General features: G+C 43.1%; 3 protein-coding genes and 1 pseudogene across 3 annotated transcripts; all 4 read right to left on the bottom strand.

Annotated features, from left to right (window-relative positions):
- Positions 1–28,925: 28,925 nt before the first annotated feature.
- Positions 28,926–32,629, bottom strand: LOC124648330. The gene is made up of 4 exons (XM_047188115.1): positions 31,259–32,629; positions 30,650–30,686; positions 30,036–30,085; positions 28,926–29,209 (listed from the first exon to the last, which is right to left on the bottom strand). Exon 1 carries the CDS (start codon positions 32,627–32,629, stop codon positions 31,274–31,276), a length of 1,356 nt encoding a protein of 451 aa, XP_047044071.1. The 3' UTR covers positions 28,926–29,209; positions 30,036–30,085; positions 30,650–30,686; positions 31,259–31,273.
- Positions 32,630–33,989: 1,360 nt separating this feature from the next.
- On the bottom strand, positions 33,990–45,638 carry LOC124648329 (annotated as a pseudogene).
- Positions 45,639–47,275: 1,637 nt separating this feature from the next.
- LOC124648328 (65-kDa microtubule-associated protein 3-like) lies at positions 47,276–55,319 on the bottom strand. Its single transcript, XM_047188113.1, has 13 exons — positions 54,881–55,319; positions 51,924–52,012; positions 51,621–51,830; positions 49,739–49,987; positions 49,434–49,643; positions 49,201–49,356; positions 48,938–49,097; positions 48,614–48,765; positions 48,439–48,526; positions 48,294–48,367; positions 48,127–48,201; positions 47,807–48,041; positions 47,276–47,715 (listed from the first exon to the last, which is right to left on the bottom strand). Exons 1-13 carry the CDS (start codon positions 55,317–55,319, stop codon positions 47,336–47,338), a joined length of 2,517 nt encoding a protein of 838 aa, XP_047044069.1. The 3' UTR covers positions 47,276–47,335.
- Positions 55,320–56,493: 1,174 nt separating this feature from the next.
- LOC124707163 (ATP synthase subunit beta, mitochondrial) lies at positions 56,494–59,961 on the bottom strand. Its single transcript, XM_047238825.1, has 9 exons — positions 59,434–59,961; positions 58,807–58,882; positions 58,625–58,713; positions 58,380–58,497; positions 58,188–58,291; positions 57,946–58,104; positions 57,550–57,774; positions 57,160–57,471; positions 56,494–56,749 (listed from the first exon to the last, which is right to left on the bottom strand). Exons 1-9 carry the CDS (start codon positions 59,905–59,907, stop codon positions 56,636–56,638), a joined length of 1,671 nt encoding a protein of 556 aa, XP_047094781.1. The 5' UTR covers positions 59,908–59,961; the 3' UTR covers positions 56,494–56,635.
- Between the last annotated feature and the right edge of the window lie 12,128 nt (positions 59,962–72,089).

Raw genomic sequence — 72,089 nt, 5'->3', positions numbered from 1 at the left:
TATTTTAAACTAAGTTTGTTGGATGCCCATTCTAACTAAGGTCTTCTAAGGTCAAACAATGGCTCTGATACCAACTTGTCAACACCCGGGTTTTTAAGTCCGGATGCCCTATCATATCATACATCGCAATCCCAGGAAGATTGTTTTTGCGAGATATAATAGTAAGTCGTTCGAGTCATCATTATTACAACACATAAGGTCTTACATAAAGGGATCACATGATCCAATATTACACAAATAGATTGTTCAACATCACACATAAGTAGCGGAAGCGTAGTAGTAGAAGTGGACTTATAACTCCACAGGCAACGCTTGACGTTAGAAGACGATCCTAGTTATCATAGACGTCCTGCTGTCCGTCATCCTGATACTGTTGCTCCTCTTCATAGTCTGGCATTTGAATAGCCAGGGCAAAGCCATGAGTACTTTTAAAGTACTCGCAAACTAATACTAGGGTAAAGCATAATATATTGTATTAAAGGGGTACTAAGCTCTAAGTTTATTTGCATAAAGCCAAGTTTTCTTTAAATAAACACTTAATAAAATCCTCATTATTTAATAGACTAACTCAAGTGGGAACATTAGTGTCATTCCCACCATTCATTTGGGATTCAAGACAATTCATCAATCACCATTATTATTTCAACATAAATCCTGATAATGGAAGTAGTATGGCCCTTCCAACCGTCCGTAACCGCGGACACGGCTATTCGAATAGGTTTTAACACTCTGCAGAGGTTGTACTCTTGTGCCACAACTATTGATTTCATCCGTCGAGAATAACCCCGAATCATCGTAACTCGATACGCGGATCATCAATCATAACCTTTCACTTATATGTCCTAGTATAGGCACCTCTCCCCATGAGCTTGGCCTCCCGGTGAGAACCAACCGTTAACCCGGGAACCGCACGAGGCTTGGGTCGTACATTCACCTCATATTCACATCATTTCTCACATACGGAGGCAGCCTCGGCGTAACCCCTATGATGCTTGTTTAGAGGGAACCCATACTAAAATACACAAGTTTCTAGTTAAGCCCTACCCATAATCAGGTATTGTGGGGGTACTTGTATAATTGGAAAGGTATCGCATTCAAACCCATCTCAGTTTTATATCAAAAATCACCATCTTCTCTTGGTCATATTCACCTTCAAAGTCATTCCTTGGAATGAACCATCATTCCCAAGGTTTCAATTTCATATCAACATCACTTGTTCCCATCTAGAGTAGTCAAATTTTAATTGATTAGCAATAGCCACTAAATGAGGGGTGCTAATCTAACTTTGATTTGTGTTCATCTAACCCAAGTATTGTTCTATTCTAGACCAAGTGAATCATAACTCAAAAGGTACTTTGTAGTAAATAAGCCAAAGTAAAATTAAGTAAAACATGGGATAGGTAATACATAAAAGTAAAGTGTGATGATGCCTTTGCTCTTGTAGAACTAAGCATTTGTATTTAGCAAGGGTTAGCTTGCCTTGAGCTGAGTAGTGATCAAAGTGCTCTTCCTCTTCTTGGGAGTAGGCCTCCTCCTCTTGGTAATCCTCGTTACTAGCGTCTATATACAAATACGAGGTATAAATACTAAACCAAACTCATATGCTAAACTAAGAACACTCAAAGAGTTCACACTCTAGTCCTATTATCAATCAAACATGGCATGGTGAGTTATTTGATGATTTCTTATTTATTAGAAAAATAATTTCCTCTCATTATTCCTATTTCTTAAATTTAGATAGGTAGATCCTTAAAGAAATTCATTTCTTCTCTTTACTTTGTACTAAGATTTAATCTCTCCATATAATAATCAGGTATGAAATATAGGTTGACCCAAGTCAACATTTCATATCTATTATATGTGAGTCTTAATTTAATTTAAGTGCTACCCTACACATGTTATCATATTATTATTTTAAATGCATTAAAATCTCTAAGTAATATTTATCAAGGGTTCTTTAGTCTAGGTCATTCCCCCTGGTTATATTACTTAGGATCAAGATTTAAATGAGAGAGTAGCTCTCATACTATTCATTAAATTTGAATTTCAAGTTAAATGGTACTAGAATTAACTACATAGCTATTTTATTTGATCTAGTCCATGATCATGCAAATAACCTGACTATATTATTGCATAATCAATTAGAGAACATCATTTGTGATTTATTAGAATTGGAATCAACTTAAAATCATTTATAGATTATTTTTAATAATTATTTGAAGTTAGAAAAGGCTCTGCCTTGTTATTTTTATCATTTAAAAATTAATACGAATTTGGACATGAGGCCAGTGGCATAAGTTAGATAATTTCATGAGCTTTCCAAAGATATAAAGTTTGCTAGATTTGGTTTGGCAGATTTCAAACTATTCAATTTTTACTAAACCATCTGCAGCACAAATCAAATTAAGTTTAAACATTTATTTGAATTCTGGGCCCGGGCGGGAAAGCTACTCGGGCCGAAACTAAAATTTAAACACTGCGCAGCCCAGCAAGCCGCGGGTGCGAGTGGGCTGCCTGACGAGGTGGGGGCCACCTGTCGGCGCCTCATAACACAGCGAAACGGTATGTTTAAACGTGGCCGTAGGATCTGGGGGTTGATCGACGGCTGGTGAGTGTCGTCGTCCCCGGCGGGATTCCGGCGAGCTCAGGGCGTCAGTAGGGGGTCGGAGGGCTTACCAGGCCGTTGCAGGTCTCTGGCAAGGTGCTCGGAGAAGTGGTGGTCGACGAGGAACAGCCTGGTGAAGTGGCGGCGCTCGGGGAGGCTCCAATCGACGCAGAGCTTCCGCGGGCTCCGGCGGACTCGAGCTCGCAATTCGAGCAGCTCCGACGAGCTCTAGTGAAATTGGCTGTGTAGAAGTGCTCAGTGAGGAGAGGGGAGGAGATTGTGTGCTGAAGGGAGGAGCCGATCGTCGGTATTTATAGAGGGAGGGAGGTGGCCGAGCGTGCTGCAAGGGCGCGGCCATGGCGCGGCTTCTCCGTCGATCGAAAGGGCAAGGTGAGTACAGCATCATGTAGGCGTCGTCCTGGCGATGCTCAACGGCTAGCCGGCGCAGTGGATAGGGCTACGGAGACGCTCGATTTCTTCCGAGTAATCATCGCGGTACCCGCGGTACGTCGACGACGAGGACGACGGCGACAAGGCTCGGACGGTGCTTGAGCGTGTCTAGGACGTAGAGTGAGTGGAGTGGCTAGACGACGCGGTGGTAGGGATGCGGGGCGAGGACGAGCGCGTTCGAGTGCACGGCGTCCCGGCGCGCTCCGGAGCGCGCTCACCGCGGCATGGGCATGGTATCGGCATGGTTTGGCCACGGCCGTTCCGGCCAATGCCAAGCCTTGGCTTTGCCCGTGCGTGTACCACTCGATTCCTTGAGTGCCAGAGATGCTCCAGGACAAGAAGAAAGTGTGAGAGGAGGGCTAGAGGTGGAGATGCCAAAGTGGCCGGCATGGTTTGGTGTTGCATAGTTTAGGGTTTTTCCATGGCTTTAATCGACCATGCAAGTACTGGGCTAGATGCAGGGGGTATAGAGCTAGCTAATGATCATATTGGCAAAGGGGTTTAGCCTCAAATCTGTTGGACAAAGGGGTGTTGCACATTACTGAATTTATGCCTGCCAAGTGTTCGACACAATGGCCGCATGAAGAAAATTTTCAAATTTTGGAAATCTTTTTGGTGAATCTCTTTTATATAATTATAGTGATGTATTGGTGGTGGTGGCACTCAATTTGGAAAAGAATTGCAAAGTTCCAAATTTGAGATGATCTTCTTTTTCTTCTCAGATCCTGTTTTGGCAATTAAATTCTGGTCAACCTAGTCAACTCTGGACATGGTGGTCAACATGAAAAGTGTTCACCTTGACATGGTCTTGGATGACATGGCTTTAGTTGACAAAGTTTAGTTCAGGTTTTAAGAAATACAGGGGTGCAAAGTGGTGAAGAAAATATTTTTCACTAAAGTGACCATTATCATATGTATGATGAGTTCTTGATTTCTCTTGCTTTGATTCATGATCCAATGATGCAATTGTGTTAGTTTATCCTATAGAAACATTTTAGAAGCAAGGAAGCAAGCAATTATGGCCTTGGTGGTGGTTTTGCATTTTTGCATATGGTGTATGTGAGTGATGAAGAGATTTTTTCTTATTTTCTTTATTTCTCCTCAAGCTAGGGTTTTGTGATCTTGATTAGGGTTCATATAGTAATTGATTTACATGCTAACACTCATCATGGCAATAGCACACAAGGAAATCACTTAGATGCACAACACTATATGTGGCACTACATGCATAGAAAAAGTTTTTGTTAGTTGTGAATTTTGAGTAAATGAAATCTCACTTGCTTTATTATTTGTTGAAAACTTGGGATGTTACAGAAAGATTAATAATTATAGATTTTATTCAATCATCTTCTTAAAACCTTAGGAATATTTTTCCACATGAAATCATGATCCAATCCATCCCTATTACCATCCACTTTAAACTTTAGCCATAATAAAAATTATATGAGAACAATCCAAATTGTTAAGCACACTAGTGAAACCTAATAATATTTTCACTATGCACATGTTCTAAGTTTCAAACCATTTAAATAGATCTGGTTCCTAAATTAAAAAGGGAATTGAAATAACTAACTAAACCATTTCTATTTTATTTAATTCTCACAAGATATCAATTAAATCCTAAACTAAATATTTGTTTGAACAACAAGATTATACAAGTGAGCATTGTATCAAGTTATATTAATATTCAAATGATTTAGAACCTGCAAGAACAAACAGAAATCAAATTTAAATCTAAACCAGAATAGAAAAACAGAAAAAGAAAACAGAAATTTTGAAAAAGAAAATGGAGGGAAACTTACCTGGCAGCCCAGCACCTCAGCAGCCCGAAGCCAACAACGCAGCCCATCAACTCGGCCAAGCCCACGAACAAACAGCCCACCTTACCGTTTCGGTAGGGAGAAGAAAAGGGGCTTCGTTCTCCTTCCCGGCGTCGACAGCTCGACGGAGGAGCCTCTGCCACCTCCTCGACAAGGATAAGGACGCCGCCGGATGCCACTCGCCACTCCAGAGCCGAGATGAACTTCATCTGCATCCGCTGCCAGTCAGAGCATCAAGATTCCCGCACAGAAACCCTAACAGAGAGCACCGCCGTATCTGGACCGCTCGTCGCCGACGCTCGTCGTCGTTTCCGACCACCTCCAACCCTATAAATACCACCAAGAGGATCGCCGTGCTCCTCTTGTTCACCTCACCACTCAAATCCCTCGCATTCGCTCTCTATCACCCGATCTCTTCCACAGCACATCGCCGGAGTTCATCACGTTGCCGTCGATGGAGGCCACCCCGGCGTCTATCTAGTGGATGAATAGAAGCGCACGAGTTCGATGATCATTCTGGTAGAAGGAATCGAGAAGGAGCTTCACCAATCGAGCTAATTTTGGAATTTCCTTCCACGGAAGTTCGTCGGAATCCGCGACGCCGTGCTCGTCTCCGACCATCTCAAGCTTCGCCGAGGGTCTCATCATCTTCCTGGTGAGCTTGCGCATCTTCCGAACCCATTAGTCCTCTCTAGCATCGCCTGTAGCTCCGTTTCAAGGTTTGGCCGGAGTGCGCCGCCACAAGCACATGGTTGCCGGCGATGCTCCGGCGAGTTTCTCGGTAAACCGCCACCACCAGATGGTTCCCCATCATCTCCTGGTCCGAATAGTACAAGCCGCGTGTCCGCGGAGGCCCTGTAGTGGCGGCGCCGTCCTCGCCTGGTCGCCGGCGTCGAGCCGACGGCGAGGGGAGCGTGTCCACTGCCTCGTCAGCGTTTGTTGACTGGTCTTTGCCCGCGTGGCAAATGACCCAGTCAACGACCCCACATGTCTGTCTCTGAGGGTAGAAACAAACCGGTACATTTAGTATTTTCCAGTATTTCAAATTCCAATAAATCACTGAAACTTTGCAAAATTATATAAAATCAATTTCAACTCAGAAAAATATAAATAATATATCAAAATGTTCAAAAAAATAAAATCTATTCAAATAAAATATAAAACAAAAATGTGTGTCAAAATAAAAATTCATTTATTTTTAACTTCTTTAATTATGCCATTTCATTTGTTTTAAATCCAATTTGAATTCCATAATTAGTAAAGTTTCAAAAATAAAATATTAGCTAATCAGTAAATACATAAAATGTTAAGATTTATTTTCTTTATCATATTCCCATCAATTAAAATATTAGTGGTAATTCATAAACCCTAATTTGCAAATTACCATTTACCATTTTCTTTAAATAATAATAAAGCAAGAAAATGCCAACAACTAATATTATTTTGGGTAATCCAAAACTTGTTTACCTAAACATATTTAGTTAACAAGTTAAGTATTTTAAAATGTAATAACAATTGTTAAGCCCTAGTTTTTAATTAAACCTAATTAGGAGTTACCCTAATTATTAATTCTTGTGTAAATTAATAAAATGTCCAACTATGATTATTTTGTTACAAAGTAATTAGTGACCACAACTATATTGCCAATTAACATTTTAGGAGTTGTATCACAATTTAGAAACCCTAGTTTTATTATAAATTAGAATCTGGATCCCATTATTTTATGTAATCATTCTAAATTGTTTTAACCCTAACAAAAACCCTAGTTGAATATCACATGTGATCATGTGAGATTTATTTTACGAGATAGAACCATGGAATTCAATCTCAACTATCATATCCTAGTAGAACCATAGTGATAAACCCTAATACCAATCTTGTGTAGTAATGCACATCACATGCTCCTATTCAACTAAACCCTACTTAAGGAATCTTAAGCCACCTAGCTTAGAAACCTTAGTGATTACTTAGTGAAACAAATAGGAAGCTATAGTAAACCCTAACTCATAGCATTACCTTGAATCATCCTTTGATATGATGCTTATGAGAAACCATAGTAATGAACCTGCCAATACTTGTTACATATAAACCCATTCTATTTAAGAACCAACGAGTACCTATTAGAAACTAAATGAATCCAATAGTAAACCCTAGAAGCCATAGCTTCTATTTATATTAGTTCTCATTCTTATTAACTCTGTTCTTCAAAAGTTATTCTTTTGAAGAACAAAGGTCAATCAAACCCTAGAAGCCCTAGTCTTAGTTGAAATACTTATTATTTCTTAATTAACATGTTCTTCAAAAGTTATTCTTTTGAAATATAATATACCTAATCATCAACCATGCACCATGGAACTTAAAATTGACAACTTGTTCTTTACATTTTATTCCACTATTATCCTTTGTATGTATGCTTGTTATGTTGCATCATATTACTTGTGTATGATCTTAATATCACCAACTTTAATAAGAACCTTGTTTGAGAACCATCCTAAAAGTGCAACACACCTTAAAGAAATCTTTACAACTCATACATTCTAAATCATTGAGGTTAGGTTACGCTCGGGACGATTGCATCTCATACTATGCATTATAGCATCTTTGCCAATTCTTTAAACATTGTCCTTACCGGACAATGATGGTATTTCAGAATTTGGAATTCTCACGTATCGAAGCTTTTGCCTGCATAATCTTGCGATCGGGAAAGGCAAGTTCATCGCTTGCTCATGTCATTTGATTATTTTTATCAAATTATATGCAAAGTACTATACTTATCACTCTTGCATTGAAAAGCAAATATTATTTTACAATTATGAATATGACTATGTGGTGGGCAATGGAACCATGGTATGTGTTGATTGGTGGAGGTTCCATTGCACGGGTACTATTCATCTAGGATTAAGTACCAATGCCGTCCAGTGATTCTAGCGCCGTACATATTGCGTTGACCATAAGATCGATAATGGCTCTGGGGAAGCCAGCTGTATCTTTTCCCTCTCGCATGCCAACGGATTGGTAATAAGGGTTGCCCGGATCAGTCTATCTTTGGTAAAGGTGGGGACATGTGGTCCTGCACAGTCTACCATTAGATACAGGAGAGGGTAGACTTATTATTGGTCTATGAAGGATTGTAAGGGTTGTCCGGATCAGTCTATCTATGGTGTATAGGACAGGGCACATAAGTTGTTCGGATCAGTCTACCTTAACGGTATAGGAGAGAACAAGTGCCCGTGTTAGTCTACCCATAGATATAGGAGAGGACAGACTTACAAAAGGGTGGGTCTGCGAGGTCGCGGAGAAGGCGGTGTGGGCTTGGATCTTACACCCGGCCTCACACCAAGGAAGTGTGGACGGGAAAGAATTCGCCTGGTTGGCAACAAGGATAAGGTCTCTTATGGGAAAAGTAACGCACCTCTGCAGAGGGTATTGAATTGTGGCTGTCACTCCCTGTTCCGGGAAGGGAACTGCGAACGCGGCAGGAAAGGAACTCCGTGAAGTTCTAGTCAACCTGTGAAGACTGACGGGCATAGTTTTCAGAATAAAATAAACCTTTTGAAGAAATGTTTATGAAAACTTGCATTCGCCTATGACTTTCTGGTATGTGGTTGTAGCTAGTGCATGATACACCTATTTCCCTAATATGAACTTGCTGAGTACGCTCGTACTCATCCCACTCTTAAATCCCCTGCTTAGCTATGGAGACACCAAAGGAGAATCTACCGTGGAACTCGAAGACAAAGGAGTCAACTGCAACAAGATGAAGAATCCAAGCAAATAAGTCAATGAAGTCAACTGCTGCAGCAACTAGAGTGGAAACTTAGACTAGTAATAGAAGGGAGCCTTTCCCTAATCCTAGCACCTAAGTAGCTAGATTTCTATAGCAAGCCAAGTAGCTCTTAAGATTTAGTTAGCAGTAAGTTAGACTACAAGTCGTTCTTCTGGAGTTTTATTTGAAGTTTTACCTCACTGTAAAGTAGGAGGCTGTGTTGATCTTCTGTAAACAGCTTGTGGAACCTTCTATAGACATACCTTGGACTCGCATATGTTTCTGTTGTACCACTCTGAGGGATGTAATATGAGTGGAACGGTGTTTCACTTGTGTTATGTCAACGACTTGGGTACTACACCATGCAGTGGTACGCTGGGTCACCACAGCTGGTATCAGAGCAAATGCTTTGACCCTAGGATTAAAACCCTTTAAAGGAGACCTATAGGTTTGGTAGTGTCTATAGGAAGAAGTCTTAGCTAAGCCAACTATGCTAAACCAATTATTCTTTTGACTTGAGATGGGTATTCACTTGAGAATAATCCTGACACACTTGAGTCAATTTTTCTTATCTATGTTTCTTAAGTAGAGTTAGTTAGTTATCATGCTTCATTAAGAATAGTTAGAACACCATTGGAGCTTAAGATAATGGGTGGTAGTAGACCACTGTTGGTATACAATACATGGTAGTCCAAAGAGAGGATACAACCATAAGGAAGATATCCTATTGGAAGAAGTATGCCAACGCAAGTTATGGTTAAGTAAGAGTCATTTAGAATGTCAAATGACTAATGTTAAGTAATGTAGATAAGTAATATGAGGTAGTATATGCCTATGATGAGTCAATCATAGGAGGTAAGGAAGAGTGATAGGAGTCATATAAGTATACTTTTCATGGTAGAGTTGGTAATCATATATGATTCACTTGAGAGTCATGATGTGATGCAGGAGAACATCATAAGTATGATAACAGAAGTATGATAAGGAGTAGGATTTAAGGAATAGTTCGAAAGCTTAGGCCTTAAAATCCTAATAACTGTGCCAAGTATGTTAGAACCGTAGTCCTTAGTTTAAAGAAGACTTATTTAGAGCATATCACATAGAGAAATTCGGGAGTTATAGGTGGTATATTCTAAACAATCATGTGTTTAGAGTAGACATGTTAGAACTAATTGTATTATAGGAAGTAGTCCTCAATAGCACATATATATGGTATACTATTTGGTTAGTACTTCCAAAGAAAACTAGGTTAACTTCAACTATCCCAGGCCATTTTGTTTCAAGTTTGTCTCATTGCAAACGTGCAATTAGGATAAATGTTGAGACAAATAGTAGAAATTCACGTATTTGTGCTAAGTATCACAACCAAAACCTATCTTATGTGGTGTTATATACTACACATCTGAGCCTGATGTTTAGGGATGTCTTACCCAACTATTATATTCGGGCATATAAGGATGTGTATTATAAGCACAAAGCTGGATTTTCTTGGATTTTATTGATTTTTATTGATTGACTAGATCCATACATGAAGTTTGACTTTGATATGCAAATGCATGTTGCAATATCAAGCTCTTACTTGATGTTATAGGTCTAGAGGGTAAAGGTATTCGTGTGAGGAAGTGACGAATTCTGAAGATTTTGAAGACAAGATGAAGGTTCACAAGAAGAAGGAAGTAAAGTTGTGAGAAGCCACTACAATAATATGAAGGAAGGACCAATCAAAACTCATTATTATCCTCAATTGAGATGTACTTCAACATGGAAGTACCATGAAAGTGAGAAAAATAGTGAATATGGAGCAGAAGAAGTGACACCATATTCATTATGGAAGAAGGGAATGCAAGTGAAGTCACTTAAGATACTATTTTTATAGTGTCAACAAGTGGTTATCTTGCAAAACAAACCTTAGAAGAAGGAAAATAGACAAGTGAAGTCGCAGCTGGTATCATCAGACCACAGCTGATATAGGATAATCATGAAAAGAAAGTATGTGAAGTGAGGTATATCTTAACTAAAACTATAAGAGTAGCCACAACTGGTAGGTAGATGTGGACTAGAACCATAACATAGCCACAGCTGGTATCAAATAAGTCACATCTGGTGCTAGTTAGTCTGCAGCTGGTACCAGATAGTCCGCAGCTTGAACATCCCTTTGTTCTAAAAGAAAGAGGGATTCCGCAAATGGGTATTCCGCAGCTGGTATTCCATAGCGGGTAACCATTTAGTCGGAGGATTCACAGCAGATACCCACAACTGTGTGGATACACCGCAAAGAATTCTTCGTGAGACTCTAGAAAAGTACAAACCTAAACCAGACTTAGACCAACTATCTAACCTTGGAGTTTAATGAATAGAAGAAAAGAAGTTTGAAGATCATTAGTAAACTCCAAGGGGGAGAGGAAGGCTGAAGGAGAAGTATTAAGTTATGGTTTGTAGTGTGATAGACGGAGAAAAAGGTATGAACTGAGAGGAAGTCCGATCTTATTTTCATAAGGTTGTTGGGAAGTACCCATACAAAAGTACTCTCTGGAGGTTGTCAGACCAGAAGCCGAGGTTCATATCTCGAGGAAGTAAGGGTTATACCTTAACTTGAGTGAGTAATTGATAATTACTCAGAAGTAGAAGAGCTCAAGTAAGTCTAAGCTAATGAAGTTGGATGAAGAAGATGTCGGAGGACAATCAAAGTCTAAGAAAACAAAAGACCGAAGGGTTTGACCAAACCAAAATTAATGTTTATTAGCAAGATTCCTTTCATGGAACCTAAAGAAACCAAAAGGAGGATAACTAGCATAAACTGGAAGCCATGATTGGATGGACTAAATGAGTCTAATCCATTCGTAGGACTAAACAACCAGGACCATGCCTATTATAAATACCTTACGAAGTACCATTACATTCGTTATGGTAGTAAGGGAAAAACAATACCTTACTTTAAACCAATCCTTTAGACTTAAGGTTTGGGCACCGCAGACTGGATTACCGCAGCTGGTAGAACCAAGCTTTGAGTACCCAAATAGGAAGATGTCACCACAACCATTAGTAAAGTCCATTAGCATAAGAAGATGTCCTAATCCAAGAATTTTTGGAGAGTAAGCCTATAAGCTTAGAGTGTTGGAAGAAACCATAGAATTGAAGAAAGTATCAGTGCCAGACATCAGAAGACTTCATGAAGGATCGAGACAAGGGATATATTCAATTATATCTAATGAGATCACTAGGGAGTTTGATAGGATTGTGATCTGTTCAAGTCCGTTCCACATTCCGAAACGTGAGAGCGTTCGAACTTTGGGACGAAGTTCAGTTTAAGGGGGAGAGGCTGTAATATCCCAGGTTTAGAGGCAATAAAATGAGAGAACACCAAAGTGTGCATTGCATTCATGCATAGAAAATCCGGGGAATTTTCGCGCTTCAAATTAAACTTACCACAGTAACTGAAGTTTCACTTGACTTGCTGGAATTGAAGTAGGTCATCAAGTCAAGCGTTATAAACTTCAATGTGATCTTTGCTAAAACCCTGTTTTGGGTAGATATGATTTGATCTATGGGCTGGATCAAATAGAAGTAGATTCACAATAAATAACACCCTAAGTAAGGATCAACTACAAGATCTTATAAAAGATCTCAACATGACATTCTTTACAACAACACATGAATAATTATTCAACCATAAATCAAAGGATTAAGAAACTGTTACTTACTTATCTTTTCCATGTCGTCTACTAAATAAATGTTCCTACCATGAGTCACATGGTATATCTTTTCAACTACAATACTTGAACCAAGTCAAGAACATTCATATTCATTCTTCATTAACCTTGACCATTCCAATCTTGTTTCCAAGCTCATTTACATTAAACCCTAGAGGAAGGAGAGAACTATTCTTATGCTTATATTATCCATTGGGTAGAACCTAGTTTAATATTCAACCTATTTATGTGAGGTAAACCATTAATACTAATCAATGCTATAAGGAGTACAAGTCAAGTACTAAACCCTACTTGACCTAGCTAATATTTGATAGTAAGTAAGAACCTCTTTTACTAGTGATCCAAGAGAGAGGCAAGTGTTGTGATCATTACAACTTGGTAATGATCATAAACCCTAGAGGAACCCTGCCTATTCAGGAGAGCTCAACCTAAAGAGGTATACTCAAGTATATGGACTTATACTTGATCTTGGAAAGAGAACCAAGATTCACTAATGAATTGTTATGAGGCCAATACTTTGATCATTACAAATTGGGTGATGATCATAAACCCTAAGAATCTAAGTGAGTGTGTTGAGAGAAGTATTAAAGAAGAGAGATGAGTGAGGAATAAGTGGATCAAGTTTAATACATGATCTTATCCTTATAAATTGAGATGATAAGTTAAACCTATACATGTGATCATAGATCTCATTCTTCTCATGAAATAATAAGTAAAACATTAGTAGTTAACCAAACCAATACTCATGCCTTGTGTAGTATTGATATGGTGTTTAATCCTTGTTTATCCAAACACTTGAGACAAACCTAGCATTACCTTGAGACAATAATTCTACTTAAGTGAGGAGGATAAACCTAGCCACTAAAACATGATCAAGCTTATGCTCATACCTAATCTTAGTGGTGTATCACATTGGTGATCACTACTAAAACCCTAAACCCAATTTGAGTTTCAATACAAGTATAAATTTAGATTACAAATAGAACCCTGCCATACCTCATGCCTATTTTATACTTTAGTTTATTGAAGCTTAGGCAAAACCCTAAACCTTTCACTAGATCCACTCCACATAACATTATGTCTTAACTTGTGTATCATGGATCACAAGTATAAACCAAGCCATATCTTATGGACTAAATGCCATTTGGTGAGAAGAGTAAAACCAATATCCAATTCTAGTTGGTATTCCAAGTACTTGTTTAGTTAACCAAATAGGAAAATGTACCATAGTTTGAACCATCACCTTAGCAAGTGAATTGACCAATGATAAGCTTGGGAATTATCCTAAGTAATCCAAGTTACAAGTTGCTAAGAAAGATTAATAATTATAGATTTTATTCAATCATCTTCTTAAAACCTTAGGAATATTTTTCCACATGAAATCATGATCCAATCCATCCCTATTACCATCCACTTTAAACTTTAGCCATAATAAAAATTATATGAGAACAATCCAAATTGTTAAGCACACTAGTGAAACCTAATAATATTTTCACTATGCACATGTTCTAAGTTTCAAACCATTTAAATAGATCTGGTTCCTAAATTAAAAAGGGAATTGAAATAACTAACTAAACCATTTCTATTTTATTTAATTCTCACAAGATATCAATTAAATCCTAAACTAAATATTTGTTTGAACAACAAGATTATACAGTGAGCATTGTATCAAGTTATATTAATATTCAAATGATTTAGAACCTGCAAGAACAAACAGAAATCAAATTTAAATCTAAACCAGAATAGAAAAACAGAAAAAGAAAACAGAAATTTTGAAAAAGAAAATGGAGGGAAACTTACCTGGCAGCCCAGCACCTCAGCAGCCCGAAGCCAACAACGCAGCCCATCAACTCGGCCAAGCCCACGAACAAACAGCCCACCTTACCGTTTCGGTAGGGAGAAGAAAAGGGGCTTCGTTCTCCTTCCCGGCGTCGACAGCTCGACGGAGGAGCCTCTGCCACCTCCTCGACAAGGATAAGGACGCCGCCGGACGCCACTCGCCACTCCAGAGCCGAGATGAACTTCATCTGCATCCGCTGCCGCCGAGCATCAAGATTCCCGCACGTAAACCCTAACGAGAGCACCGCCGTATCTGGACCGCTCGTCGCCGACGCTCGTCGTCGTTTCCGACCACCTCCAACCCTATAAATACCACCAAGAGGATCGCCGTGCTCCTCTTGTTCACCTCACCACTCAAATCCCTCGCATTCGCTCTCTATCACCCGATCTCTTCCACAGCACATCGCCGGAGTTCATCACGTTGCCGTCGATGGAGGCCACCCCGGCGTCTATCTAGTGGATGAATAGAAGCGCACGAGTTCGATGATCATTCTGGTAGAAGGAATCGAGAAGGAGCTTCACCAATCGAGCTAATTTTGGAATTTCCTTCCACGGAAGTTCGTCGGAATCCGCGACGCCGTGCTCGTCTCCGACCATCTCAAGCTTCACCGAGGGTCTCATCATCTTCCTGGTGAGCTTGCGCATCTTCCGAACCCATTAGTCCTCTCTAGCATCGCCTGTAGCTCCGTTTCAAGGTTTGGCCGGAGTGCGCCGCCACAGCACATGGTTGCCGGCGATGCTCCGGCGACTTTCTCGGTAAACCGCCACCACCAGATGGTTCCCCATCATCTCCTGGTCCGAATAGTACAAGCCGCGTGTCCGCGGAGGCCCTGTAGTGGCGGCGCCGTCCTCGCCTGGTCGCCGGCGTCGAGCCGACGGCGAGGGGAGCGTGTCCACTGCCTCGTCGGCGTTTGTTGACTGGTCTTTGCCCGCGTGGCAAATGACCCGATCAACGACCCCACATGTCTGTCTCCGAGGGTAGAAACAAACCGGTACATTTAGTATTTTCCAAGTATTTCAAATTCCAATAAATCACCGAAACTTTGCAAAATTATATAAAATCAATTTCAACTCAGAAAAATATAAATAATATATCAAAATGTTCAAAAAAATAAAATCTATTCAAATAAAATATAAAACAAAAATGTGTGTCAAAATAAAAATTCATTTATTTTTAACTTCTTTAATTATGCCATTTCATTTGTTTTAAATCCAATTTGAATTCCATAATTAGTAAAGTTTCAAAAATAAAATATTAGCTAATCAGTAAATACATAAAATGTTAAGATTTATTTTCTTTATCATATTCCCATCAATTAAAATATTAGTGGTAATTCATAAACCCTAATTTGCAAATTACCATTTACCATTTTCTTTAAATAATAATAAAGCAAGAAAATACCAACAACTAATATTATTTTGGGTAATCCAAAACTTGTTTACCTAAACATATTTAGTTAACAAGTTAAGTATTTTAAAATGTAATAACAATTGTTAAGCCCTAGTTTTTAATTAAACCTAATTAGGAGTTACCCTAATTATTAATTCTTGTGTAAATTAATAAAATGTCCAACTATGATTATTTTGTTACAAAGTAATTAGTGACCACAACTATATTGCCAATTAACATTTTAGGAGTTGTATCACAATTTAGAAACCCTAGTTTTATTATAAATTAGAATCTGGATCCCATTATTTTATGTAATCATTCTAAATTGTTTTAACCCTAACAAAAACCCTAGTTGAATATCACATGTGATCATGTGAGATTTATTTTACAGATAGAACCATGGAATTCAATCTCAACTATCATATCCTAGTAGAACCATAGTGATAAACCCTAATACCAATCTTGTGTAGTAATGCACATCACATGCTCCTATTCAACTAAACCCTACTTAAGGAATCTTAAGCCACCTAGCTTAGAAACCTTAGTGATTACTTAGTGAAACAAATAGGAAGCTATAGTAAACCCTAACTCATAGCATTACCTTGAATCATCCTTTGATATGATGCTTATGAGAAACCATAGTAATGAACCTGCCAATACTTGTTACATATAAACCCATTCTATTTAAGAACCAACGAGTACCTATTAGAAACTAAATGAATCCAATAGTAAACCCTAGAAGCCATAGCTTCTATTTATATTAGTTCTCATTCTTATTAACCTGTTCTTCAAAAGTTATTCTTTTGAAGAACAAAGGTCAATCAAACCCTAGAAGCCCTAGTCTTAGTTGAAATACTTATTATTTCTTAATTAACATGTTCTTCAAAAGTTATTCTTTTGAAATATAATATACCTAATCATCAACCATGCACCATGGAACTTAAAATTGACAACTGTTCTTTACATTTTATTCCACTATTATCCTTTGTATGTATGCTTGTTATGTTGCATCATATTACTTGTGTATGATCTTAATATCACCAACTTTAATAAGAACCTTGTTTGAGAACCATCCTAAAAGTGCAACACACCTTAAAGAAATCTTTACAACTCATACATTCTAAATCATTGAGGTTAGGTTACGCTCGGGACGATTGCATCTCATACTATGCATTATAGCATCTTTGCCAATTCTTTAAACATTGTCCTTACCGGACAATGATGGTATTTCAGAATTTGGAATTCTCACGTATCGAAGCTTTTGCCTGCATAATCTTGCAGTCAGGAAAGGCAAGTTCATCGCTTGCTCATGTCATTTGATTATTTTTATCAAATTATATGCAAAGTACTATACTTATCACTCTTGCATTGAAAAGCAAATATTATTTTACAATTATGAATATGACTATGTGGTGGGCAATGGAACCATGGTATGTGTTGATTGGTGGAGGTTCCATTGCACGGGTACTATTCATCTAGGATTAAGTACCAATGCCGTCCAGTGATTCTAGCGCCGTACATATCGCGTTGACCATAAGATCTATAATGGCTCTGGGGAAGCCAGCTGTATCTTTTCCCTCTCGCATGCCAACGGATTGGTAATGAGGGTTGCCCGGATCAGTCTATCTTTGGTAAAGGTGGGGACATGTGGTCCTGCACGGTCTACCATTAGATACAGGGAGAGGGTAGACTTATTATTGGTCTATGAAGGATTGTAAGGGTTGTCCGGATCGGTCTATCTATGGTGTATAGGACAGGGCACATAAGTTGTTCGGATCAGTCTACCTTAACGGTATAGGAGAGAACAAGTGCCCGTGTTAGTCTACCCATAGATATAGGAGAGGACAGACTTACAAAAGGGTGGGTCCGCGAGGTCGCGGAGAAGGCGGTGTGGGCTTGGATCTTACACCTGGCCTCACACCAAGGAAGTGTGGACGGGAAAGAATTCGCCTGGTTGGCAACAAGGATAAGGTCTCTTATGGGAAAAGTAACGCACCTCTGCAGAGGGTATTGAATTGTGGCTGTCACTCCCTGTTCCGGGAAGGGAACTGCGAACGCGGCAGAAAGGAACTCCGTGAAGTTCTAGTCAACCTGTGAAGACTGACGGGCATAGTTTTCAGAATAAAATAAACCTTTTGAAGAAATGTTTATGAAAACTTGCATTCGCCTATGACTTTCTGGTCTGTGGTTGTAGCTAGTGCATGATACACCTATTTCCCTAATATGAACTTGCTGAGTACGCTCGTACTCATCCCACTCTTAAATCCCCTGCTTAGCTATGGAGACACCAAAGGAGAATCTACCGTGGAACTCGAAGACAAAGGAGTCAACTGCAACAAGATGAAGAATCCAAGCAAATAAGTCAATGAAGTCAACTGCTGCAGCAACTAGAGTGGAAACTTAGACTAGTAATAGAAGGGAGCCTTTCCCTAATCCTAGCACCTAAGTAGCTAGATTTCTATAGCAAGCCAAGTAGCTCTTAAGATTTAGTTAGCAGTAAGTTAGACTACAAGTCGTTCTTCTGGAGTTTTATTTGAAGTTTTACCTCACTGTAAAGTAGGAGGCTGTGTTGATCTTCCGTAAACAGCTTGTGGAACCTTCTATAGACATACCTTGGACTCGCATATGTTTCTGTTGTACCACTCTGAGGGATGTAATATGAGTGGAACGGTGTTTCACTTGTGTTATGTCAACGACTTGGGTACTACACCATGCAGTGGTACGCTGGGTCACCACACCACCGGGGCGAAGTGCAAGGTTAATTGGGAAAAGGTGTGCCGCCCCAAGAGGCTGGGTGGGCTCGGGATACTTCATTTGGACAAGTTTGCGACGGCCCTACTGCTGCGTTGGCCATGGCTTGAGTGGAAGGACCCATCCAAGATTTGGGTTGGTTCCGGCAACCCGTGCTCGGACTATGACATGGATCTATTCTACTCCGCGACTACAATCAACCTTGGGAATGGTAAAAAGACGCCTTTTTGGCACGCACCGTGGCTCCGGGGGAGGAAGCCAATTGACATTGCACCTCTCATATTCGGCTTGTCCAAGAGAAAGAACTGGAAAGTCGCTCAAGCTCTTCACGATGATGCTTGGGTGAGCAAAATCGACTTGGAGGGAACCTTCACCATCGACCATATGGCGCAATTCATCGACCTTTGGACCCTCACCTCCACCATTCAACTTGATCAGGATGTTGATGACGACATTGTCTAGAGGCTTACGGCTAATGGCCATTATTCCGCCAAATCGGCCTATGAATTGCAATTCTTGGGCTCAATGCTATCTCCTATGAACAAGTTGATTTGGAAGGCTTGCCCCCCCCCCCCCCCCAAAGGTGAAGTTCTTTGCATGGCTTCTCTACATAAACAGGATTTGGACGGCCGATCGACTCGCCAAGCACGGATGGCCAAACTGCGATCTATGTCCCCTATGCAAACAATGCACGGAAACCCATGACCACCTCTTCGTTCATTGCCGTTACACCACCCGCCTTTGGGGCTTGGTCAAGGATTGGATGGGCATCAATGTGATCAACCCCTTACAATGGGCAAACCATGGCATCCACTCTTGGTGGGACTCCATGACAGGGGGGCATGTGCCCAACCGGAAGGCCATGGCCTCGGTGGCGCTTCTTGTGTCGTGGGAGCTGTGGAACGAGCGCAACGCTAGGGTCTTCAACGCGAAAAGTGCACCGCCACAAGTAGTCTTCGATAAGATTAGGAAAGAGGCACATCTTTGGGTGTTAGCGGGTGCCAAAAGGTTGGGCAACATGATGTCGCGAGAGTGATTGTTGTATCCCCCGGACCTTGTGTCCGCTTTCTTTTCCTTTTCGTGTGATCTATCATGTAAAACTCCTTCTTAATTAATAGATTGGGGCAAAGCTTTTGCCCCCGTTTAAAAAAAAAAATTGTTGGATCCCGCGTTTGGTTTACACAAATGGCGTTGGGCTGGACCAAGGTGATGCACAAATCTTTACATGACGGATCCCTCCAACAGGAATGTGATCCACATAATGGTGGAATTATTTCTACAAATCAACTACTAGAGGAAAAAACTCTATATCTATTCGAAATTAATGTTAGGATTTAATTAAATAGGATAATTAAGAGGATAATCCTCCCGTTGTTTCTCTATGGCGGTTTGCTATGCAAACAGTCGTGTCCTTTCTCTCACATCCCCTTGTACGGACGCGTCCCTATTCGTGTCCTTTCACCTTGTATAAATATGTTGATCATCAATGGAATAAGACACTAGTTGATTCATTGCCTCTCTCGCTCGATTCTCTCCCGATTACTTACAACACGTTATCAGCACATAGTCTCTGCCAAGAAGAGAAGGAGAAAGGGATCGAAGTCCCGCAGGCAAAAGGTGAGAAAGATACAATGCCTGGATTTCGGTCCTGGTTCCTCCGCCTGCTTCACGCGACGGCCGCCTGCTTCACGCGTCGCTCGCCGCCGTCACGGAGTAGGTGGCCTTCACCGCCACAATCGCCGTGCACCTCGCCGCTCCAATGGTCGCCGTTATGGGGAAGGCCGCTACATCGGTCGCCGCCACGGTGCCGGCGGCTACCGTGGTCGCCGCCACGGCCCAGGCGGTTTCCGCGGCCCTCGTTGCCACCAGCCGAACGGCGCCGGCCGCTCTGCCTTGCCGGTGCAGGCCGCTGCGCCGGCCGTGCAGACCATGGCCCCGCTGCAGCCGGCCGCGCCTGCGCAGATCCTGGCTCCCGTCGAGGCAGCAGAGCCTCCTGTGGTGGTCATCCTCATTGACGACGACGAGGCCGCACCCCTGCCGTCTCCGACCCCTGCTGTCGTCGAGGTCGCAGGCGACGCGCTCGCCTATGTCTCGGCGCCGGCTGGAGCCTCCATCTTCACCGCCGACTCCGTCGCGCCCCTGCGCCTCCCATCGCCGACGCCAACCGTCGAGGATGGCGCGCCGCGCGCCGGCGCTGCGGTCGTTGATGTTGATGCAGTCGCGCCGTCTCGGCCCTCGCCGACGCCCGCAACCCTGCCTCCTTCATCGCGCAGCGGCACTCGCCGTCGCCTCGTCGCCCTCCGGCTTCCGCTCCACAGCCCACCGTCGAGCAGCCACGGCCATCGCACCGGCGCATGGAGCCCGACCGCGCTTGAACTCGCGAACGGCGTCGCGCCTGGGAGCATCTTCCCCGGTGACTCCTCCTTCAAGGACGCCCGAGGCGGGAGCGGTTCTCGTCACCGATGAGTAATCGGCGCTGCATCGGGCACGGAGAGAGCTGCGTGGTGGTCGCCGCTGTTCTTGGGAGCCGGCTCCTCTAACTTCCCTCTTACAAAGTCAGGACCCTAACATAGGCCATATCCACCAGACAATGCTCATCCAACGTCTCTCATTTGCTTAGTAACTAGTTGCTGTTGCATGAACTTCTGTGGCTGCATCGTGAGTGATTTATCTGAACTCATCCGACAAGATCACAAAGAGCCTCCCGACTCACCGCCATGGCCAATTCTGTAGATTCGTTGTATTTTTTATTTTGCAAAAGCTATTTTAATTTTACAAACTTATTACGCTTGTAGCACCTGGAAATTTATTAGATCTAAATAGTCAATTAGTTGCAATGAAGAATTAGAGTCTGTACTGGCTCGACTGGACAATAAATCATTTAGAGCATCTCCATTCGGTCTTTCGACTTTGCCGGACTATGGGGATACTGGTGAATTTTTTGTATGTGATCTTTGTTTTTTGGCCGCCCCCTAAAATGTGATCAAATTCGATGTAATTAGAGCAAACAGACGAATTTAGGCGAAATTTGGTCAACTTAGGCAAATTTACATAGATATATAAAATAGAAACAAACATAAAAAAGGACGGCTCTAGCAGCCTAGGCGGCGATAGAAGACCATTGTCCTTGGGCGGGCCCTAGCCACTTCCTTGGCTAGGACGTTGGCTGCACCTCCTCCAGGTCATCTCCGGGCGATTGGGAAGCATACGCGGCCGCGGATGTTGATCCGCCACCATCAAACCGCTTGCTCGGCGTTTGCTCCTCCTTGATCTCCTCCTTTATGGCACAGGGACGCAGGCGGGAGAACGCCGCGGACTAAGCTGCCGGCACGGAGTAAGAAGGCCCTCTCGACGAGAACGGGGACGAGGAGCTCGACGCCATTCGTTGCGGCGCCCAACAGCGGTCCGAAGGCGACAAGTAATGTAGCCACAGGTGGTTACCCGCCTGGATGTGGTTGAGAACGGCAGCCAGGGTCCTCCCCGACACGCCCCACCAGATCATCTGAGCCGTCGCGTTCTTATTCTTCGGTGGCACTCCCTTCCCGTATGGGAGAGGTAGATCCGTGGTGGGGCAGCGAGTGGCCGCACAGCGGCGTGGCAATGGTGGTCGCTGGCAATCGGGAGGTTGTTTGTGAGATGATTTTTTTTTAGATGTGTGAGATGAGTTCGGATAAACGTTTAGAGTGCGGCCACACTTGTCTATATTTCACACTTGAGCAACAACAACTAGTACTCGGCAGATGATAGACGTTGGATGGGCATTGTGTGGTAGATATGGGCTATGTTAGGGTCCTGACTTTGTAAGAGCAAAGTTAGAGGAGCCGGCTCCCTGTTCTTGCGTGCTATTCTGGATTGGGGATTCTACCTTATCCTGACCACACCGCTCCTAGTGGTTATTTATTTTAGAGCGGTGGAGCAACTCATGACTCATGACGTCTGTACATGTACAGACTTTGCATTATTAGCAAATCTTCAGTACTAACAGTAGTTTAATTTTTCTTTTAGACTATACCTATTTTAGTACTGTATTTCTGTAGAGTACTTTGGATTCTACATGTGTGATGTAATATATTTCCATGTTTGCCACATGTTGAGATTAATTACGTCCGTAATTTGCAATTGAGATTTTAATTTCTTGCAAATAAAGCAATCAATTCATCTTAATTGAGCTACTTTTGGTTCAATACGAGCAAGAATTGATAGGCGAAATTCAAAGTGATTTCTTCAAATTGATGTTTTGGGATCACAAGGTGGTGTGTAGATCTACTGCATTGCAGATTATCTACCACTATTAATTAAGCCTACATTTTGTCTTGATTGACATTTTGATTGCCTAAAGTGCTCTTCCATACATTTTATTAAGTTATGACATAAGGTACTAGAAATATGAGTATCTACTGATTTTACCAGATTATACTCTATAGTACTGAGAGATGGACCCCGAAATTTCCTTTGGGGAGTATCTACAACATGTCATACTTAACAATTTGAAGTTCACACTAATGGTTTCAAACCCACTTCTTGAAATCATCATTAATTTTGCAACATTCATTACAACATAACCATGATGGTTTTTGGTTTACAAGTGTAAATTAAATTTTCTGGTTTACTATATAGATGAACGATGGCTCGAGAGTTTGATGCAATCGCTCTCAATGGCCACAACTATCCTATATGGGCCATGGACATCTAGATCGCTCGTGCGTCCCGTGGGTTAGTGCGTGCAATCCATGCTCCAGAAGTTCCACTCCGGTTGGAGTCACGCGGCTGACAGATGACCAAAAATATGTTGCTTTGTACATCATAAGGCACCATGTTCATCCAGATCTCAAATCTGAGTACTTGGAGGAAGAATCCCCTAGTACTTTGTTTCATGCCCTCAAAACGAGGTATGAACAGCAGAAGGCAGTTGTCCTGCCAGAAGCACTCCATGATTGGACTCACCTCCGTCTTCAGGACTTCAAGTCCATCGGAGAGTACAATCACGATGTTCATAAGATCAGTTCCAAACTGCGCTTTTGCGGGAAGGAACCTACTGATGCGGAGAAGATAGAGAAAACTTTATCTACTATGCTCCCATCTGACAGGATCCTCCCTCGCGACTACCAAGTCTATTTCGATCTTATTCATATTTTACTTCATGCTGAAAGCATGATGAGCTACTCGCTAAGAATGGCTCTCAGTGCCCGGTAGGTTCTCAACCTCTAACTGAAGTTCATATGAATGTCGCCGAAGGACGAAAGTTTGATGGTGGCTTCAAAGGCAAGCCCTCGAACTTCAACGGTAAGCGAAAGCGCAACCGGAACAGGAAGTCCAGAAACTCAAACCGTGGGAAAGGCACCGCAAAGCCAAGTTTGACAAAACTAAGCTTTGCGACAAGTATGGATGCTACACGCACCCCACTGACAAGTGCAAGCCCACAGCATCTTGCCATTATCTGCAGCAATCCCATGGCCGCAACGCACCTCGAGGGAAAAGGTTTGAAGCCAACCTCAACCTTCATCCATATGGCGCTAATGGAGCTGGTAGTTCGCGAGACGTTCCTTCTGGACCTCACACCACCGTAACTCTCCAGCCGTCAAAGGACCCTACAGAACGGAGGACATGATAGTTGAGTATGCCTCAACCTACATGTTTAGAGACTTCGTCTAGTCCCACTATCTCCTTGGTGGTCGCTTTATTAATGTCCATTTGTGTTGTTGTAGTAGAACATATATATTGTATCAAGCACTCTGATATAAATAAGATTGTATACATTCTATATATCTGATAAAGATTTCCATATTGGAAATTCTTCGATTCTATATATAGATTTCTACGAGTGCCAATCCGATGGATGTGGAACAAGTATATGAAAATGTACCCGCTCTATTGTCTGGATTGAACTGCACATACATCCAACTCGTAGCACATGTTGCATATAATGCAATTCCATCGGTCATGTGTTGCATGAGCTAAACTTTCCTAGTCATGAGATTTAGTTGCACTATTGTGCGAGTGGATCACTTCAGTCCCTTGAACACATTCAAGGTGATATTTGTGGTCCCAACCAACCATAGTTTGGACTAAAGATCGAATTAAAACAATTCGAATGGACAAATATTGTTGCAGAATTCTCTTCAAATGCCTCCACTATTTTGTGCATGGCTCCGAAGATCGAAGTTCAGCACAATGTCCTATGTGTTCATACACAATTATTTTTGGTTTCGTCTCTCGGTCAAAAGGATTTTCTCATTGCACGACCCATGTTAATGAATTGCAATTTACCAATTTTACATTGGAGTCATGCAGTTTTACACGCCGCTATCGACTAACCGTATATAGCAAGTACTTCCCCTCTGCAACTGATACGTGGAAATCCTCCGAGCATTTCCCATCTGCGTAAGTTCGGAAACGCTTCACGCGTACCGATCTCACCACCGCAGCGTACATCATGGGCCCACATATGCGGGATCTATGTGGGGTACAGATATCCGTCGATAACCCAGTACCTTGAACCCCACATAAGGGATGTATTCATAGCCCAGTACACTGATTGCTTATATTTAAGGAGGATTATTTCCAGGCATTAGGGGGAGATTTCAAGTACCACATCAAATGCCAGGAAATTAATTGGGACTTCACGTTCCTCCTCATAACCACGTACTCAAGAATTTGGACTCTACGTTCGGATTCACAAATTTGCAACACATGCAAATAACCTGCCAGATTCATTTACTGATCTCAAAGGTGTTACAAAACCTTTCAATCCGGTTAGAAATGCGCCCGAAAGAGTGGAGGTACCAATAAAAACCACTCAACTCCCTGTTTCATAAAAAGAGGGGGAGTAGTACGGCCTCTGACCAGGATCTAGCTTTTTGCAAAGCAACAAAGGAAATCGAGGAATCCTCTAAATCGGTAAATGCATATCAACCAAGCGTTGACTAACACCTTATGGGTAGTATACACCCAGTGGAAGGGAAACCTCCACAACCCAGCTTCAGCTTGCACACACTGGCTGGGACATCGGAACACTCTGACTCACGCGTATTGGGAAATCACGTAGAGTCATCATGGGTGCTTGAGATTTCCTCCAACTATGTCGATTCTGGAGAATCATATGATTAAAGCCTACAAATGTCGACAATATTTCTCTTGTATGATTGGAAACATCCTTTATAATGATTCAGATCCAAAGACCATGGCCATGGCAGAGTGTAAACCACTTGCTTGGACTGAAACAATCGAAGGATGCAATCCAAGCAGAATTAGCCTCGCTCCTCCAAATGAATTCCTTATGCGGTTCAGTACATTCTCTTCCAGCAACGGAATGAGATAACAAGGTGGTGAGAAAGCAAGGCTTGTAGCACAAGGTCGGATTTACGCAGAGATCCGAGACCTAATCTCCAGAAGCGGGTGAAATCCTATTTCCGATACATTATATCATTGGCAGTACAAAATCATCTATCTATGCAGTTGATAGATGTAGTGACTACATATCCATGTGGATCACTAGATTTGGACATGTATGGTTCCCAATGGAATCACAATCCGAATCGAAATGAAATGCAACATGTATTGTGTAAACTTAATAAGTCACAACATGACTTATTGTTGTCGGTATATTTTGGTACAACCGATGTAGTAAGTTCCTTATACACAAGGATTACTCCTACAATGATGATTACCCATTTGTGTTTGTCATACACAAGGATTACTCTTGAAATGACGAAGCGTGTGATCATCTAAAAGACGGAATTTGAGATGAAGGATTTGGTGAAACCCAAACAGTGCTTTACATTACAAGTCGAGCTACTTCACTCAAGTATTATGGTACACCAAGTTGCCTATATTATAAATATTGGAGAAACTTAAAAATGGACAAGTCATATCCATCTCCCATGCCGGTTGTTCGATCTCTAGACGTAGAGAAAGATTCACTCAAACCACGGGATGATATAGAACGGATGTTGGGACTTGAAGTTCCATAACTCAGTGCCATTGGACCCACCAACACAATTGGTTGGGAATCAAGAATATCTTTCAATATCTCCAAGGCACCACACATTACTTGACATATTCTTGTAATTTCAGAGCAATCTGAACTCCAATATCATCAGGATCACTGATGTTGGCTACTTGAATGATCCCACAATGTGTATCAACATGGTAGAATTGTCACTCCGTAGATGTCTTCGGACTCTTGTGACAACACCTACCAACATTCTGAAATACAAAGCCGCGTCAACACGTGTAGCTTTACGGAATGATAAACCACATACATAAGTCATGTGGTATTGATTCTCTTGAATCATCAACCATTATCTACACAGATAATGTCGCTTGTGTTGCATGGATGCAAACGTGATAGATCAAGAGCAATATCATAAAGCATATTGCCCCTAAATATTTTATCTCCATGAACTCCGGAAGAGTTGGGGAATAAATATCTTGCAAGTCAAATAATGTGATAATCTCGTTGGTTTGTTCACGAAGTCTCTACCAACTTCAGTATTCCATAAGTATTTTATGGAATTGGTATGTGACGGCTTCCAAATTTGCAAGAATCAGGGGGAGTATCTTCCTGAATCAATCATGTTTAAAACATCATATTACACTCTTTTTCCCTTTATGAGTTTACTATACAGGTTCTCATCAAGGTTTTTAATGAGGTAATATCAACACAAGATGATATGTCATATTTTCCGTTTTCCCCACCGGGGTTTTTAGGAAAGTATATACGACATATATTGTTCTCTAAACTCTATGGGTTTTTCACCTTTTACAAGGTTTTTCTCATATTGAGTTAACAAAGAGATGATACCAATTATATGCTGTGTTATTTTCTCCTTATTTTCCCACTGGGTTTTTGAAGGAGTTTTAACAGCATATCCAAGCAATATATGTTGCACCATTTTCTCCTTATTTTTCCCACTGGTTTTTTAAGGAGTTTTAGCAACATATCATACACACTACTCTCCTCATATTTTTCCCACAGGGTTTTTAGAGGAGATGATTCCAAAGATGATTCTAGAAATGACCAAGCATGAAGACAAGGAAGGATTAGGGGGAGTGTTAGGATTTAATTAAATAGGATAATTAAGAGGATAATCCTCCCGTTGTTTCTCTATGGCAGTTTGCTATGCAAACAGTCGTGTCCTTTCTCTCACATCCCCTTGTACGGACGCGTCCCTATTCGTGTCCTTTCACCTTGTATAAATATGTTGATCATCAATGGAATAAGACACTAGTTGATTCATTGCCTCTCTCGCTCGATTCTCTCCCGATTACTTACAACAATTAACACCATAATAAAAAAAAGGTCAACTGCTTCTAACGCCAATGGCAAAATACTTTGAAAATACAAAAAGAAAGCAAAAATGCCAATTTTGCTTATAAAAAAGCAAAAGTGACTTGATTTGCCAGTTCCACGTCCCACCACACACCAGTCATTCGGTCAATCAGACCATACACCTTCTCCAACAATTGCTGGACATGGGAAGAAGATTCTGATTTCCTGACTGTTGCCAACTCTTCCATATATAATACCATCGTTTGGCACACGTACATCAGCAACTTCAAGATATACAAAAACCATGCAAATAACTAGATCGCAAAGATGTAAATCTATCTATTATATTATTAAAACAACAAACAATGAATGGCTTAGATTAATCAACGATTGTGCAATAGAAACGAACGCCTCAGATTAAAAATATATACGCCTCAGGTTAGCGATGGAAATACTTACGAGCATAGAGCAACGTTTAGAAGAACAAGGACTCTTATTTCTTTGTCCACAAGAAGTCCGCCGTTCAGATTGAGAATTGATTGTGCCGTGTGTAATGGAAACTCTACATTTATCTCAGCAACTCCTATTTATTTGCCCAGGTAAGGCACGATACCGTTCGGCTCTGCCGGATAAACAACCCATGTGTGAAGTCTGCGGGCTGTGCATGGCGGCGGAACGCGTATATCGACTAGCAGACCAGCAGGACGCCGCTTCCTGCATTTGCCGCTGGTGCCGCTGAAGATCGTGCATTGACACGCCGCTTGCAGCCAGAGTTAAAGTGGGCATAGATGAACACGTCTTAATCAGAACAATTTAAACGGAAGAGATTCATGCGTATAAGAAGTCAGCCCATCTGATGCGAGAAGTAACAGTGTTCGTCCACAACGTCGACCAATAAATCAATGCGCACCGGTCATGCAGGTCACAAAGGAGTTATGTCTGTTATGTCTGTGTGGCATGGTCTTCCTCCGGACTTGATCCGTGAGACTCTTTGTAACGACTTTTTGATTATGGATCAATAAATAGTACGTGTTGATTTCAAAAAAAAAAAGGAGTTTAACACAAAAAAAAAGGGTATCGTGTTGGTCTATAGATATGAAATATTTGCTTTATCGATCGTGATTGCTTGATGGTTTATGACCACAGGCACGGAAAAACCTAATGCTGAAAAGATACATGACCAGCCCTGCCTCCGAGTGCAGTTCCATAGCTGCAATCCCACTACCGATCACATTACCACCCCAAGATGAACTAAGAAGTATGTAATTGCTATGGACACCAACAGCAAATATTCAATTTTTAATACACTTGTGAACTATGAGATATGTTTGAGCTTTAGCATATATTAAATTAACAAGTCGCACATAAAGTCACAAAATCTAAAGCTACGAGCAGACATAATATGCATCCAGATTGTTATCACAACTTTTACTCGACCAAGTCATAGTATGGCCCAAAGGAGTACATCTCAAACGTTTTGCAAGCAAACGAACTAAAGTAGCAACAATTGAACAACAGTAGCAGAGGAATCTCTTGATAAGATCTCGAGTCTCAGTCGTAGCCTTGACCCGATTAGCAATGACAGCATCTTATCTCGAAGTGCCCACCTGAAACACGCATAAAGATCAAATACAATACATTGGAACTCCCATCACAGGCCAGGCAAGTTCAAAACTACAAGTTTGAGATAGGAATCACAGCATACGGTGCTTGCAGCTATAATCGGTCCAGAATATTTAAGGCATCTACATGTAAAACTTGATGAATAGTTATTCCTCGATTAGTTGATTAGAAGTGATTTTATAATCCTGGTGACAAGGAAGACCCATTATATACAGGAGAACATTTCAACAGGACACTAACTTATCGTGCCTTTAGGATTCATCAATGGAAAATTGGATGTAACGTTGTATAGAAACTAACTAGTCAACAATAACCAAGCTGAGTTTTACTATTATAGTATTATTACTATTGTCTAAACAAGAATGATCCCAGGTTTGAAATACATGTTATTGAATTAGTCTACACTACCAGAATTCGCTCAAATCATGTTGCATCAGATCATCAGATGGTAATCACTTTCATGTAGAAAGATAGTCTACTTATACACAGAAAATACGCTCCGCAAGTTAACTGAGTTGTCACAGTTTAGTTTCATGGAATTACTTAGGTTCCAGGGAATACACTCAGGCTAACCAAGTAATACACACTCGGACATTAGAACTACCATTGATCCATCCAAGCAGCAGCAGACTAGAAAAAAGGGGTACTAAAGCTAAACTAAAAGCAGCCATCCATCCATTGGAGACACTAGCAAGGAGCTCAAAATATACTATTCCCTGTTCCCAACATGTTCTCTGTTCCCATAATTGAGGAAACAAGTACAAGGAATAAAAAGTAAACTGTTTAATTTAGACAAGTAGATAAACATACCGAATACTGGTGTTTTTACATGATCCCCAGACTTGCAGAATAGAAAAAACCTGAAACAAGAGAGAAATGTTCAGTGTAACACTTGCAGAATAGCGAAACCTGAATGTTATAGCTGCGTACACAAAAGGAAAACAGAATGTACATGAGTACTGAAACTATAATTATTCAGGTTTAAGTAGGTGTATTTGACAACAAATTTGCAAACAGGATAGTATTGTCTCCTATTTTCGGGATATATCTTCATGCTAAATAAAAGAACACAATGATGAATGTACAGAAATTGTGTTCTCAGCTGCACTATCTGGCATCAGTGAACCAGCAGCAAGTGATGATGAAACTACCAATGCAGTGGAGTAGTATCCTAGTACAGTTTTCTATAAACGAATATAGACTAGTACAATTTCCAGTTAGCAGTAGCATAAACTGGAAGTTTTTCATCGACCGGCTACCAAGAAGGCATCAACAAATTCTACTTGTTTTGGGTTAGTATCACAAAGTAACTGCAGATATAGTTTGATCATTCTGCTGAATCATGAAGTGCAAACAAGAATCATGAAGTGCAAACAAAATTCAATTTTTGCAGTGAGAAAACAGGAAACAGGAGAAGTGCATACTTCATAGCAGATAGGAGGACTTGCAGAATAGCAAAACCTGAAACAAGAGAGAAATGTTCAGTGTAACACTTGCAGAATAGCGAAACCTGAATGCTATAGCTGCGTACACAAAAGGAAAACAGAATGTAAATGAGTACTGAAACTATAATTATTCAGGTTTAAGTAGGTGTATTTGACAACAAATTTGCAAACAGGATAGTATTGTCTCCTATTTTCGGGATATATCTTCATGCTAAAAAAAGAACACAATGATGAATGTACAGAAATTGTGTTCTCAGCTGCACTATCTGGCATCAGTGAACCAGCAGCAAGTGTTGATGAGACTACCAATGCAGTGGAGTAGTATCCTAGTACAGTTTTCTATAAACGAATAGTAGACTAGTACAATTTCCAGTTAGCAGTAGCATAAACTGGAAGTTTTTCATCGACCGGCTACCAAGAAGGCATCAACAAATTCTACTTGTTTTGGGTTAGTATCACAAAGTAACTGCAGATATAGTTTGATCATTCTGCTGAATCATGAAGTGCAAACAAGAATCATGAAGTGCAAACAAAATTTCAATTTTTGCAGTGAGAAAACAGGAAACAGGAGAAGTGCATACTTCATACCAGATAGGAGGACCTTCAGGCCCCTCTAAAGAAGACTTCTCCTGTTCGCGCAAAGTCCAGTGCTGTCCAAAGCTTGCACAGTTTAGTATGTATATTATGGTCATCATCGGGTAACCTCGAATCCCGCCAAACCTCAATCACCATTTCCACGAACTGACCAACATCTTCACACACAACTGATCCAGGACCATCGAACATGATCTGGTTGATGTCTAAGGCCTGCTGCTTCATCTCATTGAATAATTCAGGTTTAAGAACTTCGCCAAGTGGGGCAACGACATCCATGTTGCGGAGACGGTAGATAGTTGATCTGAATGCAACAAGGCTATCATCAAGCTGTTTAGCAGTGGTGAGGGCGCCGAGGCCCTGCACCGTCCAGCCCATCTGCTCTATTCCTTCATAAACCCTGTCAAACATGGCAGTAGCAGCTGACAACACATTTAGCCCCTGAATCTGAACATGCACTTGACGGACAGCGACCGGAAGCCCGGCATTTGCGTTGTGGGGTGCAGAGATGGCAGAAACTTCATTCAGGTCACGAAGGGATCTGACATTTAATTGTCCAGAATATAGTTGGTGGTTCAGATAAATAGCCCTGTTGAGGCGGTTACTGACTCGGTGCTGACGCATGTTGATGAAATCCACAACATCATTGCCCCTGGTAGGGATCCTGGCCAGCAATCTGCGAATGAATGAAGAGACTCTACGTGCTATCCCCCTCAACTCTGGATCGCCCAATGATAAGGCATGTCTGAGCTCTTCTTGGGTTGGCTTCCAGAACACCTGAAGTCGGTCAACAAGCTTGCGAACACGGTCAATCCGACGCACGACAGCATGGTTTGTGTCCTGTAGGCTGACCAAGGCCTGCTGCATCTGACCAAGGTAGAAATCTTCATAGGAGGTCAACCAGCGCTGAGACTTTGCCTTGGCCACTGCGCCGTTTAGCAGGTCGTTGATCTCTCTTTCGTTGGCGTCGAGCCGGCCCATGGCATTGATCCCCGACCGCGATGCCAGGTAAATTCCATACGGGCCAGCCATTTGAGAACAATGACTCTGTACTTTACCGCTGACATCTTCCAGATGCGTGGACGCAGCTTCCATCCTCAGTATGGCCCGAGCTAGCCTGCCCAGCCTACGCTCCATCTTGATCAGAAGGTCGACCAGGGAAGAGGCCATCCTCACCTGGCTGAGGTTCAGCGTACGCCAGTCATGCTCAGCCTGGTGGAGCTCGAGGCGCTCCAGCGCGGCGGGAGCTTCGCGCAGGCTGTGGAGCCCGACCAGCACCACATCGGGCCCGGGCAGCACATCGATCTGCTGCTCCACGGCGAGGGCGTCGATCTCCGGGAGCGAGGCAAGCTCGTGGAGCTCCATGGGGGCGGTGGGGGAGGGTTGGGGAGCGGCGAGGCTGGCGACGGCGGCGGCGGGGTCAGGTGGGGGTAGGTGGGGCGCGGTTCGTGCTGGGCGACGGCGACGGCGGCGGCGGGGTCAGGTGGGGGTAGATGGGGCGCGGTTCGTGCTGGGAAGCATGGGGGCAAGTTGGGGAGCGGCGAGGCTGGCGGCGGCGGCGGCGGGGTCAGGTGGGGGTAGGTGGGGTGCGGTTCGTGCGGGGAAGCATCTGAATTGGGCGGCGGCGGCGGCGGCGGCGAGGTCTCGGGGTGTTGAGGAGAGATAGGAGGAGGAGGGTCAGAGACGTAGGGGGCGGGGGTGTAGGTGCAAAAGAGCCAGGGGCACTGTTTTAGGGTTTGTGAGCTGGGGCTCGGTGGGCCTTGCTGGGCCAGCTTCTGCTGGTTTCGGCTGGGCTGCTCTCTCTCTTTGCTTAATTTATCCAAAAAAGAAAAAAGAATTTTAGTATGTTTATTTTTAGAACAGAAGGGATCAGAGAGAGGGGTGTTTGCCTCACCCGTTCATTCAGGACAACAGACTAAATAGAACGATACCATCTACGAAATCCCAAAGAGTAGTACAAATATCCACATAAAAGAGTGACCAATTCGAGTTGGTGTGATATATGGGGCAAATTTATAGAGATTGCTACACTGAATTGCACATGTTTGTTGCATCGGGCATGTTTTTTACTTGATCTTTTGGATGTCGTACTTGTCATTTAGCTTCATGAAAAAACTATCTACTACCGTCATGCACTTCCTGAACCTTGGTACATTTGATCATGCTTTTTGAAACCATTTGAAAAATTACGAATGAAGTTTACACATGTAGGTGGCTTGGAGCAGAAAGGCATGACCAATGATTGATAAAATACATTAGTGCGCAGGATAGGTCAACATTTCAGTGCATACTGGCTTCTGCCTGCAGCTGGCACTCAAGCAACATGTTGCCTGTTTATCTTTTGGCTTAAGAATTAATGTTGCTAGCAATAATATGTCTAATTTCACAAGTCTCTGTCACCTGCAAAGCAGTTATATCGTTTAGCTTGAACTTCAGGAAATAAGCTCGAACGCATTTCCAGCATCTTGCTAGACATCTATACAACAAGGCAGCAATGTAATCTCTTTACCATCAAACTATCGGAAGTACTAACATGTGGCTGTAATTCCAATCAAAAAATGTGAGCTCCATTGGCTTAGTCAATAGACATCCTGCTAGTTCTCATACATCCAGCTACCTAAACAATGCCTTTTCCCTGGCATTCCATCTCGCAAGAGACACATCCTGCTAGTTCTCATACATTCAGCTACCTACACAATGACTTTTCCCTGGCATTCCATTACAGTCAAGCGGATTGTGCGGTGAGATATGTGAGACGCCTCTCTTCAAACGAATACTCGATGCCCTCAGGCAGAGCCAGCTCCGGCTTTTCATAGGCAAGGTAAGCAGGAGTAGCTCTTGTGGCTGTCAGAACAGGCATCATGTCCATTTGCATAGGAGCACTCACTGTGATCGGTGTCTTCGGAGCTGGTGCTGAGTATGTCTTGGGGGTCCGGTTTTCGTCTACAGTGCCACTGGAGATAGACCGCACGGGCGTCGATGGGATGCTATTTCCGAGTGCGATCTGTGCGAAGGGTTTGCGAGGAGTTTCAGTCTCACCAGGAGTACTTGCTTTGAAAGTTAACTTCTTGACGGGAAGACTGGGAGCGCCTAAACCTCTACTACCTGAAAGTGTATTTTTGTATCATCAAAGACAGCCTGTTCGTTGAAAATTAGAGTTCTGAGCTATAGGTAAGTGAAACTTGCCAGGGGACAGAGTGCTAGTATATTCAGTCTTCTTTGCTGCACGGGCAGATTTTGAGTGAGGTGTCCATGATTTTGGAGGTTGGGCTGGAGCTCCGCCGAGAGACACCCTCCGGTTTGCACCACCCGCGTGGAGTTTCCGGTTACCTTCTTCGCGCTGTGAGGCTTTGAAGGGCTGGGCTTTGATCCATATAGTGTCTCCTGCTCAGCTTTGAACTGATCCTGAAGCTTCTTCTGGTCCTGCAATTACTTGCACATCAGATATTATCGACAGATGAAGATAGATGCGAAATGGAACAGTGCAAAAACTTCAAGAAAAGTATGAATACCCTTTGCCTCTTCTTTTCCTGCTCCTTCTCTTCGCGGACTACCATATATTCTTCAACCATCGACAACAGTCGAACCTGAAAAGGTTGAACCTGAAAAGGTTGCATGACACGAACCTTTGATAATATAGAATCAAATATTGTGTTGATTCACAAGTACTTATAACAGGAGAGCAGTTTTTTCAGAGCACGTGCGCAGTGCGCACCTCATGCACAATACAGAAAATTTGGGAAGAGGAGAGTGTCTTTTTCTGAGAGGATTTTGTTTTTTTCTGGAAGAGATTACTCAAAGTTTTGGACTATGTGCATGTAGGGGAGATAGTGCCAAATAAGAAAAATCAAACATCTAGATTTGGAAGAAAATGAATGGTGAGGATAGCCATGCGCGCTGCGCTGCACCATTGAAGATTTCCCTTATAACAGATACAAATGCTGAGGCATACACCATCGTAAATGAACTCAGTGCCCCTTTCTTTCTCCCAAACTGTGATTTCATTTGTTAGAGTGTCCACAATTCCTGTTTCGTACAGCAAATCAGCAGCAGCAATTAAAACTATCAAGCAAAAAAGAGTTGTAACAGACTAACAGTGTTTCACCTGGTATCTTGTTAACAAGAACACGGGCCTTTTCAGCTCTCTTAAGCATAATATGTGCACCCCTCCCAGCATTATATCGGTTATTATCCTAACACAACACGAAGATAGAGCAATTACAAGCAGTAGCTATAGAAACAGTCATATAACCTTGATCAAGTCATCAAACAGAACCGTACTTTTCTGTAATCCTCTAGCCAAGCTTCCTTCTCACATGCATTTAGCCACCTTTCAACTCGCTCAAGAATATCCTTCCTGCTAAAAGCTTCTTCTTTAACCGTTGCGACATACGCTTCAATTTGTTCTAGCAACAGTGAGGGGTCAATAGCACCTGTAATGAAACAAAAAAAAACAATTACTTTCGATATTACAACATTTGACTGAATAAACAATATCAAAAGACACATCTATTTCTACCTGAATGCTGCAGCAAAGAAAATTACAGGAAAAAGATCATTATTACACCCGCACCAAAACATAAAAGAAAGCTAAAAAGGTACCTGCTTCAATGGCCTCAATGCTGAACTGAGTAGCATAATGTTCCTCTCCAACTAAATGTGCCTGTCAGCGAAGCTCTTCTAGTTCAGTTTGCTTCTTGAGAACTAATTCCTTCATTTTGCTTGCTTTTAGCTGTTCGAGCCTCAGCAACTCAGCTTCCGTCCAGCAGCCGCACTCCAACGAGACGATGAGCGGAGATGGTGGCCAGGGTGGTTTCAACCCTGGGAGGGGCGCTTTCAACCAGGGTCGCGGTGGCTTCCAGTCTCATGGGGTTTTTGCCGCCGGTCGTGTTGGCAATGCACGCGGGCGCATGGGGCAAGGAGGCGGCCGAGGAGGGCAAGGCTTCAACGGGGGCCGTGGTTACCAAGGTACTGGACATACTGGCTTTGGTCGTAATTTTGTTCAAGGGGATCAAGTGGGACAGCCGGAGGCGGGAATTTTTCAAGTTCTAGAGATGAGAATTGGGGGGGGGGGCAGAGGAATTACAACAACATTTTTTAAAGTAATAATAGAGCAGGCTATGGGAATAACCAGCAGCGATGGGCTAGTCAGAATAATGTCGGAAGGGGAGGAGCTTTTCAGCCACGGTTCCGAGGTAATAGTGATGGAGCAGCGGCTAGGGGTCCGATTGATGCGGATTTGCTTCATCAAACAGTTCAGGCCGTAGTGGCAGCGGTGACGGCGGTACAGAAGGCACCTGAGGTGAGTAATACACCAGGACCTAATGGGGTAGCTGGTTTATTAGGTCCGAATATGGCAGTTGTGAATCCTAATGCGGCCTTGCAACAAAGCAACAAGGTTGTGGAGCCTCAGGTGGTTCAAGGAAATGCAAGAGAAAATGAAGGATCAGGACCCGCAAAGAAAAAGAAGGAGGACAAGCAGGCTTGTTTCCGTTGCAAAAAACCTGGTCATTTATTGATGATTGCACTACACCATATTGTGACATATGTGAGTCTATTCATGATATATCCTCAGCATGCCATCTTTTACAAGCTCCAAAACCTACTGCCATTCTTCATGGATATGCCAATGAGGCCCTTATGTTCTTTGAGATACCATGTGGAGCTTTCAAAGCCAAGGTGGAGAACCCTAAGCTTGCCAAAGTGTCTGTGGAGGGAGAGGTAATGACTATACCTGAGATTATTGAGCATATGAAGAGGATTGTGCCCTATGAGAAATTTCACTGGGAAGTTTATCATTACAAGGATAATATATACAGAGTTAAGCTACCAAGCAAACAAGAAGTGCAGAGGCTCAAGAATTTTGGCTCTTATGTATGCCCACAAAAGGACACTGTTTTGTTCTTTGATTTCTGGTCTTCAGTGGAGGAGCCATTATATATGTTGCCAGAGGTGTGGGTTCATGTTGATGGGGTACCATCTGACGTGAGAGCTGACTATTTGTCCCTGTGGGGGATTGGTTCTCTTTTTGGAAAAACATTGGATGTAGACATGCCTTTTACTCGTAAGAATAAGTTGCTTAGGATCAAGATTGGGTGTTTGGACCGTAATGTTATTCCTGGGGACAGTGATGTTTTTATTAGGAGGGGATTTTACAAGCTTCGTTTTGAGGTGGAGGCAGGACAGGTATATGACTGAGGCACATAATGACAAGGATGGGGGAGGTGATCCAAACAATGGTTTGGGGAATGGTGATGGCCACAATGATATGGAGATGGATGCTAAAGGTGCGGAGGATGAGGCAAATGCAAATAACAATGGTCAAGATGGGAATGGTGCCAAAAATGGGGTAGAGGGGATGCAAGAGCAATGTGAACAAGTGGAGGAAATTAATATTGGGAATTTGAAGGTGCCATAATCTCCATTAGGTAATGCTTCTTTTGATTCAAATTTGGCACAAAAAAATAATGTTTATATGCCTATATTGCATGCTCAAAAGCTGTCACTAAACGACGAAAACTGTGCTGATTTCTATGCAGATTTCGCGTCAGGCGGATCCGCCTCGGGATTGCCAAGGGGCAGGACGCCAGCGGCCTTGGATGCTGAGCTGTCAGCTGACGGCAGTCACCTGCAGAGCGACCACAGCACCGGAGCTGCTGCCGACAGCGTCGGACAGCAGCGTGGAGCGGTGCCAGCCACTGCCATGCCGCTGGCTGTCCAGGCGCTGCAGTGTGCTGCAGCCATGACCGTGGCGAGGCCTCTGCTGGCCAATGACGAGCAGGGAACCGAGCGGGTGCTGCAGATCGTTGCTGGCAGCTGCGTGGCGGAGCCTCTACTGGCCAATGAGACGAAGCGGGTCGGCCATGCAGGGGACCGGCGGGGCAGAGGCGCTGCAGCCAAGGTGGGATCGGATGCGGTCGCACACCAAGGTGCCAGGCAGCTGTTTTCGCATGTTTTGACGCAGAAGATCCAAGCAACTGCAGACTTCGATTCATTGGGAAACTGATGAGCCAATGATGAGGCCAGCGGTGAATGATCTGGGCAGATCATCTGTGCATGGCAATGGTATGGGCAATGGCGTGTTTTCTCATAGTCCGAATTTTAATGATATATGTTTGTCAACTAATTTTTTGCACCCTGATTATCATGGATGTCATGTTGCTAATGCAGCTGGTTCTTTGGAACCCGTAGTCAAACAAATGGAACATGTTATGGGAAGCTCTTTGGTTCAAAAGAAAGGGGAGATACCTACAGTTGATTTTCAGGGAACAATGAGGGATGCCTCATCTATGAATACTGCTGGTAGGTCTCTTATCCCTTCCGAGAATTCATCTAATAATGATATACACACTACATCTATATCTTTAGTTGACAATGATTCTGTATCTCACTGTCCTTCTATAGAGGAGGTAATCGCATTTGGAGGAATTCCGAAGCCCACTATTGGTGTGAGGTCAAGTACCCGGTTGGGTGGCCAGCCTAATGCAGACATGCCTCAGATGGAAAAAGCGATGAAGAAGACGCAGTTGCGTGATGAGTCATTCTCTTCAGGTCAGTTCACTATTCCCATGCACTCTATTATTAATATTCCAGATTCTGAGATAGTTAAGAGAGCGGATCGCTTAGGTATATCCTTAGGTAATTCAGCTGGTGAGATAGGTAAATCTGTTAAAGGGCTTAAAATGGTGGAAGAGGAACTTATTTTAACAATTTTGGAAAAAAAGGAATGAAATGGAGAATATGGAGGAAGGTCTGGAGACTCTTGTATTGTCAAAAGTATCCACCCTCTGTGAGGATTTGATTGATGATGATGATATCCCTCTGGATTTGGATGATCACCTGGATCATCTTAAACCAGTGGTGAAGGTTTAAAAAAATTAGACAAAGGAAAGTTTATGATACTAGCAATATCCGTAAGAGTACTAGGAAAAGAATTAAAAAACAATTTTCATAATGCAGAATCTAAAAGGTATTAATTGGAATCCAGGAGGTTTTGGCGATACTGCGAAGCATTTGTTTGTCAAAGAGACGATTCGGGAACATAAATTAGATTTCATAACTTTGTTGTAAACTGGGAGATCTAATTTCTCGATTCCTTTTTTGAACCAATTAGCGGCAGGATATAATTTCTCTTGGTTTTGCTTACCACCACATGGTCGCTCAGGAGGTATTCTAGTGGGAATAAACTCCGATACGCTACAAGTGTTAAAAGTAAGTACGGGAGATTTTTGTATTAAGCTTCATATCAAATGTAAGAGAGATGGATTTGAATAGATTCTGGTGCCGGTCTATGGGGCTGCCCAATATGAGCAAAAGCGGAATTTTTGGCTGAATTAGTGAGAACTTGTGAATCTGAATCACTACATATGTTGGTAGGTGGTGATTTCAATATTATTCGTAAAAGGGAGGAGAAAAATAATGATAATTTCAAAGCGCGTTGGCCTTTTGTTTTTAATGCAATTATTGAGCACCTGAACTTGCGTGAAATTGCTCTCACTGGGAGACAATTTACATGGGCAAGTAGGAGAAATGAACCTACATATGAAAAGCTAGATAGAGTTCTAGCATCAATCTCGTGGGAACAAAAATTTCCTTCGGTGATTGTTAGAGCTTTAACTAGAGCTGAATCTGATCATACTCCAATACTAATTGATTCAGGAGTGAAAGCACACCTGGGTAATCAAGCAAAATTCTCTTTTGAGCTAAATCGGTTGCGTCAAGAGGTTTTTTTGACATGGTACTAAAGGAGTGGAACTCAGTTATAGGTGGAGCTAGTCCGATGGAGGTTTGGTTGAATAAGCTAAGACATATAAGAAGATTTCTGAAGGGATGGGGGAAAAATCAGAGTGGAAAGTACAAGAAAGAGAAAGAGAGATTATTGAACATTATTGATCATCTGGATTTGAAAGCGGAAACAAACATTTTGAATACAAATGAAATGGAAGAATTAAAAAAGTCAAATGATAGTCTGAATAAACTAAGAAGAGAAGAGGAGTCAAAATGGGCTCAGAGAGCGAAGGTCAAACATATTCAGGAAGGGGGTAATAATACGAGATACTTTCACTTGATAGCAAATGGTAAACACCAAAAGAAGAAAATCTTCCAACTTGAACAGCAAGAGGGGACTATTGTTGGGGAAGATAATTTAAAGGTATATATTACTGAATTCTATAAGAAGTTATTTGGAGCACCGGCACCAACAAATATTTCTTTAGTTGAGGGCGAGATTAATGATATCACGCAAATTTCATCTATTGAAAATGAGATCTTGACGGGCCCTTTTACTGAAGAGGAGGTTCTTCAACCTATCTCACAAATGGAGCTGAATAAAGCTCCTGGGCTGGATGGCTTTCCAGCTGAATTCTATCAAAAAAATTGGGAAGTAATAAAAGGTGACCTGATGGCTCTGTTTGCACAATTTACTAATGGGGACTTGCCCCTTTTATAAATTGAATTTCGGAGTTATCACACTATTACCCAAAAAAGAGGATGCGGTTCAGATTCAACAATATAGACCTATTTGTTTACTTAATGTCTGTTTTAAGATATTCATTAAAGTTGGTACTAATCGCATATCTGGGATTGCCCCGAGAGTTATAAAGCCAACTCAATCAGCATTCATGCCAGGTAGAAATATTTTGGAAGGGGTAGTCTTACTTCATGAAATGATTCATGAGCTACATAATAAGAAGATGGACGGAGTGTTATTTAAGATTGATTTTAGAAATCATACGATAAGGTGAAATGGCCTTTTTTACATCAAACATTAAGAATGAAAGGTTTTGCTCCATAATGGGGTAGATTAGTGCAACAATTTGTGCAAGGAGGTAGTGTTGGGGTGAAGGTAAATGATGACATTGGTCATTATTTCCAAACAAAAAAAGGTCTAAGGCAAGGGGGACCCTCTGTCTCCAATGCTTTTTAATATTGTAGTGGATATGCTTGCCATCTTAATTGAACGAGCCAAAGAAGATGGTCAAGTCGGAGGATTAATTCCTCATTTAGTTGAGGGAGGTCTCTCTATACTACAATATGTCGATGATACTATCCTCTTTTTGGAACATGACCTCAACAAAGCTGTCAACATGAAACTAATCTTGTGTCTTTTTGAAGAACTATCGGGACTCAAGATTAATTTTCATAAAAGTGAGATTTTTTATTTTGGAAAGGCAAAAGAGGAGGAAGACCAGTACAAGCAGATCTTTGGATGTGATGCTGGACAACTTCCTTTTAGATACTTAGGTATTCTAATCCATTACAAAAAAAACTCAGGAATGCAGATTGGTATCCGGTAGAAACACGGTTTGAGAGTAATTAGGATGCTGGAAAGGGAAGTTACTATCCTATGGTGATAGGTTAGTGCTTATTAACTCAGTATTAACTAGCTTACTGATGTTTATGTTGTCTTTCCTGCAAATACCTGTTGGGGTAAGAAAACGTTTGGACTTCTATAGATCTAGATTCTTTTGGCAGTCCGACAAAAACAAAACAAAATACCGGCTGACAAAATGGAACATTGTTTGTCGACCGAAGGATCAAGGGGGCTTAGGTATTGAAGTTCTTGAAATCAAAAAACCGTTGTTTATTGAGTAAATGGCTTTTTAAACTTCTTAATGAGGATGGGGTGTGGCAAGAGTTGCTACATAACAAATACCTAAGACAAAAGACATTATCGGAGGTTCAAGCAAAACCGACTAACTCTCCATTCTGGAAAGGTCTAATGGAGGTCAAACAGGAGTTCTTTTCTAGGGGTTTTTTCAAAGTGGGTAATGGATTGCAGACCCGCTTCTGGGAAGATACCTGGTTAGGCAAGACTTCATTGGCTCAACAGTATTCGTCGCTATATAATATAGTCCATCATAAGAAGGTCAGAGTTGCACAGGTGTTAGGCCAGTCACCGCTGAATATTACATTTAGAAGAGTGTTAAATGGTAATAAATGGACTCTATGGTTACAATTATGCCGGAAACTAATGGTCGTGCATTTGAATGAAGAGGAAGATCGTTTTATCTGGGAATTAACACCAAATGGTTTGTTTATAGTGAATTTGATGTATGAAGAACTTATGTGTGACCATACCCCCTTTCTGAGAAAATATCTATGGAAGGTTAAAATTCCGCTAAAAATTAAGATTTTTATGTGGTTCTTGAGTAATAAGGTGTTGCTAACTAAGGACAACCTAGCTAAACGTTATTGGAATGGGTGTACAAAATGTGTTTTCTGTGGGGAACAGGAGACCATCCAACACCTTTTTATTGAATGCCCTTTAGCTAAACTCTTATGGCGTACAGTTAATTTTACCTATGATCTTCCACCTCCCACCTATATTACCAATATGTTTGGTAATTGGTTAAATGGAGTAGATAGACAATCTAAAGCGTATATCCGGATTAAGGTTTCTGCTTTATGTTGGTCTATTTGGAGGAGCATGAATGATATATTTTTTTACTAAAAACCCTCTTTTCATTTCTTGCAGGTTATCCATATGGTTTCGCATTGGGTCCAACTTTGGGCCCTGCTTTCTCCGGAGGGACAGCGGGATGCCATGGTTTCTGGATGCACACGTCTCCTGATGGTCGCTCAGGATATCTTGTGCCAGGCTGGTTGACGACATACTAGAAGGCTATGTTGTATGTTACTCTTTCGATGGTTGATTCTTGTATCAATCCTTGATGATGCGTGAGTTGTAAACAATGCTACTTTGAATTTCTAATAAAAGGTTGTGTGCATCATCATGATGCAGAAGCCGGGGAATACCCCCATCTTGAAAAAAAAGCTTCCACCTGCATCAAAGCATATCATCTCCTATAACTTCACTATCTCAATAAGGAATAGGAAACAAAGTATTAGCTCAGGAAGTCAATGGAAAGGGTGTTGGCCTTTGTTATTACAGATTCTGAAGCAGCAATATTGCATGTTACATTCTGGAACACCTGCTGCTCTTCTATCGGTGTATCCATAAGGTTCCATAGTTCTAGGCTTCTAGCATTGTAGATGAAAGATCTTGAAGCTGCCAGAGTTAACAGAGTTAATGCCTGAAATGATTCATACTACCACGGTACGAGTAAATAGTACTTGTCGGTAACGAGGTTGAACTAGGTATGGAGATACCAATGATCGAACCTCGGACAAGTAAAGTATCGCGTGACAAAAGGAATCGGTATCGTATGTTAATGGTTCAATCGATCACTAAGTTATCACTGAATGTGTGGGAGCCATTATGGATCTCCAGGTCCCGCTAGTGGTTATTGGTCGGAGAGGAGTCTCGATCATGTCCGCATAGTTCACGAACCGTAGGGTGACGCGCTTAAGGTTCGATGTTGTATAGTAGCTTCGGAATATGAGATGGAGACCGAATGTTGTTCGGAGTCTCAGATGGGATCCAGAACAACACGAGGAGGTCTGGAATTGTCCGGAGAATAAGATTCATATAAGGGAAGTTGATTTCTAGGTTTCGGAAAAGTTCGGGATTTTTTCCGGTGGAAGACCGAAAAGGTTCTAGAAGGTTCCGGGGGGTCCACCAAGGGGCCCACGACCCTAGGAGGGCCAACATGGGCCGAGGGGGTGCAGCCTAGCCCTAATGGGCCAGGGGCACATGCCCCTCAAGGCCCAAGTCGGCCAGCCCACTAGGGTTCCCCAAAACCCTAGGGAGGATCAACTTGGGGGGAGGAAAACTCCTCCACCCCCTTTGGCCGCCGGCCCTAGATGGGTTTGGGGCGTTGCGGGGCCACCCAAACCGACCTCCCCCCCCCTATATAAAGAGGAGAGGGGGCAGGGGGACACCACCTTGAAACCCTAACCCTGGCCGCCCCTCTCTCCTCCACCACGACTCTGTACCGGCTTGGCGAAGCCCTGCAGTTTTTCTCCTCCACCACCACCACCACGTTGTCGTGCTGCTGGGATTCTGAGGGGATCTACCACACCTCCGCTGCCCGCTGGAACGGGGAGAGGAAGGACTTCATAGACACCGTACGTGCGACCGATTATGGAAGTGCTGCCGGATTGCAGCACCGGGACGATCGACTACATCAACAACGAGATCTGATCTCGTAAGGCTTTGGATCTTCAAGGGTTAGTCTCTCATATCTCTCGTTCCCTCGATCTTCATAGATTAGATCTTGCCTTCTCCTAGATTGGATCTTGGATTTTTTTCTTATTCGCGGTAGAAAATTTTTGTTTTCCTTGCAACGAACCCATAAGGTTTCCCAACCGCTTCCACAACATCTGCGCTCAGCAAGATTGTCTGGCACCATCATCGGAGCACCATCAAGATTTTTTGACGCCATTGTCGGGGATCTAATCAAGACACTCCATCAAGCCCCGTCACACGCCAGCAGTGTGATTCTAACTAAAGATAACCTTGCCAAACACAACTGGCATGGTTGTACGAAATGTGTTTTCTGTCATGAACAAGAGACACTAAAACACCTTTTCTTCAGTTGTCGAGTTGCTATGGCTATGTAGAAATGACAAGGTTTCTAATGACAAAAAAGATTCTCTTTTGCATGTTGTTTACGAGCTACGGCTTTGCTCCGTTCATGGTCGCCACTCCAACATTTGGAGGATCGCGATCTCTTTACGTAGGTGTCTACACGATTGGAGAACACGGCGAAGAAGTTTATTTTCCAACATTGGTTGTTGCATAATAGGCGTATTGAGGGCAATGAAACTTAGCTAGGATCGTCTCCTGTTTTTTCTCTATTTCATCTAGGAGTACTTTTTTGAACATGTTTGATACTTGATTGATACTTAGACGGTTGTGTGCGTCTTAGTTATAGAGAGGTTGCGTGTAATATTTAAAACTTTTTAAGTAATAAAGCACCTTTTATCGGAAAAATTGAGGACCGATCTGAAGACTAAATACATCATCGCATCAGTCCAATTATCAAAATTTTGGTGCGACCTCTCCTCACAAGTGCCCACAGATATTTGTTCAGAGCGCAATAAATTCAAAAAAGAAAGAGAAAAGACAGATTTGCACCGCCCGTATGAAGACTCCCACATCAAACTTTATATACGGGAGGCCTTGCACCCGCTAAGGAACACGCTGGCTGTCCTGCAAGTGTGCCATAGTTCGAAGTCTCGCTCGAAGCTCAGATCCAAGTGGACTTGAGGGAACTTGTCCGCGGAGAGGACCCCGATGGCTATCTGTTCACCGTAGCTAAGTTTGGCATACAGTGTCCTCTTGCCGACTTCGCTTTGCCCCTCCGATTCCACAAGAACAGCCTATCGAACAAGCGCATGAACTCATCAATCAATGACTGCAAATTAAGAAAGTAAAGCGTAGCAGGCATAGTATGCAAACCTGGGTGATATGCAAATAAAAGTAGTCTCCAGGTTCACACTTGACCGTCTGTCCAGGCTTGACTTCCATGCCTGCACGACATATATAGATCTGTCAGATAAAACCGATTTCCACTTCCCCGATTGCTCTACGGTATGATAGTTTTTCGTTTCATGACATGAAGCGATTGAGATCATGGAGGTGCTACGTACCCCAGAACAATTTCATTATGATCGGGCGGCGGCGAGTAGAACGCTTCCGGGGAGACTTGGCGACGACGGTATGGTATGGTCGGTTTCCTTTGGTTCTGGCCTTCCGGTCGGTGGTCTGGCTTCAGTTTTAAGATGGAGGCCGGGAGATGTGGCCGTGGCCGTGGCCGTGTTGGGTGATCACCGTGCAGGCCTACAGGGGCTTGGGTAGACTCCTACTAGTATTAGGTCCCGGTTCCGATCCCAAGACAACAACTTGCCTACTGTGTATTTGTGTACTTCTGTTACAAAGTTCATTTCTATTCCGACTCGGTGTACTTTGACTTGTGCTGCATAATCCATGGTCACATCACATACAAAAAGACGCATCACGCTACGCGCACCATTGGACGAGATAGGGCGGGAATGACTTCATCAGGATGTAGCGATCATCTACTGAAAAACAACATGAAGGGTTTGATTGGTTGCTGCTAGCAGCGTTTTCTTGCACTTGGGGAGATTTTCTCCCTAGAGCCATGTTCAACTGAGCCAAGTCTAAAACCATGTTGTGCATACTGATTGGTTGCTAATTAACAATTCATTTTTCGGCTCCAAGGGAGAAACAAAATGTTCGTGTTTGATTGGCAACAAAGATGAATTTTGGTGTCGCGCACGACGTTCGGTTGCGTGCACGCAAAGATGCTTTCTCGCCTCTAATCGGCATTACTAACCTAAGCAAAGTACTCAATGGTTGGCTGAGTCTAACGGTACCTGTGTTGCCGCTAGGGTGTCAAGGTGGGATCCCGGTGGGATGTCATTTTGTACTATGTAGTTTAAATTTTAATGTTAAAATTTATACTAAAAAATTCAAGTTATACTACAAGTGGGACAAAAGTGGGATCCCACTTGACACCCTTAGTTGCCGCGCATATGATCGCGTCGTTGATGCTCCACGATTGTGACTGGCGGCACCGCCGGCACCAGCTCAGCCGTGTCTAAGCACCTCACTGATTGCTGAATTGTCATTGAGCTGCAGCGATTAGGCTAGCGAGCCTCCGACAGCAACAAACAGCAGCACCCTGGCCTCATCTACTTCAATGGCGCCGCGGCATAGAAGGAATCACCAATTATGTTTACTCCCGTGGACAAGGATGAGCGGGAAGCAGAGGAAACAGAGGCTGACTGGAGTGCGAATATTCCGCAACTAGTTGCGGGCAAAGTTGAAGTGCATAACAATCATCGATCCATTGCCCCCAAGGCGCAGTAGAACAAGTGAAAACGCTGATACAATAATGTGTCTAATTTCACAAGTTTGTGTCACATGCACAGCAGTTATATGGTTTATCTTGAAATCTTCAGGAAATATGCTTGTACGCATTTTCAGCATCTTGCCAGACATCTACACAAGAAGGCAGCAATGTACTCTTTACCATCAAACTACTAGAAGCATAACATGTGGCTGTAATTCAATCAAAAAAATGTGAGCTACATTGGTTTAGTCAAGCGTCTCTCGCAAGTCGCAAGAGACACCCTGCTAGTTCTCAGTTCTCATACATTCAGCTACCTACACAATGGCTTTTCCCTGGCATCCCATGACAGTCAGGCGGCTTGTGCGGCAAGATAGGAGAGACGCCTCTCTTCGAACGAGTACTCGATGCTCTCAGGCAGAGTCAGCTCCGGCTTTTCATAGGCAAGGTAAGCAGGAGTAGCTCTTGTGGCGGTCAGAACAGGCATCATGTCCATTTGCATAGGAGCACTCACTGTGATCAATGTCTTCGGAGCTGGTGCTGAGTATGTCTTGGGGGTCCGGTTTTCGTCTACAGTGCCACTGGAGATAGACCGCACGGGCGTTGATGGGATGCTATTTCCGAGTGCGATCTGTGTGAAGGGTTTGCGAGGAGATTCAGTCTCACCAGGAGTACTTGTTTTGAAAGATAACTTCTTGACGGGAAGACTGGGAGTGCCTAAACCTCTACCACCTGAAAGTGTATATTTGTTTCATCAGAGACAGCCTGTTCGTTGAAAATTAGAGTTGAACAATTGTATCAGCTATAGTTAAGTGAGACTTGCCAGGGGACTGAGTGCTAGTATCTTCCGTCTTCTTGGCTGCACGGACAGATTTTGAGCGAGGTGTCACTGATTTTGGAGGTTGAGCTGCAGCTCCGCCGAGAGACACCCTCCGGTTTGCACCACCCGTGGAGTTTCCGGTTACCTTCTTCGCGCTGTGAGGCTTTGAAGGGCTGGGCTTTGATCCATAGAGTGTCTCCTGCTCAGCTTTGAACTGATCCTGAAGCTTCTTCTGGTCCTGCAATTACTTATCAGATATTATATGCAGATGAAGATAGATGCACAATAGAAAAGTGCAAAAACGTTGAGAAAAATATGAATACCCTTTGTCTCTTTTTTTCCTGCTCCTTCTCTTCGCGGACTACCATATATTCTTCAACCATCGACAAAAGTCGAACCTGAAAAGGTTGCATGGTAAGAACCTTTGATAATATAGAATCAAATATTGTGTTGACTCACAAGTATAAAAGATGCAATTGCGGAGACATACACCATCGTAAATGAACTCAGTGCCCCTTTCTTTCTCCCAAGCTGTGATTTTATTTGTTAGAGCATCCACAATTCCTGTTTCGTACAGCAAATCAGCAGCAGCAATTAAAACTAGCAAGCGGAAAAGAACTGTAACGGTGTTTCACCTGGTATCTTGTTAACCAGAACACGTGCCTTTTCAGCTCTCTTAAGCATAATATGTGCACCCCTCCCAGCATTATACCGGTTATCATCCTAACACGACATGAAGATAGGGCAATTAGCACAGTTGCTACAGAAACTGTCACATAACCTCAATCAAGTCATCAAACAGAACCATACTTTGCTATAATCCTCTAGCCAAGCTTCCTCCTCACATGCATTTAGCCACCTTTCAACTCGCTCAAGAATATCCTTCCTGCTAAAAGCTCCTTCTTTAACTGTTGCAACATACGCCTCGATTTGTTCTAGCAACAGTGAGGGGTCAATAGCACCTGCAATGAAAGAAAGAAAAACAATTACTTTGGATATTGCAACATTTGACTGCATAAACAATATCAACAAACACATCAGTTTCTACCTGAATGCTGCAGAAAAGAAAATTACAGGAAAATGATCATTACTACACCCAACGCACCAGAACATACAAGAAAGCTAAAAAGGTACCTGCTTCAATGGCCTCAATGCTGAACTGAGTAGCATAATGTTCCTCTCCAGCTAAATGTGCCTGTCGGCGAAGCTCTTCTAGTTCAGTTTGCTTCTTGAGAACTAATTCCTTCATTTTGCTTGCTTTCAGCTGTTCGAGCCTCAACACCTCAGCTTGCACCTGCATCAAAGCATATCATCCCCTATAATTTTACTATCTCGGTAGAGAATAGGAAGAAAAAATGTAATCTAAACCAAGTTATGTAAACAACCCACTGACTCACATAGCTCAGGAAGTCAATGGAAAGGGTGTTGGCCTCTGTTATTTCAGATTCTGAAGCAGCAATATTGCATGTTACATTCTGGAACACCTGCTGCTCTTCTATCGGTGTATCCATAAGGTTCCATAGTTCTAGCATTGTAGATGAAAGATCTTGAAGCTGCCAGAGCTAACAGAGTTAATGCCTGAAATGAGTCATATAATGGAATTTCTAGTTTTGAGCTGTAAGATGCAAACCTTCTGCATCCTTTCGATTTTTATTTCGTGTAGTCTCTGTATTGCCAGTGCCAGCCTCTCAATTGTGGTGTTGCTTATGTTCCTTGGTACTTCATCTTCATCCAGACTGGGGTGTACATCAGACACTGTTTGCTTGAAGTCAATACCAAGTACTTTACATAGGGAATGTAAAGTATTCAGGCAACCCATTACTTGTTTTAGCCGTTCATTCTGCGAAATATTCAAAAAAAAAGTAGAATCAACAAATGTGGAAAACTGAAAAGGTATTCAGTGAGGAACGAAGGGCAAAAAGCATGAACATAGACCTTCTCCTTTTCTAGGGACTGCAGCTCCATTCTTAACTCTTCTAGCTTTCTGCAGGATAGATCAGATTGATCCACAGGTACTTTAAAAGGGACAAAATCTGCAGGCCTTATCTCCGATGATATCCTTTTAATCTTCTCTACAGCATCAAGAATCTGGTTCCATCTTTCGACCTTTCTCTTCCTCATCTCTTCCAAATATGGGACGATTGCACTCAGTTCCTCACGTAGGCCACATGCTTTCTTGTTCGACTGAAGAAATATATAATGGAAAATACGCGTTATTTGGTGTAGTGCCCATGTGAAGCTTCAAGCCTTCAAAATTAGCTATATTAACCATGCGTGCAGAGTGAACAAGTTACGTCATTATTCTCAAGCTGCAGTTTACAATTAAATTGGTACCAGCCTACCATTCTGAACCCATCAAAACTTACTTACAACTGTCTATGGAAGGATTCATATTTCAATATCCTGGCCTTCTGATTAGACGAATGAAATCAATGAAGTAACGAAAACAAATGGCCACTAGTGTATCTAGCCATCACAGATATATTCAGTATAGCTAATGTACCATAGGTTGAGGAACTAAATGCTAGCGTCGCATTGTTCAAGGTAGAGCACAGGTACGGTGACAATGGAACAACAGGGATTACTTTTGCATAGTAACACAATGAGAAGTGGACAACAGAATTCGAAGAACAAAATATCCTTCATATCCGCCGTACTGTACACACAAGAACAGTAATAGTTCAACACAATCTTCTCTCATAAGCCTGTGCTATTTGAAGAATCAACACAGATGGAACAGTGAGCAACCAACCTACCTGAAGGTTTAGTATCGAAAATTAACATACCAACCACCTACGGAAGAAATTCATATTCTAGTACTCTGCTTTCTCATTAGATGAATGAAATCACAGAGGCAACAAAAAAAAAAGGCTGCTAGTGACCCTAGTCATCATTACAGAAATATTGAACTGAGCAACTTAGGTTGTGGAACTAAATGATGGCCACCTTGTTGAACGTAGAGCAGTGTCAAGGGAACGACAGGGTTTTACTTTTGCAATATCATAAACACCAACAGAACTAGGTCATAGAATTCCGTGAACAAAATTCCAAGTACTAGCGACAGTGTACACAACAGCAGAACTGGGATTCGTATTTCAATATCCTGGCTTTCTGGTTAGACGAATGAAATCAAAGAAGTAACGAAAACAAATGGCCGCTAGCGTATCTAGAGTCATCACAGATATATTCAGTATAGCTAATGTAACATAGGTTGAGGAACAAAATGCTAGCGCCGTATTGTTCAAGGTAGAGCACAGCTACGGTGTCAATGGAACAACAGGGATTACTTTTGCATAGTAACACAATGAGAACTGGATAACATAATTCAAAGAACAAAATCCTTCATATTACTGTGCACACAAGAACAGTATGTAACAGTTCAACACAATCTTCCCTGATAGAACTGTGCTACTACTTGAAGAATCAACACAGATGGAACAGTGAGCAACCAACCTACCTGAAGGTTTATTATCGACAATTACACCAACGTATGGAAGAAATTCATATTCTAATATTCTGCTTTCTCATTAGATGAATGAAATCACAGAGGCAACAAAAAAAAATTACTAGTAACCCTAGTCATCATTACAGAAATATTGAACAGAGCACCTTAGGTTGTGGAACTGAATGATGGCCACCTTGATCAAGGTAGAGCAGTGTCAAGGGAACAACAGGGTTTTACTGGGTCGTAGAATTACGTGAACAAAATTCCAAGTACTACACAACAGTCAACAGTGTACATGTACGGCAGAGTTGTTTTATTGTATCAACAGTTGAACACAAGCTGGTTCTCACGGACGGAACCGACAAACTTTACCTGGCTGACGACGTGGACGGGCGGGTCGCCCATGGCGCAGCAGATGGCGGCGAGGTCGGCCTGGGCGTCGGCGATGGCCTGCCGCAGCTGGGCCCGGCAGCGGCTGGCCTGGTCCACCTTCCTCCGGTGGGCGTCGAGGCACTCCTGCTGGAGCTCCCGCAGCAGCCTGCCTCTCTCGGCGTCCTGCTCACCGACCTCGTCCCAGATCACCTGGGCAGCAGAATCAACCACGAGCGATCAGACACCCGTGAGTCACAACAGCGAGGAAATCCCGGAGGGGGCGAGCGACGCGCGCGCGCGTACCTGGAGCTCGCCCATCAGGGCCCCGCAGGCCGTCTCCATCTGAAGGAGCTGGTGGGCGCTCATCCCGGTCCCGGCGAGGGCGCCGCGGCCTGCGAGAGGAACCAGATCGAGGGGGGTTAGGGCTGTGGCAGACGCGGCAGCAGGGTGCGCGCGGCTTCCGGTGTGCGGGATGGCGATGCTACGAGCTCACTCACCAGTGTGCAGCGCAGCGACCTGGCGTGCGGGTGGGCGGGGCGGAGACGGCGGACTGGAGCGTGCGACCGGTGGCGGGCGGAGGAATCGCCGGAGGGAGCGGCGGGATTGGGCGCGGGAGACGGGGAGAGGAGGGGTTTGAAATGGGGATGGGAGGGAGGACGATTCCGGGATGGCGTTCGGGTTTCCGGATTCTCAGGGAGGAAGAAGAAACTGTCAGCAGCCCCTCGTTTTGAATTCACCAAGTTTTTTTTTGTTTTTTTATGGGAATTCACCAAGTCTTGGGCCTCTGATTTTGCTTTCGACAGGAGGCAACGATTGGGCTTACTGGACTGTACGTCGGCTCACCGCGCTGTGGGCTACGCTACGGCAGTACGGCTACTCTCTCATCTCAAAAGAAAAAAAAAATCTCAAAAGAAAAGAAAAAATCGAAAACGTGGTTTGGCACCCGAGTGCATTTGCTCTTGCGTCCAGAACCAACCATGCCCCGACAGATGTTATCTCATGTGCGTATATTCGTGTGTACTGAAGGCAGTATCTGGATTAATGAACAGTCCCGATGACCCACTATCTAGCACCATTGAATGCGTTGTCGAGTCCATATTACCGGTACAGATCGTGGGGCAACGACCTAGACCAACTTTCACCGTCTTGGACCGCATGTATTCGCTGCCCAACCGCGCGATGTTTTGCCGGGTACCACGCATCCATAAACACAGCACAACGACTGTGCCAGCAGCCGGTACCAACCCACCTTAGAGCATCTCCAGCCGCGTCCCCCAAATCGTCCCCCAAAGGGATTTGGGACGTGCCGGACAAAAAATGCGTTCCAGCCGCGTCCCTCAAAGCCCATTTTTGTCCGGCGCGCCCCGATACAGTGCCCGGCGCCCCGAGCCCGTCCCCGTCCCACAGGGGACGCACCGGGGACGCCGGACACAACGAAAAGCGAGGCGATCCGACGCGGGGCCGACCCGTCAGCGGCTCAGTGAAAAATCGTCTCCCAGTCCCGCCAAATCCCGCCCCTCCCGCCATATTGCGCCTATCCCGCCGCGCATTTCTGGCCTCCCAACACATATCCCGCCGTCGATTCATTTCTCATATCCCGCCGATTTGTTTCTCCCTCCCGCCGTCCACCCGCCGCCGCTACCCTCTCCCGCCGCCCACCCGCCGCCGCTACCTTCTCCCCATTCCATGGCGCCGCCGATAGCCCCCAAAAAGATGGCCAAGAAAGCGGCCAAGAAGCCGCCGGACAATACGCCGAAAGGGGCGAAAGCGCCGTTCGCGAAGCCACGAAAGGCGCCGGCACCAAAGAAGAAGCCGGAAGGATGGACCGATGATCAGTGGCATCAAGACTGTCTGCGCCGGAAGATGTCGACGGCGGAGCGGAAAGGACGGAGGGCGGCGGAGCGAGAGAAGAAGGCTGCGGCGGCGCGCCGGCCAGCAGCACATATTGGCCGGGTGTATCGCCGCCACCAACGCGAGCCCATATAGTACGAACGTGCCGGTGTACGTTCCGGGAGTCTTCTCTCCGTCGTCATCCGCCTTCTACAACGACGGCCCCTCCGGCACTCCCGGGTGCGTGACGCCTAACTTGTCGCCCCACTCCCGGGCAGCGGCAGCGGCAGCAACTGCGGCGCAAGAGCCGGCTGCAGCGTCTTCGATTGCTACACCATCGTCGGCCTACGCGATGGCGGCGGAGGAGACGGAGTATGCACAACACCAGGCAGATCGCGACGAGGTCGTCGTGATCAACGGGCCTGCGTCGACTCAGGATACGTCGCCGTCGATCAACCCCTTCTTCTAATTTAGCATGCACTATGGTCTGTAATATGATCGTGCGCCTAGTACTTTGATGGCCGCTACTCTGATCGCGACGAATCGGCGGGAACGGTCTCATTTGAATGCAAACTTTGAATTCTTGATTGGGGGCGGCGTTTGGGGGACGCGACTGGGGAGCGATGTCCCCCAAAGGCGGCACGAACAAAACACATCCCCCAAACGCTCAATCCGGCGCGGTTAGGGAGACGCTTTGGGGGACGCGGCTGGAGATGCTCTTATATCCATGGCTTCGTCCTCCTCATGGACTCCAGGCTCACAGGAGAATCCCGAGGTCTTCCTCATCCTCCCTTGCCCGGCAACAGGCTGATTACGGATTCTCGAAGACGGGCATCAAGACAGGCACTCCGTATTGTAAGTTTCGTTTTCTCATATATCGATCTGAAACCGAGTGACGAATAGTGTGCATGTGCGTGCCAACAGCAGTTGCTGCTTGTTCCCGATGCACACGGGTAGTGCACCTTCTTCAGGTGGAGGGCCGATTTGCTTGAGGCGGATGGAGGTCAACAAGGTGCCGCACGCGGCACCGTCGCACACGCAGCCTGTAGCGCAAACTGCCCCAGCTCAACTGTCGGATGTGGCGCGCTCAAATCTTCGTGTATCCGTTATCTACACAATGGCAATTGATCGTGTTGCCCGTCCTAATCGCTCTGCTGCTGGGATCGGTTACAAGATAAAGTATGTAGCTAGGCATGCTAAAAGTTGCAGGCCGAGCTAGTCAGTGCAACTTGTTTCTGTTGAGTGGTTGTGTACATGCCGTTGAGGACCATCATGATGAGCCCGCCTCCGAGCACCGCGTGCTGGTTCGCGAGCGCTATCGCCGACTCGACGAACGATGTCTCCCAGTCGACTGACGAGAGGTGTCGAACAGGCCGCATGTCTGCGCCGATCCGGCAGGGTTGCCGTCGAACAGCGCAAGAGCCAGATACTGCCCGTGTTCTTCCTCGAAACGACATGCACGTCGCAAGCGTGGCGGAGGACGAACCGGGTGTTCACGATGTCGCTGTATCCACTGGTGAAGGAGCGCGTGCAGCTGCACTGCGAGTGCGAGCTCACACAGTGTTGATGGCCGCACTCATCGAGCAGTTCCCTGGCATGTAGACCGCGGACTGCGAGCGCGTGCACGAGCAGTTCCCTGGCATGTAGACCGCGGACTGCGAGCGCGTGCACGGCTTCTTCTGCCGCCTCGATCGTCAAGCATATCGACGAGCTCGAGTGGTTGACTCCTTCTATGCCTGGTGCAAGGAAGCCTACGTCTGCCACCAGTCCGACGTACCAGAGGTTGAAGCCGTGAAGGTCAACAGGCACAAGAAGCTGGAGCTCATGGACGATTTCACCCGCGAAGGCGCTTCCTGTACAATGGTCCATATAATCTGGCCGCCTTGGTCCGCGGGTCCAGGTTGCTGGCCGTCGTTAACTCGTTGTTATACAGTGGGCCACGCATACGAAAGTACGATGCTCCACCACTGTATCTCTGTTTTGCTGCTGCTTGTGTGTCAGAGTATTCTGCCTAGTACAACAATCTCCAACTACTTTCTGATGGTCCAGATACCAGGAGCAGATGCTACCGGGAGCCAAAACTCCAACCCCAGAAAAAATTCTCAAGAAAAATAATTATAAGTATAGTTTATTTTTTTAGTGTGGAGTGTGGCGTTTTGGAGGCCTAGCTACATGTAGCTCTTTATTTTCAACCACTCAAAATTTATGTTTCAAAGTTTTAAAAAATCCGAAATAATATTCTAGAGGTAGCCAACGATGATTGCTACAATGGTGTAAAATCTCATTGCAAAACCATTTGTATTATAAGCTACATGAAATTGAAAAAATCTGACAAATTTTATAGTCTTGAAAATGTGCAGTATTCACTATAAAATTTGTCAAAATTTGTTATTTTTGCGTAGCCTAGAATATGAATTAATTTGTATTAAGATTTTACACCATTGTAGTATATACATTACTAACTATCTGTAGAATTTTGATTCGAATTTTTTGAAACTTTCAAACACAAATTGTAAGTGTCTGCAAATAAAAGGCTACATGTAACCCGGTCCCTGTTTGATGTTTGAAGTTTTCCGTGAGAAAATTATATAGTTGGGCAACTTCCGTCAGACGATTCCACCTAAAGCTTAAGATCAACTTTCCTAATGCAGGTGATGCTTAAACAACTACACAAAGTTTGACATTATTTTCGATGATTTTTCTCATATTTGCAAACCTAATAAACAATACTAGAGACACCACATATGATTTACATTGCCTGTAATGAATTTTCCAAGCTCGAAATACCAATAAACCATACTAGGAGACACGATGTTTGACATTGCTTCCGTTGAATTTTCTATGTTATAAGGCATACTAGACGACACAATGTAGAAAACGTAGCGGAATTTGGAACCACAACATAGAAAACATGACCAAGCATAACTAAACCATAAATTCCTGATCTGTTTGGATTTCTGCATTACAAAGGGCACGATTTTTCAAAGCCGAGTACTTTTGCTGTGCAGACAAAATCAATGTCACTGCAGTTGCTTATTGCGAGTAAAGTGGAGTAAGAAAGAACAAAAACAAGGATCCCTCAGCAGAAGATGGCACTCCTGCTTGTGAGCACGTCCCACTCGAGCCAACAGCTGAAATCCAAAAATTTAACTTGTACAGGGTGTAACAATGGAAGGTGCATCTCATTATGAAGCATTCTCCTTGGCGATCTTCTCAGCCTTGGCAATGACTTCCTCGATGCCTCCAACCATGTAGAATGCCTGCTCAGAGAGGTCATCGTACTTGCCATCCAACACACCCTGCACATTTCACCCAACCATTTAGTAAAGTGCATTCACACATGTGTAAATAAACTCAGCAGTCATAAGGAGTAAAAGAGTACAAGTGTTATTCTTAAACAAGCAAACTGCATGCAAACGAGTGTCTAAAGCTGTATTTAAAAGGAACAGATCAGAAGTTCAGAAAAGGTTTATAGAGGGCAGTTCTTAAACAGGCAATTGAATGCACAAGTGCCTGAAAGCTGCAAGCAGAAAATGAGCAAAAGGAATAGAAGTTGAGAAAAAACTATACTTGCTTTTAACTTTGTGCTGTGTCAGTATTGCAAGGGTTGTCAACAATTTTACAGCAATAAATTCTCAGGAGCAGAACACTACTAGGGCAGTGATAATATTAATCCAGAACAACTACTATGATTTTAAAAACAATTTACCTGGAAACTTTCAACACCCTCCTTCAGCTCCACGTACTTCCCTGGTGCACCAGTGAAAACCTCAGCAACATGGAAAGGCTGGCTCAGGAACCGCTGGATCTTCCTTGCACGAGCGACAGTCAACTTGTCATCCTCACTGAGCTCATCCATACCCAGAATGGCAATAATATCCTGGAGATTCTTGTAGTTCTGCAGAACCTTCTGGACACCACGAGCAGTGTTGTAGTGGTCCATACCCAGCACGTGGGGGGAGAGCATTCTGGATGTTGAATCCAAAGGATCGACGGCGGGATAAATACCAAGCTCAGAAATCTGCACAGGTAGCTCATTAGTCAAGGCACATGATATGTGCAATACAAAATTACGTTGTACTAGGGCAGGAGGACAGACCTGTCGCGACAACACAGTTGTAGCGTCAAGATGGGCAAAGGTGGTAGCAGGTGCAGGATCCGTCAAGTCATCAGCAGGCACGTAAATAGCCTGGACAGATGTAATAGAACCCTTCTTTGTCGTCGTAATCCTCTCTTGCAGTCCTCCAAGATCAGTAGCAAGAGTTGGTTGGTATCCCACAGCAGATGGGATACGTCCAAGGAGAGCAGACACCTCAGAGTTAGCCTGCAATAGTGATAAAACAGGAAGAGTGAGATATTGTAGCATGTGGATTCCATTAGTAAAACAAAAAAGAAAATATAGTTTAACATGAGTAATATCCTACAGGGTTATAAGCCTTTCATGCACAAAATATAATATGCTGAGTTGGCAGAAGAAATGTTCTGCAGAAATTACCTGGGTGAAACGGAAAATGTTGTCGATAAATAGAAGCACATCTTGCCCCTCAGCATCACGGAAATGTTCAGCAACAGTCAAACCAGTCAGACCCACACGAGCACGGGCACCCGGGGGCTCGTTCATTTGCCCGTAGACAAGAGCACACTTGCTTTCACTCTGCCACAAAAATCATTATAAGACACAGGATAACTTGCATATATGAACTTGACTACTGAAATTTCGAAGCCCATAACAATTACCTGCTTGTCACCAAGCTTAATGACACCACTTTCAATCATTTCCCTGTACAGGTCATTACCTTCACGGGTACGTTCACCAACACCAGCGAACACAGAGAAACCACCTAAGGTAAACAAATAAGCCAGTTACAATCAGTAAACCATAGGAAGCAGGTAAAACAATATCAACAATGAACACTGTAGAATACCAACCATGGGCCTTGGCAACATTGTTGATCAGCTCCATGATAAGGACGGTTTTACCCACTCCCGCACCACCGAAAAGACCAATTTTCCCACCCCTTTGGTAAGGTGCAAGCAAATCCACGACCTGTCAGATATAAACCATCACACTGAAGTTAACAACCCAATACATAACGGCATATATACACACATAGTGGATTCAAAGATTACATGAAATGTCCAAAGGTGCTGAAAGGGATAGTGAAATATAATACCTTAATTCCAGTAACAAGAATTTGCTGCTCAGTGGCTTGCTCAACAAAAGCAGGGGCCTCACGATGGATAGGAAGGTAGTGGTTTGTGCCTACAAGATAGAAATGTGATAAAAGTATTACACATGAGTACACAACTCGTCCATAAATATGTTGAAGAAACACATATCAAGAATTTCACTTACTTATGTCACCCTTGTGGTCAATCGGCTCACCAATAACGTTAATGATACGTCCAAGAGTGGCCCTCCCAACAGGAACCTATGAAAGAAAAACAGCTTTCAAGTCAGCCCAATGAGGCACAAAACAGGTGAGGATCATTCAACTTCTGGGGAAAAAACACAGTCAAATGTAAGCCTATAAACTGCTGTGCATACATCAAACATATACAAGCAGAGGCTACTAAACCAGACTGTTAAACGATAGCATCGAACAAATTTTCTAATCTTAACAAAGCAACGCCTGGCATGTAGATCACTGTGACAAACAGCCTTATATTAATAAGCATGAATGGTGGCTACAAGCATACAGAACATCACAACTGAACCTAGTTATCATAACACGGAGATGCAGGCATGATGAAAACAAAAGATGAATGTTCAACTATTCATATACACATCCAACGGAGAAAAACATGACAAGGCAGCAATCAACGTATCTGTAAACGAAACATGAAGGATCGGGTACATCTCAACAGGTGCTAGTCGGATTTGTACATCCAGATCAAATCTAGCGCCGCCAGATCTACATTTCGTCAGATCGAGCACGGTACGAAATGCACCATCGGAAACGGGGAGGAAAAAGGGCCTTACAGTGATTGGCGATCCGGTGTTGAGGACCTTCTGCCCGCGTACGAGCCCCTCAGTCCCGTCCATGGCGATGGTGCGCACGACGTTCTCGCCGAGATGCTGCGCGACCTCGAGCACGAGGCGGATGCTGTTGTCGAGGACCTCGAGCGCGGTGAGGATGGGCGGGAGGCCCTCGTCGAAGCGCACGTCGACGACGGCGCCGATGACCTGGCAGACCTGGCCGACGGAGCCGGCGCCGGTGAACTCGTCGGTGATCTTGCCGCCGACGTACTTGTCGGAGGTGGGGGGCAGCTTGTCGGCGGGGGCATCGGCGGTGGCGGCGGCGGCGGAGGTGGCGTAGGAGGCGGCGCGGTTGAAGAGGTAGCCGGCCGGGGAGGGGCGGTGGAGCGGCGCCGCGCGCGGGCGCGGCGACGGGGAGGCCCCGCGGACCCGCGAGGCCGATCGGAGGAGCGAGGAGAGGGCCCGGCGCGTCGCCATGGCCCGAGATCGCCGGGGGCGCGGGCTGGATCTAGGGTTGGACTTTGTGCGCGAGGTTGCGGCGGCACCGCTGGGTGGGAGGGAGGAGAGGAGTGAGGAGGGGAGACGGCGTGGGGATTAAAGTGGGGTGTTGATATCGAAGTGCGGAATGGGGGTGTGGGGTGGGGTGGGGAGGTAGACTCGGTCCACTTGGGCCGCCCGGGAAGCGTGGGGGAACAGCCCGCTGGTCGTGGGGGCCTCTCTAGCTGGTGTATGGCGCCGGTCCAGTGAACTCGTAGTGGGTGTCTGATTCCGTGATTCGGAATGGTTTTCATCCTAGCTTGATTTTGCAGCTGGGATGGTGGAATATGTTCCTATTTTGCCGTCGCTGCCATTTGGTAAACTGTTATTTGCATTTTATTATTCTTGCGCCGAATTCTCCTTTGATGCTCGATCGAGTTTACTGATAGAGGTTTCTTCATTTTTTTTCTCTTTTAAGTACTACTGCACATGCATATATGGAAGCATAAGTACAAAATTTTCAATGTTTTCAACATAATTTCTCATTTCTCGGAAATTGCATGGCATTTTTTTTTACGGGAAAGACTAAGCTTGATATTCTCTTCTGACCAGTGGCGGAGCCAGGAAAAAATTGTAGCCTGGGCAGACCGTAGCTAGAATTTTTTTTCAAATTGCATCCAAAATTATGTTTTGCGGGGAATTGGAACCGGATATATTTTGGTCATGGGTATAGCAACCGGATATAATATTCGAAAATTAAATATGATAAGCAATAGCTCATACACAATACGAGTCATAGATAAAAGTCTAGGTCTAGGTATCCAAATACCCCTGCTTTGAGATTTTAACCAAAATCTCAGAAATTTTCTGAATATAAAGATCCATCATAATGATTAAGAAGTAAAATAATTAGTGTGATCATCTTTGCTATGATTTCCCGGTGAGCAAGTGGTATTGCTTGAACATATCTCATTTTTTTCTTTTAAGTACTATTGCATATGCACATGAAAGCATAAGTACAAAATTTCCAATGATTTCAGCATAATTTCTCATTTCTCGGAAAGTGCATGCCATTTTTTTACGGGGAAAGATTAAACTTGATATTCTCTTCCCTTTCCAAAGAGTATGAGTAATATCTCCTTCAATAATATCAGCGTCCTCCTTGAGCATCCTCCTTTTAGCTCCCACGACAAGCGCATCGATCGTCAGCGCTGTGATACCACCATTGATGCACCGCCATTGATGCAGATTTGATGGAGACGTAGAATCAGTAGGGGTTGGGACAAAATAAGCAGGGTGTGAAAAAGAATGAATCTCCGGGCATTGGAATTGATCCCCTCGTTCGAGTCGGCCAGCTTTTTTTGTTGCAATTACAGTATTTCTTGCCAACTTTCAGACATATTTGCACTGAACTTTTTTAGTTCCATGGCACTCATTATGCACTATCTTTTTCATGATGTAGCATATGCGAGAGTTTTCTTTCTATTGGTAGAACCTTTAACATATAATTTTACTGTGTTATTGTTCGTGTTTAATAAACTACATACTCATCATGTTGATGTTAAAATATAATATTCGACGTTATACATTTCTAACGTCTATTATTTCAATATACAATTATTCTTATATATAAGGATATGTATTTTATGAATTATCTTAGTTCCCAAAATATATATCTAGATCCAAATGTGATCGAATAAAAAGACATGCAATCATATTAACCTCATATTAATTTGTGCCAATATAGATGTACTGTACTGTAAATGTAGTGTTTTTTTTTGTATCTTCTATATTTATCTATGGGGTTCTAGATCACATGGGTCAATAATATCATGATATTAGTTTGTAGAAGATGGTTGCCTAATGTAGTTGTGTGGAAATGATTTTTCCTCAGATCATCTCTACCAACACTCAACTATTGGTATTGTTTCTGTATTTTCTGTTTGTTTTCATAATCAAATCTTATATAGCCAACGATGAGGTATAGTCACCCATTGACACCACTCCCTCTCTCCATCTTCACTACTTATAAAAGAGTGAACATCCTATATAACTAAGAAGTTCATCTCCACTACCTATTTCTCTAAACATGCAAGTATGTCACCTTAGCATGCAGGCCCACCACCAACTTACATGAACACCGTCCCATGCATGCAACCTTGGTGTCATATGTTACATTATAACAAAAAAATCGCAGCGATCCCACACATGTTATTCCTTTTTCTCTTCATCTACTCCTTTATTGCTCTTCCTATTCATCTCCTCCACTCAGGCAAGAAATCAGAAGACATTCATCGATTTTATTATCACCATTCATCTTCTCCACCTAACAAATGCAGTAACTGATGGATCGGCTCTTCCCTTTAAACATCGGAGCTGATCCATTCACATCACCTCCACCAAAACTGGTGCCCATGCCTCTGCCCCGATCGGTACCTCAACAGCCCTAGATTTGTTAGTTTTCGTCTGCTCGGAAGGATGAATGCGAAGACTCCACCATCGACCCCATTTCTTGCTGAAAGGAATGAATTCGAAGGCTTACTCCTTGATGCCCATTGATGTCTACGGGAGCTTCTATTCTTGTAGACAGTGTTGGGCCTCCAAGAGCAGAGATTTGTAGAACAGCAGCAAGTTTCCCTTAAGTGAATCACCCAAGGTTTATCGAACTCAGGGAGGAAGAGGTCAAAGATATCCCTCTCATGCAACCCTGCAACCACAAAGCAAGAAGTCTCTTGTGTCCCCAACACACCTAATAGGTGCACTAGTTCGGCGAAGAGATAGTGAAATATAGGTGGTATGAATAAATAGTAGCAGTAGCAACGGTGCCAGAAAAGTGCTTGCTGGCGTGTAGTTGATGGTGGTAATATGGCAGCAGTAGTAACACAGTAAAACAAGTAAACAAGCAGCGATAGCGATATTTAGGAACAAGGCCTAGGGATCATACTTTCACTAGTGGACACTCTCAACATTGATCGCATAATAAATAACTCTTTCTCATATGTGCTACATACACTCTTTTGTTGGATGATGAACACATTGCGTAGGATTACACGAACCCTCAATGCCGGAGTTAACAAGCTCCACAATTCAATGTTCATATTTAAATAACCTTAGAGCATAATAGATCATTGCAAAATAAACCAAGAACTAACATAGTGCACACACTCGTCCACATTACACTATGAAGGAGGAATAGATCACATCAATACTATCATAATGATAATTAACTCCACAATCTACAAGAGATCATGATCATAGCCTACGACAAGAACCACACGGTGCACACACTAGTCACCTTTACACCATGCGGGAGGAATAGACTACTTTAATAACATCACATGAGTAGCACACAACTAGTAGCGATACAAAGCTCATCATATGGATCTCAATCATGTAAAGCAGCTCATGAGATCATTGTATTGAAGTACATGGGAGAGAGATTAACCACATAGCTACCGGTACAGCCCCGAGCCTTGATGGAGAACTACTCCCTCCTCATGGGAGACAAGCAGCGTTGATGAAGATGGCGGTGGTGTCGATGGAGGAGCCTTCCGGGGGCACTTCCCCGTCCCGGCGGCGTGCCGGAACAGAGACTCCTGTCCCCCAGATCTTGGCTTCGCGATGGCGGCGGCTCTGGAAGGTTTCTCGTACCGTGGCTTTTCCGTCTCGAAGTTTTAGGTCTGGGACCTTTATATAGGCGAAGAGGCGGCGTCAGAGGGTCGAAGGGGCGACGACACCATAGGGGGGCGCGGCCCAGGCCCTGGCCGCGCCACCCTATCGTCTGGGGCCCACAGGGCCCTCCTCTGGCGGCTCTCGGGTGTTCTGGATGCTTCCGGGCAAAATAGGAACCTGGGCGTTGATTTCGTCCAATTCCGAGAATATTTCTTTACTAGGATTTCGAAACCAAAAACAGCGAGAAAACGAGAACCGGCACTTCGGCATCTCGTCAATAGGTTAGTTCCGGAAAACGCATAAATATGACATAAAATGTGCATATAACATGTAGATATCATCAATAATGTGGCATGGAACATAAGAAATTATCGATACGTCGGAGACGTATCGGCATCCCCAAGCTTAGTTCTGCTCGTCCCGAGCGGGTAAACGATAACAAAGATAATTTACGGAGTGACATGCCATCATAACCTTGATCATACTATTGTAAACATATGTAATGAATGCAGCGATCAAAACAATGGTAATGACATGAGTAAACAAGCTGAATCATAAAGCAATGACTTTTCATGAATAGCACTTTCAAGACGAGCATCAATAAGTCTTGCATAAGAGTTAACTCATAAAGCAATAATTTAAAGTAAAGACATTGGAGCAACACAAAGGAAGATTAAGTTTCAGCGGTTGCTTTCAACTTGTAACATGTATATCTCATGGATAATTGTCAACATAGAGTAATATAACAAGTGCAATATGCAAGTATGTAGGAATCAATGCACAGTTCACACAAGTGTTTGCTTCTTGAGGTGGAGAGAAATAGGTGAACTGACTCAACCAAAAAAATAAAAGAAAGGTCCTTCGCAGAGGAAAGCATCGATTGCTATATTTGTGCTAGAGCTTTTATTTTGAAAACATGAAACAATTTTGTCAACGGTAGTAATAAAGCATATGTATCATGTAAATTATATCTTACAAGTTCCAAGCCTCATGCATAGTATACTAATAGTGCCCGCACCTTGTCCTAATTAGCTTGGACTACCGGATCATCGCAATACACATGTTTTAACCAAGTGTCACAATGGGGTACCTCCATGCCGCCTGTACAAAGGTCTAAGGAGAAAGCTCGCATTTTGGATTTCTCGCTTTTGATTATTCTCAACTTAGACATCCATACCGGGACAACATGGACAACAGATAATGGACTCCTCTTTAATGCATAAGCATGTGGCAACAATTAGTGTTGTCATATGAGATTGAGGATATATGTCCAAAACTGAAACTTCCACCATGATTCATGGCTTTAGTTAGCGGCCCAATGTTCTTCTCTAACAATATGTATGCTCCAACCATTAAGGTGGTAGATCTCTCTTACTTCAAACAAGACGAACATGCATAGCAACTCACATGATATTCAACAAAGAATAGTTGATGGCGTCCCCAGAAACATGGTTATCGCACAACAAGCAACTTAATAAGAGATAAAATGCATAAGTACATATTCAATACCACAATAGTTTTTAACCTATTTGTCCCATGAGCTATATATTGCAAAGGTAGGGGATAGAAATTTAAAGGTAGCACTTCAAGCAATTTACTTTGGAATGGCGGAGAAATACCATGTAGTAGGTAGGTATGGTGGACATAAATGGCATAGTGGTTGGCTCAAGGATTTTGGATGCATGAGAAGTATTCCCTCTCGATACAAGGTTTAGGCTAGCAAGGTTGTTTGAAGCAAATACAAGGATGAACCGGTGCAGCAAAACTCACATAAAAGACATATTGTAAACATTATAAGACTCTACACCGTCTTCCTTGTTGTTCAAACTCAATACTAGAAATTATCTAGACTTTAGAGAGACCAAATATGCAAACCAAATTTAAGCAAGCTCTATGTATTTCTTCATTAATAGGTGCAAAGTATATGATGCAAGAGCTTAAACATGAGCACAACAATTGCCAAGTATCACATTATCCAAGACATTTTACCAATTACTACATGTAGCATTTTCCGTTTCCAACCATATAAAAATGAACGAAGCAGCTTTTAACCTTCGCCATGAACACTAAAAGATAAAGCGAAGAACACATGTGTTCATATGAACCAGCGGAGCGTGTCTCTCTCCCACACAAGCATTTATTCAAACAAAAACAAAAACAAAAACAAACAGACGCTCCAAGTAAAGTACATAAGATGTGACCGAATAAAAATATAGTTTCAAGAGAAGGAACCCGATAATTTGTCGATGAAGAAGGGGATGCCTTGGGCATCCCCAAGCTTAGACGCTTGAGTCTTCTTGAAATATGCAGGGGTGAACCACCGGGGCATCCCCAAGCTTAGAGCTTTCACTCTTCTTGATCATAGTATATCATCCTCCTCTCTTGACCCTTGAAAACTTCCTCCACACCAAACTCAAAACAAACTCATTAGAGGGTTAGTGCATAATCAAAAACTCACATGTTCAGAGGTGACACAATCATTCTTAACACTTCCGGACGTTGCTCAAAGCTACTCGGAAGGTAATGGAACAAAGAAATCCACCCAACACAGCGAAAGAAGCAATGCGAAATAAAAGGCAGAATCTGTCAAAACAGAACAGTCCGTAAAGACGAATTTTAAAAGGGCACCAGACTTGCTCAAATGAAAATGCTCAAATTGAATGAAAGTTGCGTACATATCCGAGGATCACTCACGTAAATTGGCATAATTTTCTGAGTTACCTACAGAGAATTAGGCCCAGATTCGTGATAGCAAGAAATCTGTTTCTGCGCAGTAATCCAAATCTAGTATTCACTTTACTATCAAAGACTTTACTTGGCACAACAAAACACAAAACTAAGATAAGGAGAGGTTGCTACAGTAGTAAACAACCTCCAAGACACAAATATAAAACAAAGTACTGTAGCAAAATAACACATGGGTTATCTCCCAAGAAGTTCTTTCTTTATAGCCGTTAAGATGGGCTCGAGCAGTTTTAATGATGCACTCGCAAGAAATAGTAGTTGAAGCAAAAGAGAGCATCAAGAGGCAAATTCAAAACAAATTTAAGTCTAACATGCTTCCTATGCATAGGAATCTTGTAAATAAACAAATTCATGAAGCATAATGCAACAAGCATAGAAAGATAAAATAAGCGCAGCTTCAAGATTTTCAGCAAAAAGAGAGGTGTTTTAGTAACATGAAAATTTCTACAACCATATTTTCCTCTCTCATAATAATATCCAGTAGCATCATGAGCAAACTCAACAATATAACTATCACATAAAACATTCTTATCATGAGTCTCATGCATAAAATTATTACTCTCTACATAGGCATAATCAATTTTATTAGTTGTAGTGGGAGCAAATTCAACAAAGTAGCTATCATTATTATTCTCATCAAGTGTAGGAGGCATAGTATAATCACAACAAAATTTACTCTCCATAGTAGGTGGCACCAAAAGACCACTATCATTATAATCATCATAAATAGGAGGCAAAGTATCATCAAAGAAAATTTTCTCCTCAATGCTTGGGGGACTAAAAAGATCATGAAAACCAGCTTCCCCAAGCTTAGAACTTTCTATATCATTATCAACAATGGTGTTCAAAGCGTTCATACTAATATTACTACCAAGCATGCAAATAAGATTTCATAGGTTTTTTAATTTTCGCATCAAATAATCCATGTTTTAAATCAGGAAATAGAATAAGAAGCTCATTCTTGTCCATTATGCCAAACTAGTGTAAACAAGAAACAAAAAGATGCAATTGCATGATCTAAAGGAAATAGCTTCGAGTACTTACAACGGCGAAAATAGCTTAGTAGCCGAGATCCGGAGTGTGAGTACCTTTTACCTTTCCTCCCCGGCAACGACGCCAGAAAATAGCTTGATGTCTACGGGAGCTTCTATTCTTCTAGACAGTGTTGGGCCTCCAAGAGCAGAGGTTTGTAGAACAACAGCAAGTTTCCCTTAAGTGAATCACCCAAGGTTTATCGAACTCAGGGAGGAAGAGGTCAAAGATATCCCTCTCATGCAACCCTGCAACCACAAAGCAAGAAGTCTCTTGTGTCCCCAACACACCTAATAGGTGCACTAGTTCGGCGAAGAGATAGTGAAATACAGGTGGTATGAATAAATAGTAGCAGTAGCAACGGTGCCAGAAAAGTGCTTGCCGGCGTGTAGTTGATGGTGGTAATATGGCAGCAGTAGTAACACAGGTAAAACAAGTAAACAAGCAGCGATAGCGATATTTAGGAACAAGGCCTAGGGATCATACTTTCACTAGTGGACACTCTCAACATTGATCGCATAATAAATAACTCTTTCTCATATGTGCTACATACACTCTTTTGTTGGATGATGAACACATTGCGTAGGATTACACGAACCCTCAATGCCGGAGTTAACAAGCTCCACAATTCAATGTTCATATTTAAATAACCTTAGAGCATAATAGATCATTGCAAAATAAACCAAGAACTAACATAGTGCACACACTCGTCCACATTACACTATGAAGGAGGAATAGATCACATCAATACTATCATAATGATAATTAACTCCACAATCTACAAGAGATCATGATCATAGCCTACGACAAGAACCACACGGTGCACACACTAGTCACCTTTACACCATGCAGGAGGAATAGACTACTTTAATAACATCACATGAGTAGCACACAACTAGTAGCGATACAAAGCTCATCATATGGATCTCAATCATGTAAAGCAGCTCATGAGATCATTGTATTGAAGTACATGGGAGAGAGATTAACCACATAGCTACCGGTACAGCCCCGAGCCTTGATGGAGAACTACTCCCTCCTCATGGGAGACAGCAGCGTTGATGAAGATGGCGGTGGTGTCGATGGAGGAGCCTTCCGGGGGCACTTCCCCGTCCCGGCGGCGTGCCGGAACAGAGACTCCTGTCCCCCAGATCTTGGCTTCGCGATGGCGGCGGCTCTGGAAGGTTTCTCGTACCGTGGCTTTTCCGTCTCGAAGTTTTAGGTCTGTGACCTTTATATAGGCGAAGAGGCGGCGTCAGAGGGTCGAAGGGGCGACGACACCATAGGGGGGCGCGGCCCAGGCCCTGGCCGCGCCACCCTGTCGTCTGGGGCCCACAGGGCCCTCCTCGCGGCTCTCGGGTGTTCTGGATGCTTCCGGGCAAAATAGGAACCCGGGCGTTGATTTCGTCCAATTCCGAGAATATTTCTTTACTAGGATTTCTGAAACCAAAAACAGCAGAAAACAGGAACTGGCACTTCGGCATCTCGTCAATAGGTTAGTTCCAGAAAACGCATAAATATGACATAAAATGTGCATATAACATGTAGATATCATCAATAATGTGGCATGGAACATAATAAATTATCGATACGTCAGAGACGTATCACCCATCGTGCTCGCCTTAGCCCCTTCTGCATGTAGCAAACATCACGTCTTTCTGAGGACCCCCAGCGGGCCGTCAACTACATCGGACATGGGTTTGTCGGTCACTTGGCCTTGATGCTATATGTCTCTATGTTGTTCATGTATATTCTTGGTTCAGTTTAACCGACCATTACACTATGTATCTACTTTTTATTTGAGCAGAAACTTCCATGAATTTTAGTCTGCAGTTTCTTGCCTAAAATCCCCAATCTTTCTAGTATTTATTTGTGTAGATTTTTCTATCTGTGTCGAGTGTCGGCAAGGTGTATGATGATATCTAAGAAGATTACTGGTCAAAATTAATCTGGGTTTGATCCATTGTCTACTCAATATGCCTTTGCAAGTTTGTTGCACTCAGTTATATGAAGTTCATTAGTTCATGTTTTATTCATAATTTGCAATTTCAAAATTAATAGGAGTTAAATCTGCATTTAGCCTATGGATTTCAGGTATCTATCTATCATCATAATCTTTGTTTAGCATTATTAAGGGTTAAAATCATAAAACAGGATTGCACTACAGTAATATATCTATCTTTACAATCTTTGTTTAGCATCATAAAGGCTTAGAATCTGACAAAAAATAGCACTGGACTACAGTTATCTATCCTTTGCTTGAGGTAAATATGATCTCTAATTCATGATTTCTCCTTATTCCCTAATCGCTGATCCCTTTGACTTTATCGAGCGTGAAGGTAACTTCAATTATTGGTGGAATATCTGTTTGGTCTTGAACAAGTACCGTTGGAGTTTTGGAGTGAACGAACTTTCATGGTTCATGATGTGCAATATAGTTTTCGTTGAGAGAAGCTTCGATCTATACTTCCATTGTTGCTTTATATATCCTAATCTCTGTCCCTTTCTGCAGTTTTTTTTATCATAGTTCCGTCAACAAGTTATTGGAAGAAAATCGAAGGAAGCCAGCAATCTTGCTTAATTAAGTATATATCGTAAGTCGGATGTGTTCATCAAAGAAGCTTACAATTTCATAAGCTTTTCTCCCACCAATGAATCTACTGTGATAACACGAAGTGTCTTGCAAGAGAAATAAATTATTTTCTGTGGAGGTAGCATCTATCTTTGTACAATACATAAATTTTACTTAAACTGGTATATCTTTTGTATACCTATATATAAGTTAGCCCAAATTTCCACATTGCATGTTGTGAGCGTGTTTGCACTCGAAGTTAGTCTGTCCAGAAAGCACACATCTATGATGCTCCATACAAGTAACTTCGGATCAACGCAATTTTGGTTCAAAAATAATATGCAGGACATTTCTTTCAGAGGTGTCAAGATCCCGTGAATATACCGTTATACATAAATTTGGTGTCAAAAGGTGGACAACAAAGTAGTAAAATGATGGGCTTCACATTGGTCAAGTCTTTAGCATGGCATGGTATGGGAACTTCTTTTATCTCAGAACATTGTAATGCAGCTTTACATAATAAATAATTATAGTTTTTTATTTGTCGAGTTTCATGTATACATGGGTTGAAACAAAATAAAATTATATTTTAGTTATGAAACATTATAATTTAGTTATGACAATTACTTCAAACGATCTAGTTTGTGTGAGTTTGCAAGCATCCTACCGGTAAAATACATTGTTCTTTTTGTTATTTATCCTCTAAAATGCAACATAGCAATCCCGCAACAACGTGCGGGGTATTATCTAGTTTGCATAACATTTGATCTCAGCCTTCCATTAGATCTGACAATCAAAGACCCTCTAAAAAAACAAGACATTCTCGTATTATACGACCACCCCATTTACATGTATGCTCGGTAGTTTGCCTAGAATACACGTTCGCATATCATGCCACACGAAACGCAAAACAACCTCTCTCCTCGTGTAAAACTGATAAAAATATTCAGATCAATTGGGGGTCAAAATACCGAGCCCCAACAAACCTCGTAGGCTCCTATAAATTTGACACACAGCTAACAATATCTGCTTGGATGGCCTTTTCTTACAATTGAGATTCAAATTCATCATGCTGTACAATCCACCACAACTGTGAGCTCTGCACACTTTAACGTGCATGCGACAGGAAGGATGAAAGGATCGTATGCCGCACCTAGAGGGTGGTGATTAGGTGCTGCCCAATTTTTAGTTTTTTTTCAATTTAGGCTTGACACAAAGGTAAATTCTCTAGATATGCAACTATATGAATTTACCTATATGACAAAATATACAACTAAGCAAGATAGTTAGACAAGATATAATAGAGCAATCAAGGATAGAGGTAACCGAGAGTGGATCACGCGGAGACACAGAGATGATTCCCGTAGTTTTTTTCCTTTTGAGGGGAAGTACGTCTACGTTTGGAGGAGTGTGATCATCACAAAGGCCAGACCAACACCACAACAACAACAACAAGAACAAATCAATCACAAACAACTAGGGTTTCCAAATGGAACACTAGCAAGGGAGCCCTCAAGCAAATTAGGGGGAAATGAAATCGCTTTGGTAAAGATGTAGATCGGGGTCTTCTCCTTCGATTCTCCAAAGCTCAAGAGATTTGGGTGGTTGAGGGAGGAGATCTGATGATTTTGGTGTTCTTGGTGGCTCAGCAATGGTGGAACAAGTCTTGAGGGTTTGAGCAACTTTACAATCTAGGAGAAGGGTTCCTTAAATACCCCTCCACCAAATTTTCCCGTTGGGAGCACTTCAGCGGCAGTGCCAGCCCTGAGACAGCAGCAGTGCCGACCACACGACACTAGGTCACCTGGTTGACAGAGAACAGCCGACAGTGCCGGGGTGCATCCACCGGCAGTGCCGGCCTTCTGCCACCGGAAGTGCCGACCCTTTGAGATTTCAGCCCAACTCTTTTCTTCCTTTTGGGGCGGATCGATTTTATCAGCGGTGACCCTTTTTATTTATCTATCACACACTTAGCACAATGTTAGATCATCACCTGTTGTTATCAAACACACAAAACCCTAGAGATAATGAAATGTTCTTTCTATCTCCCCTTTTTTGGTGTTTGATGACAATACCGAGATTTAGCAATAGAGATCATATAGCATAATGTCTCAACAAATAGAGAAGCTCCCCCTAAATGTGTGCATATAGGTAATTTGTGTTT

Source organism: Lolium rigidum, chromosome 4 (genome assembly GCF_022539505.1).
Source record: "Lolium rigidum isolate FL_2022 chromosome 4, APGP_CSIRO_Lrig_0.1, whole genome shotgun sequence".
NCBI lineage: Eukaryota > Viridiplantae > Streptophyta > Magnoliopsida > Poales > Poaceae > Lolium > Lolium rigidum.
This window is presented reverse-complemented; position numbering and strand designations above follow the sequence as displayed.

Coding starts and splice junctions, on each gene's coding strand:
- LOC124648330 (XM_047188115.1), bottom strand. CDS start 32,629: ATGGAGCTCCACGAGCTTGCCTCGCTCCCGGAGATCGACGCCCTCGCC.
- LOC124648328 (XM_047188113.1), bottom strand. CDS start 55,319: ATGGACCATTGTACAGGAAGCGCCTTCGCGGGTGAAATCGTCCATGAG. Junction 48,766..48,937: donor CATTGAGGCCATTGAAGCAG/GTACCTTTTTAG, acceptor CTTTCATTGCAG/GTGCTATTGACCCCTCACTG. Junction 48,042..48,126: donor AGGAAAAAAAGAGACAAAGG/GTATTCATATTT, acceptor AAGTAATTGCAG/GACCAGAAGAAGCTTCAGGA.
- LOC124707163 (XM_047238825.1), bottom strand. CDS start 59,907: ATGGCGACGCGCCGGGCCCTCTCCTCGCTCCTCCGATCGGCCTCGCGG. Junction 58,498..58,624: donor TTCTTGTTACTGGAATTAAG/GTATTATATTTC, acceptor TATATCTGACAG/GTCGTGGATTTGCTTGCACC. Junction 57,775..57,945: donor ACATTTTCCGTTTCACCCAG/GTAATTTCTGCA, acceptor TCACTATTGCAG/GCTAACTCTGAGGTGTCTGC.